Here is a 72089-nt window from a genome sequence, read left to right on the forward strand (position 1 = left end):
ATGTCTCAGTCCATATGATATCTAGAATGGAGGAATATATGATCCTTTATCTAATGGATAAATTATTGACAACGGTCAGATTTCATCTACAAGGTCAAAGTTCGACATAAGCTTTTAAGAGCTATGATTGTTAGTTGGTTCTTCAAGTCATATGCAATGATAGTTTTAGACTTATCCAAGTGGGAGACTGTTGGATTAATGTCTAAGTCCATAACTATAATTGGTAAGACTTGACCTGAACCGACATGGTCCATTTGGGTTGCATAACAGCATGCATTTGGATAGACTATAATGATAGAAATAACACTTAAGGTTTGTTAATATATTATAAGTTCTAATATATTAATAAGATTATTTAATTAGTATTGATCAAGAATTAATTTGGAATTAATTAAGTGATCAAAAGGAGACTAATTAAATATATGGGTTGATTGTGTAAATCATTCATTCTTATATATGTGGGCTTGTGATCCAGTATTCCTTATGTTGGACTAAGTCCATGGGGTGACCCATGGATACTCCATGGAGGTTAAAATCCATGGAGGATAAGGAATGGGTAAAGTCATGACTTACATGGTGTAACCCTAATAGCCACCATATAAAAGAATCCCATGGCTCAAGAAATTGGGCATTATGTGTGAGTGTGAGGGCTAAACGATTTCAAGGAGTGTTCAAGTTTCTCTCAAGTTATTCCATGTGTATTTGGTGTTGTGTGAACCATTTTAGGTGTCACACTTGGGGCACTAGGCACTCAAGCTCCATGAAGATAATCTACATCAAAGAGGTATGTAATTCTAACTTGATATATTCATATGAATCATGTTATTATGGTAGTTAGGATGAATACCTTCTTAAGTTGATATTTGCATGTATAATAGAGAAAACATAGATCCAAGGTATTTAGGGTTGCATGTACACTTAGGAGTGTTAGAATGCTCAAAACCCAACATAAACATGTTTAATCTAGTACATAACAAGTTAGAACAAGAGTGCTTACGATACAGAAGCTTGAAATGGTCGGTTTTAGCCATGAACACTAGTGTGTGTTCTTGGTGACAGCTGATGATCTATGAAAACAGGATTTTCATGGATGAAATCATGTAAGGATACTAGATTAAGAGATGTATCAACTAATCTAGGTAGCATACTTACATTTTTTTGAATATTTTGGAAGAAAGTATTGATGATACATGAGAGGATTTAAAGGAAAATCAGCCAAGGAAGGAAAGGAATGAAACAAATGGCCTACACTTGATCATATAGTGTGATTTTACGGCCCACATGGGGTTTATGGCCGTAAACTCCAGTGTGGTGGCCGTGAACTCATGGTGCTGGTGTTTTAGGCTTGATCTTTGTATTATAGCTTCAATAGATAACCCCAACACTAATCCCTTAAGTGTACAAGGCTTAAAATACTCAAACAGACTCTAAATTGTGCAAAATGATAGCAGAAATGAGTTTGACTTTCAATGAAGTGTTTGACTGCACAAGATAGAAAATTTCGGGTTGTCACATCATCCACCCGTTAGAAGGAAATTCATCCTGAAATTAGAGTTTAGGTAAGGAAGTAGGTATGAATAACTGAGTAAAGAGATGGGGATACTTCCTATTTGATTGGTCCTTACGATCCAAAGTGAATTTAGGTCCTCGCTTGGCATTTCAACGAACCTGCACTAATGGATGCGACTTTGCTTCGTCCGCTTGACCTCTCGATCCATGGTCACTATGGTTCTTTCACGAAGGTGAGGCTCTCGTTAATCTTGATCTCGTCGAGTGGGATTACAAGAGTCCTAACGGAAAGGTACTTTTGGAAGTTTCAAGGAGTGGGAAGGTAGAATGTACGTTACTGAGTTTGCGAGGTAAGTTATATTTGTAATTTACATGGTCGATTCTAGCAGGAATCTCGAAGGCCGGGCTATCTTGGATTTAGCTTTCCACGCTTTCCGAAGCGTATCAATCATTTCCAGGGTGAGACTTCCAAAAGAATATGGTCTCTTACTTGGAATTCCAAAGGTTTCTTTCTCCTGCTTCTCTTCCCAGTCAAGGACCACTCCCTTCAGGGTCAAAGTCGTAGGAGGTTTCGTAATTCTGCAAGTCCCTAATTTGCCTGTGTATCAATCAGATCCGTTTGATGGTTCGGAATCCCAATCAAACGGATGATGCCAAGTCTTTGGGATTGCTTGCGCTCCTTTTGGGCTTGGCGCTTTCATTTCTTATTCTCGGTTTTACGGCTTTGCAAGGCTGTGATTGTTATCATTTGTTGGTTTCCCGGATCAACACAACGATTGGAATTGTCAGCCCCTTTGTCAGTCTTGTTTGGGTTGCCAGAGTTAAGATTTGTCAGGATAGTTTTCAAGGCAGCTGTTACCGCAGCTTGGAATGTAGTGGCGTTGATATGAAGGATAGGGGTTTTGTTGTTTGGCTGACTGTTTCTGGATGACAACATGATTCTGTTATATGAAAGAAAAGGAGTTCGTGAGTGATTCTGGTTGAACCTAGATGTATTCAAATCATTCATGTAAAGAGTAGAAGTATGGTCTCGAGGGTTTGACTTACATCCCTATGATGCAGTCCTAGTAAAGAGTAGAAGTAAGTTCATAGAATGGTCTCAAGATGTTTGTGGTCCAAACTAGGGTACCATTGGTTTGTGGATAACATGATTCAACCTTTGAAAGAGAATTGGAAATGATCCCGGAGCTGAATTATCATAGTCCAATAACTTGACTAGAGTGAGTTTCAGATAGACTCCAACGATAGTATGATGAAATTATTTGAATAAAGAGTGACACGGAATTTAGCCAACTGTCAATATCATTGATATTTATGATGCACTCAGTTTGGGAAAATTGACCTTGTAGTAGGTCTTACATCATATCCGGAGTAGAAAAGTTTGGACAACATAAAGGCCTAACTAAAAGTACTTACATTACAAGATAGTTACATAGAAAAGTGCTACATAGGACATAGATAGGAAAACGATTCCTTAAAACAAGGAAATAAAGTAAAGCATCTCCAACTTGTTGCGACCATCCCTATGGTGAACTCTTAGTTCAGCCAGTTGTTGTTCCATATCAAGCAGGTATCTTTCATACACCCTCTTGCGTACTTGGAGCTTCATGACTTCGGCTCGAGTTTCATCTAGTGCTTGCAACAGGGTATCATCGTCTCTCTCAGATCTCTCACGAGTGTTTTCAAATCGATTGGTGCGGATGGTATGTATTCCTACATTGGCATCAACCTCTGTGATACGATGGAGAGTCGTCCTGCCCTGAATTTCGTTTTGGGCAACTCTACGGAGCAGGATTGAAAAAACTCTGTCTACTGAGCCCCCTTCTCTTAAGTTGTAGAAGCTTCGGTCTCCATGAAAAGCCGGACAAGGGTTAGGATTTGGAATGGGAGCTTCCAGGGGTAGGTTCTCAACCTCGGGCTCGGAGTTAGCACCATCCGAAAAGCCTTCAGCACGGTGATCACTCAAAGGGATTGGATGATCGTCCTCTGGTTCTTCTCCAAACCATCCAACATTGCCTTCGTTCGGAAGGTACAGGTAGCCATTAGTTACTTCAGTATTTGTAAAGTGTATACTGGTTATATGTAATCAAAATAGGATAGGACATCGAATAAGTGATGTTAACTCCAAATTCACAAGGAGCAGGGATAATGCAAAAGTTCACAGATTCTAAGTCTATAACATCCTAGTTACATACAACCTTAGTGTATCCACTTAGAAACTACTTACCTAATAATGAAGATCTTTTTAGTTCTCAACTAAGAAATTATAGTTACACATGATCCTCCTAATGTCTTCATTGTAGTAGTGTTGGTATGTTTTTAGACTGGTTGCCATATGACAACCATTCTTGGGCATATGCTAATCACTCCTCGGACTGGCATAATTGATCGGGCTATGACACTCCCAGGACTGACCATACATCCACGAGATTACTTGTGATATTAAACAATCGTAATACTTTTGTTATTGTCATTGTTAGATTGATTTTTGTATGAATGCAAGTATGTATAGTTAATTAAATATTTTATTATTTAAAAGTATAAACTCTTGGTCAGAGTATTTTTAATCCTATTGTATTTATAGTGTGTGTATCTTTTATGGGTTGATATATATTAAATTCACTATAAACAATGCTCTGATACCAATCTGTCACACCCCAAAACCAAGAACCACAAAAAAGTTATGGGGCAGAGGACGTCATGTAAAGTATCACAAAAATGCAAAGTAGTAAACAAGCAACAACATCATCCATTGCATTAATAATATAATTTTAAATACAAGTGTGTTCTTTCATAGAATAAAACAACATAATACATAATCAAAATAAAAGACGAGCCTTGACTGCTCCGTCTTCTCAAAACCTGATCATGGTACCTGTCTACTGGTGACCTGAGAATACAAGTTATTTTGAAAGAGTTTATCATCATAAAGCTGGTGAATTCATAAGTACTTTAGTATCATTGATTTGTAAAAAATTGCAATGAACGACTTGTAATTGTTTGAGGAAAAGTATGTATAAGTATGAAACACCAAGAAAATCCCATATTTCTTACTAGTATAAAAAGTAGTCTTCTACCAAGACTCGATGGTTTTGAAGGTATGCTTCATTGTAAAAATGATGGTTTTTCCCATGTATAACTATTATTATAAAAATATAGTCTACCTCATCGCTTATGTGAATGTGTCACAAAATAAAGGTAATAAGGAAAATAATATATTTATATCAAAATATATTCTACCTCATCGTTTATGTGAATGTGTCACAAAGTAAAGGCAATAAGGAAAATTGTATAATCCTTAAGAATGTATCCATTTGTATAGGATAAACACGACATGGTAACTCGCTGAATAGTACAACCGAGAACATCCGTAGATGAACACACCTTCTGTAGCGAGCAACCAAGTGTAGGATGGTCAGTCCATGAGTGTGTAGAAGTATCTCTACATATAGTATATAGTAGTGTCTTATCATACAGTATGTACTAGTGTCTCTTCGTATAGTATGTATTAGTGTCTCTTTGTATAGTATGTACTAGTGTCTCTTCGTATAGTATGTATTAGTGTCTGTTGGTATAGTATGTATTAGTGTCTCTTCATATAGTATGTACTAGTGTCTCTTCATATAGTATGTATTAGTGTCTCTTCGTATAGTATATACTAGTGTCTCTTCGTATAGTATGTACTAGTGTCTCTTCATATAGTATGTATTAAGTCATGTTTAAACCGACTCTTAGTGTGATTCCTTGTACTAGGAATAGTAAATAGTATTTCCTAACTATAATTATTATAGTTACTAGTAATGTACATGTATAACCGAAAGTATGCCTTTGCTACCCAAATGTACTGAATTGACTGATAGAGCTTTTATGTATGTATACGTGAACATAATATATAACTAATATTTAGACGACATTCGGACAAATAACCGATACCCTAAGGCCACATCCAAACAAGGAAAAGGAATTAAAATAAGCTAGCAGTCCTAAGTCCTTGAAACATTACTTATATAACTATACATATATAGGCATGCATTTGACAATATAAAATTATAAAAGAAGTTTTGTAAAACCTTTGAAAAGTTAATAAATAAGATTTAATGACTTGATGTCAGTTTATAAAACGATTTAAAAGCATTTTGTTTGATAAGAACAGTTTAGAGTATAAGAAATCCTTTGTTTGAAACACAACTTGAAGTACATGAAAACATTTCTTTGAAACGTAGTTATAATAGAGTTTGAAAGGAAAGATATAGTATGTAAGACAGTTTGATAAAGAGTTTAATATGTAAAAACGTTTTGAGAAATCATTTTGAAGTAGTATACTGAGTAAAACAACTAAAAGTGTACTAAATCCATAGTTTGATAGTTATTAATCACATGTGATTGATATAATAACATTTGGGGTGCTACAACATTTGGGGTGCTACGCTCACAAAGTCTTGAAGGAATCCAATCAACAACAAGGTATGTATTTCTACTAGTTTTATGTTTCATATATTCCCCATGCCATGCTAGTTAGGAAATAACCTTGAAAAAGAAATTTTCATGTATATAGAGAAAACATAGATTCAAGGTTATTAGGGTTGCATGTACACTTAGGAAGTGTTAGAATGCTCAAAACCCATCAGTGGTATCAGAGGCAGGTTTGTTTTATGTATACTTGATGCAAAACTGCTTGAAAATCAAAAATCTGCTCACTCACGACTGGACTCGCCGAGTTCATGGGGAGGACTCGCTGAGTCCATGAACAAATTCATCCTACTCGTTGAGTAGGATCATGCACTCGACGAGTAGGAGCATGTTGGGCAGTTTTTCGAGTTTTGTTGCTGGAAATGGATTAAAATCATTACCCCAATCTATTTTGGACTTGTAAAATCTGTTTTTCAAAAATGATAATGATTTTGTTAACCCATTTTGCATGACTTTTATCAATTTTCAAGTATTTTGTATGTTCATATGATTTCTTGAAATTGCTTGATATGAATTTGTGTTCTTATGAGTTTTAGAAGATCATAGGAATTATGTGTAACCTCCATGTGTGTTTAATTCATGATCTTAATGGCAATGATGGTGTCCATAAATTGTCCTCAAGTTATGGATAACCAAAAGTCACTTCTTTAAAGTGTGATTAAAGAATTAAAGAGGTTTCATAAAATGAAGAGTCTTCATTTTTATGAACCATTAAAACTCATAAGTTACAAATTGAAGAGACTTGGAATAGTTTCAATTCTTGCCCTCAAGTTTTGGAATTTGAAAAGTCTTACACTTTAATACTTTAATTCCAAATTAAACCTTAGATTTTTAAAAAGTTAAAAATCAACACTTATACTATTATTATAATTTTATTATATAGATATGTATAAGAATATCTCATTCTTACCATTAGTAGGCCTCATTCACGAAGCCGATCTATAAGGGGGGTATAAGGGTGTTGCCTATAAAATGGTGACTTAATGGGTGTCCACTCTCACCCACCGCTTCCTTGATCGGTGGAGGGTCGTTAGCCAAACGGGTAGGATACGACTTTAAATACTCATTAAAAGTTTCATGAATTATAAAGTAACTATACATTATAAATTCCCAATCTTAGTTACTTTAGGAAAATGTGAAATTGGTGCTAGCCCATAAAATTACACTTTGTACGTTACCAAGTTGTTAGTGGAGCGTGTGTCGTTAACCAGCACACTAACATGGACTAGTAAGAGTGGTAAAGGGTAACTTGACTTTATTATAGATTGGTGGAGCGTGTGTGGTTAACCGGCACATCGATTAGGTAATATTGTTGAGAGTACCAAGTCAATTTGTATGGTTATTCACACCTTGTTTGTGATCCTCAGCATCCCAATTACAAACCTGAGAGGGCACAATCGAGATTCAAACATGCCATTGAAAAGATCAATGTATCTCAAAAGATCTAGGAGTTTCAAAACCAATAAAACCTAATAATAAAATATTTTGTTCTTATGGTGGAAATTGGTAAATCGTGATTTACCTACCTTCAAATATTTTATAGTGTGGATTACGGCATCCCTCTTCCACCTATAAATAGTTTGTTGGATCCTAGCCTTAATATTTCATTTGGGTGACTTATTAAGGATTCTTAATCTAATGAAACTTGTCTTTCTTTCAGATGTCTTCCAATAACGCTGCTGGCTCAAACCCTACATGCTCCTTTTCCCTAATGGACTTGTGTGGTAAGGTCATCTTTGATGGATCCAACTTCAATGAGTGGATCAGAAACATCATGATGATTACCCGCTATGAGGATAAAGAATATGTCCTTGATAGGGAGCTTAAGGTTGTTAATGAAGCCACTACTACTACTAAAGAGTTTGCAGAGTTCATTGCACATGAGAAGGATTCCACCAAGGTGTCCTGCATCATGATGGCCACAATAACTCCGGAACTCCAAAAGTCTTATGAAGATTTCTACCCCTATGAGATGCACCTGGATCTGATGGAAAGGTACCATCAGATAGCACGTCAAGAGAGGTATGAGATCATTTCCTCCATGATAACCGCAAGGATGAAGGATGGTGAACCCATCACCGGTCACTTACAGAAGATGTAGGGGTTCGCTGACCGGTTGCTAAAGCTCAATGTTGACTTCCTTGAGGAATTGGCGATTGACATCATTCTCCATTCCTTACCTCCAAGTTATGATCAGTTTCGTATGACTTATCACATGAACAAGGAGGAAGTCACACTTATCACTCTTCAAGGACTCTTAAGGACAGCTGAAAATGGCCTTAAGGGTAAAGCGGTTGCTACTTCTACTCGTTTAACAACCCATATTCTTTTAATTGGGCAAGGGAAGGGTAAGAAGAGGAAAAACCCTTCGAAGGGTACCAGGGGTAAGACTCTTGATGGTTCCTCTTCAAGTGGGACAAAGAAAGGTCCCATTACTCCTTCTTCAAACCCAAAGGAAGCAGATTGCTTCTATTGCCAGGATAAGGGACACTTCAAGCGAAGCTGCTCCAAATATCTACAAGATGTAAAGGATGGGAAGGTTAAACCCACCCATACAGGTATTTACACAATATTGTCTAACAACTAATCTAATGCTAATTCTTGGGTGCTTGATACAGGTTTTGGTACTCACATTTGTACTGATTTGTAGGAACTAAGAAGAAGTGAGCAAGTGGAGCACGGGAAGATAAACTTAGTCATGGGCAACAAGAAAGCATCACCTGTTACCAAGATAGGAGTTTATTCTTTATTGCTTAATAATGGGTTAATGTTAGATTTGAATAAGTGTTGTTACTCGTCTGAAATGGCGAGAAATATTATTTCTCTTCATGGCTTGTACAAACAAGGTTTTCATTTTCATTTGATAAGAAAAATGGTGCTATTAATGTTTATTACAATGATGTATTTTACTTTAAAGCAATACCTTGTGATGGTGTATACGATTTAGGAAATAATGTATTGTATATTGATTGTTCAGATAGCTTGAACAAATCATCCTCATGGCATTGTCGTCTTGGACATGCTAGCAAGAAGCGCATAGGCCAACTCCAACAGGCTGGAGTCTTGGAATCATTTGACCTCAAGTCAGATGATAGTTGCGAGTCTTGTTTGCTTGGAAAAATGACAGTCACCTTTCACATGTACTTGTGATAGGGTTGAAGGTTTGTTGGACCTTGAACACACGGATGTGTGTGGGCCCTTCAGAGTGGCTACAAGGGATGCTAATCGCTATTATGTGATTTTTACTGATGATTACAGTAGAGATGGACATATTTACTTAATCAAGCATAAGTTAGAAACCTTTGAAAAGTTCAAAGAGTTTAAGCAGGAAGTTGAGAATCAATTGGGCAGGAACATCAAGATGCTCCGATCCGATCAGGGAGGAGAGTATCTTAGCATTGAGTTCCTTGATCATCTTAAGGAATGTGGGATTGTCTCACAATTGACACCTCCCAGGACACCATAGTTGAATGATGTGGCTGAGAGGTGCAATCGAACCTTGCTGGATATGGTTCATTCCATGATGATTCGAGCTTCGTTACCTATCTCTTTCTGGGGGTATGCCTTAGAGACTGCCGCCCATATCCTTAATCTAGTCCCAACTAAAAAGGTTGCCAAAACACCTCACAAGATGTGGATTGGGAAAGTGCCCAATTTGGACCACATCAAGATTTGGGGTTGTGAAGCTTTTGTGAGGCGTGAGACTCATGACAAGCTTGAACCCCAAAGCGAGAGGTGTATTTTCATCGGCTACCCACAGAGATCCTTTTCTTACCTCTTCTACAGAACCAGTGATAATGTTGTTTTTGTAGCAAGAAGAGGAGTCTTTCGTGAGAGAGAATTCATAAGCCAAGGGGATAGTTGAAGGCAAATTGACCTTGAAGAGCTTCAAGAGTCAAGTGGTGAAGGAACCTTAAATGCTGTCAGCCAACCTGAGGAGGAAACTTTTGTTGAGCCGATAGATGAGTCTGTACCTCCAAGATGTTCCACTAGGGTGAGGAACACACCTGAATTTTATTATGGTTATCACATCACCACTGAAGGTGATACATTTATCAATGATAGTACATTGATAGATTTGGATGAACCTAATAACTATAAGGAAGCCATGGTAGGCCCTGAGTCTGCGAAATGGAAGGAGGATATGGACAACGAGATTCAGTCTATGTATGACAATCAAGTTTGGAACTTGGTTGACAATGTACTAGGTCGTAAGACAGTTGGGTGCAAATGGATCTTCAAGAAGAAGACCGACATGGATGGGAAGGTACACACTTATAAAGCGCAACTGGTTGCAAAGGGCTTTACTCAAACTCCGGGAGTTGACGATGATTAGACCTTCTCACCAGTTGCTAAGATTAAGTCTGTTAGAGTGTTGTTAGCCATAGCAGCATTTCATGATTATGAAATATGGAAAATGGATGTTAAAACCGCTTTCCTTAATAGGAAGTTGGCTAACGATGTTTACATGGCTCAGCTAGAGGGTTTTGTCGATCCAAAATACCCTAATAGAGTGTGTAAGCTTGAGAAATCCGTTTATGGATTGAAACAAGCATCTCGCGGATGGAATCTTTGCTTTGATGAGAAAGTCAAAGAGTTTGGCTTTTCTAGGAGTGAGGATGAGTCTTGTGTGTATGTCAGGGCTAGCGGGAGCATAGTTAGCTTCTTGGTGTTGTATGTGGATGACATACTTCTCATAGGAGATGACGTCCCAACTTTGTAGGAGCTTAAGTCCTGGCTTGGGAAGTGTTTCGCTATGAAGGACCTTGGGGAAGCTGCCTATATCCTAGGGATAAGGGTATTGAGAGATATGAGTAAGAGATTAATTGGACTTAGTTAGAGTACATATGTGGATAAAGTACTGAAGAGGTTCAGTATGCAAGATTCCAAGAAAGGAGAATTACCAATCCAGAGTAATGCCAAGCTAAGTAAGACTCAGAGTCCAAGTACAGAGGCTGAGATAGCTGAGATGAGTCAGATACCATATGCTTCCGCTGTGGGCTCGATCATGTATGCTATGACTTGTACTCTCTCTGATGTGGCCTTTGCTTTGACCATGGTCAGTAAATATCAAGGGAACCCTGGCAAGGCACACTGGACAGCAGTAAAGAACATTCTCAAGTATCTGCGAAGGACTAAGGACTGTTCCTTACCCTCGGGGGTAGTGATGACTTGAGAGCGGAAGGATATAGTGATGCTAGCTTTCAGAATGATAGGGATAATTTCCGCTCTCAGTCAGACTGGGTATTTATCCTAAATGGAGGAGCAATTACTTGGAAAAGTTCCAACCAGGAGACAGTAGCTGATTCGACTTGTGAATCAGAGTACATAGCAACAAGCGAGGCAGCAAAAGAGGCGATATGGCTAAAGAACTTCATCAGAGACCTTGGAGTTGTACCAGCTATAAAGGAGCCAATGGATTTTTTTGTGACAGTGAAAGTGTGGTTGTTTTGGCTAAAGAGCCAAAAGATCACGGGAGATCTACGCACATTGACAGAAAATACCATTTCATCAGACATAGAATAGAAGAAGGAATCCTCGTTGCAAAGAGGGTATCATCAGATGAAAACCTGTCAGATCCCCTCACGAAGGGACTGAGCAGGGTTAAGCATTTACAGCATGCGAGGCGCATTGGGCTGAAGGATGATATTAGTTTTAATAATTAGATTCCTGAAACTTGTAAAATGTAATTGACATTTGATGATAAATAAAAGTTGTTATTTATTTATGAGTAAGGTGTTACTATCTTGTGTTTATTGTTTACTATGTTTCAATTTTGCATGTTTTACTTCCAGAATAATTATGTTATTATTCAAACCATCCACAGTCAGTCAAACTTTGGAAGTAAGTATTGATTTAAGATTGTCATGAATTTGGCTTGTATGATTTGTCTAAAGTGTTTTAGACAGTGCAATGGTTGGTACAACATTCATGAGTACTCATAAGGGCTGAGTATTGGATTCACCCCACGCTCACTTGCATCACTTCATGGAATTTATCTTGAGTGATCGTGAGACGGTAATATCATATAAATCTTCAAACCTAGAGATATTAGTTGTTGACTATGAGTTGGTTATTCATTGATTGTCCGAAAACGCATTGGTAACTCGATGTTATAAAACGTGCCTTTGTGAATAATTCAACCAATAGTTAGTACCAGAATATCAGTCGAAGTTTATATGTTCCTTCTAGAAATAAAAGCGATATCTGGGCCCCTCAATGATTTGGTTTTGACCTATGTACCGAACCCGGTCAGAACCTAATTGATGTGTTCAATTTAGTTCTATGTCGAAACAAATCAGATATCGAGAAACAAATTTTGGACAATAAGTAATACCATGTTCCATGTGTTTGTCCGGCTGATATCATAAGAACAGAGGATTATATGATCACTTATCTTAAATAACGTATCATCATCATCTCATTTCTGAGATACTTTGAAAGAGCTACAATTGCTAGTCAGATTTAGAAGTCATATTTGCAAATATAGTTATTAGACTTATCTAAGTGGGAGCCTGTTGGATATAGTGTCTAAGTCCATAACTTTATTTGGTATGAACTTGACCTGACCCGACATGATCCATTTGGGTTGCATGGCATTGCAATACTTGGATAGACTAGATGAGAGAATAAGGCACTTATGATTATTAATATATTATAAGTTGTAATATATTAATAATAGTATTATTTAATTAGTATTTGATCAAGTATTAATCTAGTATTAATTTGGTGATCAAAGTGAGACTAATTAACTATATATAGGGTTGATTATGACAATCATCAATTCTTTTATGGTGGATTAATGATCCATGGTGTATGGGTTTGGTTATAAGCATATGGAGCTCCATGGATAGTCCATGGGAGTTACAAACCCATGGGTCATGAGAAATGAAGATTCATGGCAATTAGGATTTACATTTGTAACTCCTAATTATGACACACTATAAAAGAAACCCTATAGCATGCAAAATCGGTACCTAGTGTTACTAGAGAGGGCATAACCGATTTTTCAGTGTAAGAAGTATTCTCTCAAGTTATTCAAAGTTTTGTGGTGTTGTTTGAAGCATTTGAGGCACAACATTTGGGATGCTAGGTTCACAAAGTCTTGAAGAAATCCAAACAACAACAAGCTAAGTATTTCTACTAGTTTTATGTTTCATATATTCCCCATGCCATGCTAGTTAGGAAATAACTTTGAAAAATAAATTTGCATGTATATGTAGAAAACATAGATTCAAGGTTATTAGGGTTGCATGTACACATACGAAGTGTTAGAATGCTCAAAACCCATTAGCAACAAAGGAGTGTAAGGCGTTGCATCTGAGTTTATGGCCCAATGACCACTCTCAATGGAGTTTACGGCCTAGGGGAGTTTACTCCTAGCTGTAAGGTCTCTAAAGGGTCATATTTATGGTCTTGAAGGTAGAGAGTCTCAAGTGTTTAAGTGTACCAAGGTTAAACAAGAGTCTATATGAGTTTAAGGTCCAAGAATTAACCTTAACATGAGTTTACGGCCTAGAGACCATTCCTCCATGAGTTTACGGCCATCAACTCATGTTTTATGTACCAACTCAAAGTTTAGGGTCCCTAGTTCATTGGTGGAGGGTTCTAATCCAAGTTCTATGCATAAGGAAGGTAATTAGGGTAACACTGCACCATTATAGGGAGTTTACGGCCTTGGGAGATCCTTGGCCGTAAACTCTCTTCTAACCTTTGATTCTTGGTGTTTCTAAGGCCTAAACATGTTTAATCTAGTACATAACAAGTTAGAACAAGAGTGCTTATGATATAGGAGCTTGAAATGATCGGTTTTGGCCAAGAACACTAGTGTGTGTTCTTGGTGAAACTTGATGATCTATGAAAACATGATTTTCATGGATGAAATTGTGTAAGGTTACTAGATTAAAAGATGTATGAACAAATCTAGGTAGAATACTTACATCTTTTTAAAATTTTGGAAGAAAGTCTTGATGATACTTGAGAGGATTTGAAGGAAAATCAGCCAAGGAAGGAAAGGAATGAAAAATATGGCCTACACTTGATCATATAGTGTGAGTTTACGGCCCACATGGAGTTTACCATCGTAAACTCCAGTGTGGTGGCCGTGAACTCATGGTCTTTATTTTTTAGGCTTGATGTTTGTATTATAGCTTTAGCAGATAAACCCCAACACTTATCCCTTAAGTGTATAAGGCTCAGAACACTCAAAAGACTCTAAATTGTGCTAAATCATAGCAGGAATGACTTTGAATTTCAATGAAGTGTTTGATTGTACAAGATAGAAAATTTTGGATTGTCATAATTTATCTGTTAACTCTTGAGTAAAATTTTTGTTTTAGGTGATTATTGATAAACCTGAAAAATCCAAAATTCCTGAAATATACAAAAAGAAGTATGGGATTGTTAACCTTTTCCATTTATTGTATCTATCTTATTATATATAGGTGTAACGCTCGGTTTTGAGAGTGTTCAATTGTGTCTTCGGAGGCGAAGGGTATCAGCGTATTTTGGAAATTCGGTCTTTTTTGGGTCTTGGGTCTTATTCGGAAGGTTTTAAGTCTTGGGGTGTAGTTTGGAGCGTATGGTTTAATGCCACATGTTCGTAGATATAAAGTTCATCGGAAACAGACTTAGAAGGAAGACGTTCTAGTACTTCGAAGTTGTTGGCATAATTGGTTCGTGAATGGAAAAGTGTGCATTTCAGTCCATGCCTGCATGGTGGTAGCCAGGTGGGTACGCCAGTGTAAGCTAGGGTACACCCATCATAAGGGTGTAAAGTGGATGTGGGTGTTAGAGGCTTATGTCAAGCGTACGGGAAGTACACCCAGCGTACGCTCAAAGTCTCTAAACCGTAATTTTAGGGCTATGCCACAATAAAAGGAATAATATTTTTCATTAGTCAGCCTCCATTTCATCTTTAGACAGCCCCCACGAAACCCTAATCCTCCCATGAGTGTTCTTGGAGCTCTGGATGCCATTAGAAAGCATTATGGCGTTTTGAATCCATTTTCCAATCAAGTGAAGTGCAAAGCAAGGTATTGGTTCAAAGGAGAAGCTATAGATCCGAGATTGTTGCTTCATTTCAGATCATCTTGACGTATAAAGTCTTAAACTTGCCTTTTAGAAGCTTAGATCTATTATGATGGGTTTTTGGACCTTTTTGGTCCCAAGGATGGAGCTTTATGGTTGAAATTCGTTTCTCAGGTTTGGAGTTGCCACTATCATTGTTAAATGAGTCCCTAAGGTAGAAAGTTTCCATATTGGAGGTCTTAATGGGTTCATACATGAGTTAACACCATTTCCATGGAAGTAGTTTATTATTTTTGGAGTTTGAGCTTATGTGGGTCATACAAAGCCATCAAGTAAGCAACTTTATGGTTTAAGACGTTAAAGAGGACATGGATATGTAATTATTGCTTATAGCGTAGAGTATTAAGGAGTTAATGGAAAAGTGGCTTAACAGAGGAGTACGTTGGGGGTACATGTAGGTACGCGCATCGTACACCACCAACAGCTAGTACACTTAGCGTACAAGGGGGTACACCTTACGTTCTCATCAGTTATGGGCTTGGAGTGTTTTGGGCATCGAGTCAGCAGTGGACTTTGGGCCTTCAAACCTTAGTGGACCATTAGAAGTCAGATCTTTTGGGCCAGGATTATGTTTGGGCTTAAGGTAAGGCCCATTAGAGGAGTCTGGCTCAATTTGGGAAATTAGGCCATTAGTGGGCTTGGAAAGCCTACCTGGTGCTGGGATTTTGTTTTAGGATTGGGCCTAAGTTTGGATCATACTGGGCCAGGGGTAGAATGGTCATTTTACCCCATGCATGGATTAAGGATTATGGAATGGGACCTAATCGCTAATTGGGTATATTGTTTGGTTGTGATAGCTCGGGAAGCTAGCGGGGAAGCAGCTAGGCAATTAATGTGGGAAGCTCTACAATTCCATGTGACTCTCCTCACCATACCAATGGGTCTAAGGTACCAAGGTCGGCCAATTTTATGATAGTTGGTATACTTACTATGTACATGTGTGTGGCATTGTTATGCATTGATATGTTGTAGAGATGGCTTTGCAGCTAATGGTAGAGATAGCCTTTGTGGCTAACGATAGAGATAACATTTGGGGCTAACGGTAGAGACGACCTTTGTGGTTAATGGTAGAGATAGCCTTTTGGGCTAAGCGTAAAGGTAGCCTTTGTGGCTAATGGTAGAGATAGGTTTATAGCTAATTGATAAGTGATACGTGGTAGAGGTAGCTTTTATAGCTAATGGATATGTGATATACGGTAGAGGTACCCTTTGTAGCTAATTGTTCTGTATTATGTGGTAGAGGTAGCTTTTATAGCTAATTGATGTGTGGTATGTAGTAGAGATAGATTTTATAGTGAATATGATATGTGTTGTGTTGATTGTGTGTGGGGTATGCTCTGCGGGACTCACTAAGCTTTGTACTTACGGTTTGCAGTTTTGGTTTCAGGTATCAACGTTTTGGAAAAGAAGAGCTCGGATTGATCGCAATGCACACACCTATGATCTCCGTAATGAATGATTCTGTGGATGAACTCTGATAAATGTTTTAATTAAGGATGGGTTGAAATGTTAGAAATAAATGGTATTAATGATTTAGCTATATTAAAAAAATATATCCTTGATTTTTTGGTTGTTACAAGTTGGTATCAGAGCCTTGGTTTGAGGGATTCATACGCACTTTTGGGTGTGCTTGAACTCAAACTGAGGATCTGTAAAGTTTTCAAAAGAAAATTTTTTAAGTAAATAATTTATAATACAAGAAAGGGTGTGGTGCATGCAATCAGCCAAGCTCAAGTAAGTTTCGCAGAATACCCACATATGGTGTCTGTCATGATTTGATTATCCATCTGTGAATTGAATGCTAGTTAGGGCTATGGGATATGCCTGTGTATGTTGTATGAGCTGGTATCTTGCATGCTAGTGTTGAGTAGTCAGCAACAAGTTGGCCTGATATGTGATGCTTGTAGTCGTGAGGATATTGGATGTCAAGCTGCAATGAGAATGATAATTGGTACTAGTAACTGCTACGTGTATGCTTTTAAAATTGTACTCGGTGAGGATCCTGTAGCCTTAGAATATATGATTTGACCTTATTTCCTGTGGTCTTAGGGTAGAGTCTATTATTCGACAGTCTATTAGATCCTATTCTGTGTATAATTTGCATGCATAAGGCAGCCGACTGCAAGGGTGGATGTGGACAGCATGGGTTGTGGTTTATAGGCTGAATGTTTTATGATAGTTAATGGGGCAGAGACTATCCTAGGGTAAGCCTAGGATGAGGTTAGCAATAGGTGTTACCTACTTGCAGGATGTATGTGTGGATACATTGACTTGACTAGTGTATGCGTGTTAGATTTACCGATTACCTTAATGTTGCTTGCTTTGTGCTTTGTAGGAATTTTATTAATGTGAGTTAGCTATTAAGTGAATATGCTAAGTCACATGTAGCAGAAAATGGATAATCTTAGGAAACATTTAGTATGCCGGTGGAGTAAGTGACTTAGAGGATTTGGGAGGATTGCTGAGGAAAGTATGGATAGGTGTGGAAGGTAGTATTGGGTCCGTACTACTAAAAGCACATGAACCATACTCGAATCGGTGAGAGTCTTGGAGAATCTTAGAAGCTTATGGGAAGGATAATTATTGCTTATGCCTTGATCGTAGGAATAACTGCTTTGCAGAATGAGGATGAGCATGCAGGAATGGGACCAGGGTTTGGTCCTGCCTCCGGTGGTGAGCCAGTTCGTGGAAGGAAGGCGCGATGAAGTTTCATTCCAAGAGTTTGGATTGTCATTAGGATCGGAATGAGGTGTTACATCATGTTCTCATGGTGGTCAAGGTATCACAGGAGGACGTGGTTAGGATTCCTTCAGATGTTTACGAATATGCTATCTTCAACCATCTTCGTTTGATGTCAGGTATTTGTATCGCTTGGAAAATTGTGATAAGTTGGATCTAGGGTCGGTTTTCTACTATTGTCTAGGTTAGTAAGGGTTGTCAGATGACATACAACATGTCGAGGAATTTGTGAGAGATCTTTAGACGGATGTATCTCACAAAGCAGATTCCGCGTGTATAGTGGTTGCTCCAAGTCGTTGTCAGATTCTGTTCAGTGATCTGGGTTGCTACAGGCATAGCAGGTTTGGCCACGTCATTACGGATTAGTCATAGGGAGCAAGCCCGTTACATTTTCCTTGTATTTAGGTAGATGACAAGGAGGTTGACTGTCTGACGATCAGGGAAGAGTAGTGAGTGTATCTGCTCCAGCCATTCTTGGGGTTGGTTCAAGGGCTTGAACGAGGGGGTTATGGCTTATTTTAGAAGCCTTAGTATTTATGTTTGGAGGAGCCATTAGGATTTTCGTGAGAAGAGAGAGTAGTTGTTAAGCTTTTGGTTCGACTATCCATTCGTTAGACTCCGAGATCTGAGCGTGATATCACTTTTAAGTGATTGAAGTCATTGATGTAGTTGGAATGCAAGAGGTGTTAGCTGGTTTTCAGGAATTGTGTTGTTCGGACAAGGGTATTTTGGTGTTCTAGCTTTGGTAAGCACCAGTCGTCAGCAAGGTCATCATTGGAATGTAATGAGGATTGGAAATCCTTCAATTTTTGTGTGTCGAGCGGGCTTAGTTGAATCTAAGTGGGGGAGAACCGTCCAAGTATCCAAGGCAGAAACAAGGGTGAAAGTGATGTAAGACTACATGGGGTGCCATACCGTTCACTATCAGTAGAGAGTGATGTAAGACTGATGGGGTTCTGTAGCATTCACAGATTCTTTCAAGTGATTTGGACTAGGGCAGCTAGTTCGCATGGTTGTGGGGGAGTCACAGCTTCGTTAGGGTCAGGACCAAAGGTGAATGACCAATCAGTTATCCGGGGGTGAGCCTGTATGGTTATGGGAATTTAGGATGGAACCGATAGAGACTGTTGAGTTAAGGGTTGGACCTTGTGATACAGGATCTTGTGGTTGAGTATTGTATGTTTCTATATGGTTACGGTCGGGTAGCCTTGATATTGGATCTCATAAGACTTGGTGGCTGGACCAGGTGCGAGACTTTAAGCCTTAGGGAATCAGCTAGGGTATCGGTTAATCAGTCGAGTAAAGAATGACTAGAAGTCATGGTGCATTATCCAAATGTCGATTTGAGGATCTTTGGATAGGAGTGAAGTCACAATTTTGATTTGACTAGGAACCTGAATCGAAATTTGTGCAGGATTTTGTTTCAGTGTGATGGGATGTGGGGCATTTTTATGCCAAGGGCATCGAGGGCAGGATTTCAGGGTGATGCACGGGTTGGTTTGATGGCAGCTTAAGCCATTTTTGTGTGTTTTGGGTGGCTCTATTCGTAATAGAGCCACGACATGTAGGAATCAGGAAGTTGTAGGTTGAAGGAGGTCGAGTATGATCTAAGACTATAGCTATGTAGGTAATATTCAACTTTTTCCGTCAGATTCGGATTCAGCGGCAACAGGTTATCGGCCTATCTCGATCGGATGTATCAAATGGATTGAAGGAGATAGGGCAGTTTGATAAAACAAGGTATTATTCGGAGGTCGCAGGGAACAGCTGAGTGTGTTTTTGTAACGCCCGTAGATCCTGGCTAATTAATTTACAGACAATAGGGGTCGAAAATGACTTTTCAACAAAAGATTATTAAGAATAAATAATCTCAACCAAGTTTTGTTATATGTTACAAGGCTTCCGTACATATAAAGAGCATCGAAATCCGAGTTATAACGAAGAAGTTATGGTCCGTCGAAGTTTTACGGCAAAAGTGGCACGACACCGGGAGACGTAAATAGTGAATTTATGATAGAGCTTCTTTTAGCCTTAGTAATCTAAATGAAAATCGTAGAATATGTTAACATGAGAGCGTCCATAAAAAGAACACCCAAATCCGACTTCTTATGAAGAAGTTATGATTTTTCGAAGTTTCGGCTTAGTGGTGTACAGCCCGAAGTTCGAGTATTAGATCGAGCGGTTTTTAGCTGACACAACCTAAACGCGAATCGAAGATCTCGTTATTAGTAGCGTAACAATAAAAAGAAAGACGAAAATGGACATCGGATAAAGAAGTTATGAGATTTTAACGGACCAATCATGTCCCGGCCTGTTAAAAATATAACTTTAAAAACAAAGTAAAAATTAGCTGACGGAGTCTAAACGAAGGTTGTAGAGTACGTCTCCACCTACGCGTGGAATTAAATAACGTCAAAAACGGAGTTCGTATGAACGAGTAACAAATTATAATAGCATATTTACGTATTAAAATAAAGTATAAATCATATATACGTACACATATATATACATATGTATATATCATTAGAAAGGTATCTACGAAGCAGTCATTATAAGAGTAATGTTGAGTTCTTTCGACATTAATTTAGTGCAAATATCGTTAAATCTATTTAAAATAGTATTATGAAGGGGTGTTTAGTTGTTTATATAACTATAAGGTCATTAAGTAATTATGCAGGGTAGTTTTTGTAAATTCAATTACTATAAATAAGAGGCTTGAGCTCTCATATTTCTTGCACCATTCTCTTGATTCAAGAGTCTTTCTCTCCTTATCCCCTGAGCATTTCGGTCCCTCGTGATTCAACTTCTCTTTCTGTAGTTTTAGTATAGTAAGGTGAGTGCTGAAGCGCTGTACGAATCTTTCTTAGAAAGATTCAGCGATGAAGTTCTGCCATTGCAGAGCCCGACTCCTAGCTAAAATCCCCTTATAAGTAAGTTATGCTTACCCTATTTTAATATAGTTTATATTTAAAATTTGTATTGTTACTAGAAATTTATAATAAATATTTGAGCAATTATTATGACGTATATAAGTGTCGTTATAATATCTTTTTAATTACTTGCGGTACGGGGAATCTGGTTTAAAGGGCCACGTAGGGTTGTTGGATTTCAGAAGTGCTATACGCCAAAATGGTCCTGCCCTCCGGTGTTTTATGTCTGGTCCCTGTATGTACATAGTGGTTGGAAAGTATTGTTTAAACGCTTATATAATAATAATAATAATAATAATCATAATAATAATAATAATAATAATAATAATAATAATAATAATAATAATAATAATAATAATAATAATAATAATTAGTCACCGTAATATTAGACTAAAATCTAGTGGTGATAATACTAGGTTTCGTCGAAGGAAATTATTTTAAAGTAAACGAAGCGTTGTCCGAGTACCGAGTCACCAACTTCTTAGGTGAGTGCATAGTTACTTTCAGCTTACACATAGATATGAAGTATTTTATATAAATTACCTGCTATGAGTGAATATTATCTGAATACTTGCTATCTATGTTGGATGAACGTTTTATACATGTTTTCAACGATTTAAACTGTATATATGTATTTTATATCTACAAAATGTGTTGGATAAAACATGGGTAGATGTAATGGTTGTTGTGTGATAAAATAAAATAATGAGAGGCCTCGTTATAGATGTTAATGATGATCCAGTCATCAAGTATAGATGACGACCACGGACTATTCTAGACAGTCCAGTGAAACACTAGAAGGCTCGCAACTTGTAGGTGTTTATTCAAACTGTGTGTTTATTTGAACTGTGTGCTCACCAGATGTACTCCATCCCCCACATGATTGCCTTGAGGACATTTATGACTGAGGAATCCCCTTAGCAGTAGTGTCCATCCCGATGATAGTCCTTAGACTAGGTCCCTTGTGTTAGATGTCTTAGGGATGTAAAGTGAGGATAACGGGAATGGGTAATCGGGTTTATTTGGTTTCATAAAGTTAATAAACTTATTTATTTTGGGTTGAAAACCCTATGTGCTCACCAGGCTCCCAAGCCTAACCCACTCAGTTTCTTGTATTACTGTTAGTGGCGCATGAGCATAGATGTGATGTCTTGGGATGAGAGATTAATGGATTTTAGGCCTGTAAATATGGAATAATGTAGTAAGGCCTATGTTGTATTGTGTATACTTATGTACTGTATCGAACATGAACTCTCGAGTCTTTTTAATGAAATACATTTCTACGGAAATGCTTTTGATAAATCTTTATCATAATATTTTTTTTGGGACGAATTCCGGAACTCTTTTATTAAAAGATTACTCTGATTTTGAAATAAAGAATAAACAAAACCGGTCTTTTCTGGTCGTGATTTTAGGGATGTCACAGTTGGTATCAGAGCATTAGTTTAAGCGAACTAGGAATTTGTAGGATTTCTAGACTTAAACTTAGAATGCTAAGCGATGATTGTGAGGTGTGAGCACTAGCTTATTTTAGGAATTATGCCTAAAATGCTTTTATGTGCTAAATGCTTTTTGCCTAACATGCTATTATTTGTTCGGATCTATGGTCTGTTGCCGACCGGATCTGAAAACCTTATGTGTTTAGAATTCTAAGCGTTTAACTACGATGTTAGAACTAGCATATAAACGTTTCGGAGTGATAAGGATGATTTAAACGTCAATCCTAAATAAAGATCTAGTTTCACCTTATTCGGTGTATAGATCAAGATGGAAAGGACCCGTAGCGGAAACATGAATGAAAATGGGAACCGAGATCAGCCCCGAGTGATACAGCAAATACCAGTCGTAGTAGAAGTTGCACCCGAGCCAATCTCGATGGCTGGAGTGCAACCATTGATCCAGATGATGTTGGATCGTCAAATGGAGGAAACAAGGCGTTTACTTCAACAAGATCAAGAGGAAATTATGATGCCTATTGAACAGCACGAGCTGAATGACGGGCAGTCTGAGGAAGGGAACGACAACAGGATCGTTGGTCAAGCTGATCCCCCGATGATTAGGAGGAACAATCATGATGAAGGATTCGATAGGAATGGATGCAAGTACAAAGATTTTCTAACTTGCAAGCCATCGATTTTCACTGGGAAGGAAGATCCGATCGGGGTCATGGATTGGATCTCAGAGATGGAATTGACCTTCATGACATGTGGTTGCAAAGGAAAGCTACAAATCACGTTTGAAGTACGTCAATTCAGAGGAGGTGTTGTTCGCTGGTGGAATACCCTAGGGAAGAATTTGAGCCCCAATGAGCCCCTGCAACTAGCATGGGCAGAGTTTTTGGTGCAATTTAAATGAAAGTACTGGTCAGCTCAAAACTTACTCGAGCTAGAGAACCAGTTTCTGACCTTGAAGAAAGGAAGCATGTCAATTGATGAATACACCAACAACTTCACAGGGAAGATGGAGTTCCCTTGCACCTTGTTTCGGATGAGCTGACGAAAATCGACAAGTACGGAAAGGGACTTCCGTGGGAGTACGCGGTGCCGGTGCGTCAGGCACCTACTCTGGAGGTAGCTATCTGGGCTGCCAAATCTGTGGAAGATATGGTTAAGGGAAGAGTTGCGAACAAGATTGAGGTTGGTGAAAAGAGGAAGTTTGAGGGGTCTACGAGGCCCAATAAGATGATTAAGTCTGGTTCAAAGGAGTTTAGCGGAGGAGGAAACAAAGTGACATGGTGCGAGAAGTGCAAGAAGAATCACTTTGGGAAATGTAGCGAAGAAGTGACTTGCTACAAGTGTGGGAAGACCAGACATTATGCCAATGAGTGCACTGCCAGCAAAAGGGTGTGTTATGAATGTCGTGAAGAAGGGCATGTTGCTAAGGATTGCCCGAAAAAGAAAGAGGCGGCAAGACCAAACATTCCGCCAAAACCAAAGGCAAGAGCATTCCATATGATCCTTGACGATGCAAGGAATCATGAGTGAGGACAGATACATGGAGATCAAGTTATGAAGAAGTCATGTAGATAGTGTCATATGGTGTAGCCTATTAGAGGCATAATCTAGGGTGAACTTGAACACCCATGTAATCGTTTCAAGGAATAATATAAAACATTCGTTTTGATATTTTATGTGTTAAGTTTCTATGTGATTTTCTTGTATGGCGAATTGGAAAACTATGGGACAATACTTGGGACGAGTATGAGTAGGTGTGAAAGGTAGTAGAGGCCTATACTACCGGAAGCACAGGACTCACACTTGGATTAGGGAAAGTCACAAGGTTACCAAGAAACTAGTAATTGATTTTGTTTTATTTAAGTATGTCATTACCATTGTTTCGATAATGACTAAGATGATTGTTGTTATCCCGACCCTAGTGGTCATATCACTTTGAGTCCGACTACGATGAGTAGGTTACATGGTTCAGAGAACCAAGTTTGATGTAGCGTCCGACTTAAACCAAACGATTGAAATCAAAGCGATCAATAGAAGTATCACGCTCGTTGTTAAAGAAGTTGGTAGCTAGAAATGCTACATGTTAAAATGTGATTATATCACATTAGACGATGAAGGAAGGCATATTCCATTCCGAAATTTGACTCTAAGATACCTGAGTGTGTGCATTGCTGCATACGATGATAGGTCATTAGAATATGACACATCGGTTAATTGTAGTAATCAAATTAACTTATCCTAAGTTTGTTAAGAAGAAGAAGGAGTCTCTGATAAAGAATGAGGTTGTGACACGAAGGTCATGACTGAAAGTCCAACGAGCAGGTGCAAGACCGAGCACCGCCTGCAGTCAAGGAGTCCAAGAGTTAGATACTCGTTCGAAGCAACATAGAAGTTACAGTTATTACCTAGGATGAAGAGATAATGTATGGAGTCATTATACAATCCTGTTTCGTTGATGATTCCGGGACGTAATCATCCTAAGGGGGAGATAATTGTAACGCCCGTAGATCCGGGCTAGTCAATTTAGAGGCAATAGGGGTCGAAAATGACTTTTCGACAAAAGATTATTAAGAATGAATAATCTCAACCAAGTTTTAGTATATGTTACAAGGTTTCCGTACATATAAAGAGCATCGAAATCCAATTTATAACGAGGAAGTTATGGCTCGTCGAAGTTTTACGGCAAAACCGGCACGCCACCAGGAGACGTAAATAGTGAATTTATGATAGAGCTTCTTTTAGCCTTAGTAATCTAAATGAAAGTTGTAGAATATGATAACCTGAGAGCGTCCATAAGAAGAACGCCCAAATCTGACTTCTTATGAGGAAGTTATGATTTTTTGAAGTTTCGGCTTAGCGGTGTACAGCCCGAAGTTCGAGTATTAGATCAAGCGGTTTTTAGCCGACACAACCTAAACGAGAATCGAAGATCTCGTTATTAGTAGCGTAACGATAAAAAGACAGACGAAAATGGACATCGGATAAAGAAATTATGAGATTTTAACGGACCAATCCTGTCCCGGCCTGTTAAAAATATATCTTTAAAAATAGAGTCAAAATTAGCCGACAGAGTCTAAACGAAAGTTGTAGAGTACGTCTCCACCTACGCATGGATATAAATAACGTCGAAAACAGAGTTCGTATGAACGAGTTACAAATTATAATAGCATACTTACGTATTAAAATAAAGTATAAATCATATATACGTACACACATATATATACATATGTATATATCATTAGAAAGGTATCAACGATGCGGTCATTATAAGAGTAATGTAGAGTTCGTTCGACATTAGTTTAGTACAAATATCGTTAAATCTATTTAAAATAGTATTATGAAGGGGTGTTTAGTTGTTTATATAACTATAAGGTTATTAAGTAATTATGGAGGGTAGTTTTTGTAAATTCAATTACTATAAACAAGAGGCTTGAGCTCTCATATTTCTTGCACCATTCTCTTGATTCAAGAGTCTTTCTCTCCTTATCCCCCGAGCATTTCGGTCCCTCGTGATTCGACTTCTCTTTCTGTAGTTTTAGTATAGTAAGGTGAGCGCTGAAGTGCTCCACGAATCTTTCTTAGAAAGATTCAGCGACGAAGTTCTGCCCCCGCAGAGCCTAACTCGTAGCTAAAATCCCCTTGTGAGTAAGTTATGCTTACCCTATTTTAAATATAGTTTATATTTAAAATTAGAATTGTTATTATAAATTTATAATAAATATTTGAGCAATTATTATGACTTATATAAGTGTCGTTATAATATCTTTTTAACTAGTCGCGGTACGGGGAATCTGGTTTAAAGGGCCGCATATGGTTGTTGGGTTTCAGAAGTGCTATACACCAAAATGGTCCTGCCCTCCGGTGTTTTATGTCTGGCCCCTGTCTGTACATAGTGGTTGGAAAGTATTGTTTAAACGCTTATATAATAATAATAATAATAATAATAATAATAATAATAATAATAATAATAATAATAATAATAATAATAAGACTAATAATTAGTCACCGTAATATTAGACTAAAATCTAGTGGTGATAATACTAGGTTTCGTCGAAGGAAATTATTTTAAAGTAACGAAGCGTTGTCCGAGTACCGATGTCACCAACTTCTTAGGTGAGTGCATAGTTACTTTCAGCTTACACATAGATATGAAGTATTTTATATAAATTACCTGCTATGAGTGAATATTATCTGAATACTTGCTATCTATGTTGGATGAACGTTTTATACATGTTTTCAACGATTTAAACTGTATATATGTATTTTATATCTACAAAATGTATTGGGTAAAACATGGGTAGATGTAATGGTTGCTGTGTGATAAAATAAAATAATGAGAGGCCTCGTTATAGATGTTAATGATGATCCAATCATCAAGCGGAGTATAGATGACGACCACGAACTATTCTAGACAGTCCAGTGAAACACTAGAAGGCTCGCAACTTGTAGGTGTTTATTCAAATTGTGTGTTTATTTCAATTGTGTGCTCACCAGATGTACTCCATCCCCCACATGGTTTCCTTAAGGACATTTACGGCTGAGGAATCCCCTTAGCAGTAGTGTCCATCCCGATGATAGTCCTTAGACTAGGTCCCTTGTGTTAGATGTCTTAGGGACGTAAAGTGAGGATAACGGGAATGGGTAATCGGGTTTATTTGGTTTGATAAAGTCAATAAACTTATTTATTGTGGGTTGAAAACCCTATGTGCTCACCATGCTCCCAAGCCTGACCCACTCAGTTTCTTGTATTACAGGTAGTGGCGCATGAGCATAGACGTGATGTCTTGGGATGAGAGATTAATGGATTTTAGGCCTGTAAATTTGGACTAATTTAGTAAGGCCTATGTTGTATTGTTTATACTTATGTACTGTATCGAACATGACATCCCGAGTCTTTTTAATGAAATACATTTCTACGGAAATGCTTTTGATAAATCTTTATCATAATATTTTTTTGGGGAAAAATTTCACAACTCTTTTTATTAAAAGATTACTCTATTTTTGAAATAAAGTAAAAACAAAACCGGTCTTTTCTGGCCGTGATTTTGGGATGTCACAGTTTTTGGCACAGCAATCGGGTAGATGTGTGGGGTTCCGGACAGTTGACAGACATGTTGGAACCAAGGAGGTCACCAAGTGTTCTCTAGGAAAACATCCATGTGGCAGCAAGAGGAAAAGGAGCAACTTCAACGATTTAGGGTCTGTGTGTGGAATTGCATGTTATTCCGTAGTCGCAGTTGATCAGTGATTTTGTTCATTAGGAAGCCTCAAGGTATTGCGATTGAGAAGTAATCTATCTAGGCTGGTTTCTTGTGAAATCATTTCCATGATGATTCGATGTGGGCAATCTGTTAGGGAGGCAGACCATCTCGAACTTCAGATTTTGAATGAAGCATATGTGATCACGTTGAAAGGAATTCGTTCATCTTCGGGTTCTAGAACTGTATGAGTGTTGGTTTCTGTTGCCTTGGGTAGGCTGTGGTATTCACAAGTTTGTGGCGATATTACTCAGGTTGTCTGGTATGTTAGGGATTGTGGTGCATGATTTCGAGGATGAAAGCTACTTTAAGTTGGGGAGATTTAAAACACCCAGTTCTGAAAGTGTTCGATTATGTCTTCGGAGGCCAAGGGTATAAGCGTAATATGGCAATTCGGTTTTTTATGGGACTCAGTCTTATTCGGAAGGTTTTAAGGCTTGGGGTATAGCTTTGAGCATAGGGCTTAATGCCACATTTTCATCGATATAAAGTTCGTCAGAAATGGACTTGGAACGAAGACATTGTAGTACTTCAAAGTTATTGGCAGAATTGGTCCCTAAATGGAAAAGTTTGCATTTCAGCCCATGCATGCATGGTGGCAGCCAGGTGGGTACGCCCAACGTAAGTTGGGGTACCCCCATCATAAGAGTGTAAAGTGGATGCGGGTGTTGTAGGCGTACGCACAGCGTACACTTAGAGTTTCTAAACCCGGATTTTAGTGCTATGCCACTAAAAAGGAATAATATGCCTTATTGGTCAGCCTCCATTACATCTTTATACAACCACCAGAAACCTTAATCCTTCCATGAGTGTTCTTGGAGCTTTGGAGGCCATTAAAGAGCATTATGGTGATGTGAATCCATTTTCCAAGCAAGTGAAGAATAAAGCAAGGTAGTGGTTAAAAGGTAAAGTTGTACATCTGAGATTGTTGATTCATTTCAGATCATCTTGAGGTATAAAGTCGTAAACATGCCTTTTAAATTCTTAGATCTATTATGATGCATTTTTGGACCTTCTTGGTCCCAAGGATGGAGCTTTATAGTTGAAATCCGATTCTCAGGCTTAGAGTTGTCACTCTCTGTGTTAAATGAGTCCCTAAGGCAGAAAATAGCCATCTTGGAGGTCTTAGTTGGTTCATGCATTAGTCAAGACCATTTCCATGGAAGTAGTTTATCATATTTGGAGATTGAGCTTATGTGGGTCATGCAAAGCCATTAAGTAAGAAACTTTATGGTTTAAGACATTGAAGAGGACTTGGATATGTATTTATAGCTTCTGGAGTAGAGAATTAATCACTTAATGGAAAATTGGCATAATAGAGGAGTACGTTGGGTGTACATACAGGTACGCACAACGTACACCACCTTTAGCAAGTACGCTTAGCGTACAAGGGGGTACGCCACGCATACTCATCAGTTATGGGCTTGGAGTATTTTGGGCCTCAGGTTGGGCCAGGCAGTGGACTTTGGCCTTTAGTGGACCATCAGAAGCTAGATATTTTGGGCTAGGATTATGTTTGGGCTTAAGGTAAGGCCCATCAGAGGAGTTGGGACCAATTTGCAAACTGGTACATTAGTGGGCCAATAGTGGGCTTGGAAATCCTACCTAGTGTTGGGCTTCTGTTTTGTGTTTGGGCCTAAGTTTGGATCATACTAGGCTAGGTGTAGAATGGTCATTTTACCCCATGCATGGATTAAGGATTATGGTATAGGACCCAATTGCTAAATGGGTATATTGTTTGGTAGTGACATCTTGGGAAGCTGGCGGGGCAACAACTAGGGAATTCATGTGGGAACCTCTACAATGTGAGGTTAGTCTCCTCATGATACCAATGGGTCTAAGGCACCAAGGCCGACCCATTTTATCATAGTTGGTATACTTATTGTGTAGAGGTGTGTGGCATTGTTATGCATTGATATGTGGTAGATATAGCTTTAGAGCTAATCGTAGAGATAAACTTTGTGGATAACGGTGGAGATACCCTTTGTGGCTAACCGTAGAGATACTCTTTGGAGCTAACGTTAGAGATAGCCTTTGGGGTTAACGGTAGAGATAGCTATTGTGGCAAACGGTAGAGATAGCCTTAGGGGCGAAGGGTAGAGGTAGCCTTTGTAGCTAATAGTAGCGATAGCTTGATAGCTAATTGATATGTGATACGTGGTAGAGGTAGCTTTTATAGCTAATAGATATGTGATATGCAGTAGAGGTAGCATTTGTAGCTAATGGTTCTGTATTATGTGGTAGAGGTAGCTTTTATAGCTAATTGATGTGTGGTATCTAGTAGAGATAGCTTTTATAGCGAATATGATATTTGTTATATGGATTGTGTGTGGGGTATGCTCTGGGGGACTCACTAAGCTTTGTGCTTACGGTTTGCAGTTTTGTTTTCAGGTATCAACATTTTGGAAAAGAAGTGCTCAGATTGATCCCAATGTACACACTTATGATCTCCGCAATGAATGATTCTGGGGATGAACTCTGATAAATTTTTTACTTAACGATGATTTGAAATGTTAGAAATAAATAGTATTAATGTTTTACCTATATTAAAAATGAAAATTTTTTTATCCATGATTTTTGGGTCGTTACAAAAGAATTATATGAAAGAAATAACAAAATACTTTCATCGATTTGATTAGATCAATACAGTTTTTACATATTCTTCTTATGGTGTCATTTATATAAAAAGTTATGAATGTGATGAGACCCGTGAAATGGTAATGCGTTAATGGTTTTATTCCAAATATCTAGTGCCAACTGATTTGACGATTAGTCAATCTGTGTATGTTGTTCCAGCTAATTTGACCAATGGTGGATGGAATATAACAACATGAAACAAGAATAAAAATGAATATTCTTCCGTGAATGCTATTGTATTCTTATAGAATGAAGATTTTTTCAAGAATGACTCACTATGAAGGTTGTATTCTAATAGAAAGTGGCAAAAATTCAAAAAATAACTTTATATTTTTATAGGATGTGATAGTAAAAAAAAAAAAAATTTGTTTATTTTTGGACCTTAGATTCTTCGATAATGTTAATAATAGATGATTATTCTTTAAAAATGTTATTGTTCTACAACTTATGGTTCAAAATTTTTTTATTTTTTTAAATGTTCATTCAATTAGAATATATATTTTAAACTCTTGGTACATATTTATCCCTACATCCACATAATACTTACCATCCATATTATAATCTAGTCCTATCATTTTATGATTGGCAATCACCATTTTGACTTATTTCACGTATTTTCTTATAAACTTCACTATATATATATATATATATATATATATATATATATATATATATATATATATATATATATATATATATATATATATATATATATATATATATATATATTTTGAAGTTCATAAGAAAATGCGTGAAATAAGTTAAAATGGTGATTATATGTAATTTACTTTATTTAGGGTAAATTACATGTACAATATCCATGGTTTGTAGTAGCTTGCGTACAAGATCCCTAAATCTTATTTTTAACACGGAGAGTGCTTTCAACTTTATGTAGTTACATATTTTGTCCCTACCAAACATAAAATGACATCTTTACCATTTTCAATTTTATTTGAATGTCACATTTTTATAATTTTTATAATTTTATAGAAAAACAGGTCCAAAGTTACCCCACCCGTTCCATAAATTTGTTACTAGCCTACACTTTCTATGATCATCATTTATCTCATCCAGTGGTCCGCATCTTGAAACTAATTTTTATAAACACAGTTTAAAAATTCTACTAATAGAAATATTGATTAGGAAGATATTGTTCGTTTATCTTCCCACTGAATTCTAACATATAGAAAATTGTAAACCCATTAAAATTTTAGACTAAAATATTTTATATCCTTAAATTCATTTTCCTATATGAATCTTTTCAGGAATCAACATATAAATACCTTTTCTCTAGCATGTTCATCATCATCTTGCTGCCAACCACCATCACCATCACAATAATAATCAATGTTCATATACCCTCAGTGGCACAATCACCACTTATCGTTTCCTATGTCGGTCATCTCGCAGGAGAAAACCACCACCGCCTTAGCCGCCTGAATAGTTTACCACCATTTTCTCACTATTTTCGCAGAAAAACACTCATCAATGTTCAAATCCTGAAGAAAAAAAAAAAAACAACTACAAAATCCACTCCATTCAGAAATCAAAATTCCTTAAACCCAAAAATAAAATACAAAAGTTTTTTGAATTTTTTTAACTCTGATCAAGAAATCATTCCAACCCATTGATGTAAGGATTATTTGTATCTATATATTCAAGTAGAAATCAAAATATTTTTTATAAATACAATATGCGAGTGTGAAATGGGTAAACAAAAAGAAAAGTAAGTGTATATTGCTTGTGTTTCTCAATCAGAAATCAGATCTGTTTACAAAGAAGATGAGATGCAAATGAGTGAGAGATGAAGACCTAAAAAGGTAGTGCTAAAAAGAGGAAAGATATGTCGCCGGAAAAAGTCAAGGCAATGGCAATTTCCTTCGAAGGTAACATCCGGTCACAGGAAAAAGAAAATGCAAGATGAGTTAGCGACAATGATTTCTCTTTCTCTGAGGAGAAAATGGTTGTCATCAATCCGGTGAAGTTATTTTTTCAAAAAGGATAACAAATGGTTAATTTTTCCAAATAGTTTATTTATAAAGGATAATTCAATGATTTATATATATATATATATATATATATATATATATATATATATATATATATATATATATATATATATGTGTGTGTGTATATATATATATATATATATATATATAATCATTTCAGTGTCGTTTGTCATCTACTAGCATCTTATTATTGAAAGTTAAAGTATCTTTATACCCATCACTCTTCATTCAATTTTAAAATACCTTATTCTTGCCAAATATCTAAGGTCTTGATAATAATACAATCCAAAACTATTGTTGTTACATCATGTTTCCTGTCATTTCTTATTTCAGGGCCATGGACCGAAACTTGATTGTGTAAAGGATTTGGTCCTTAAAGAGGTAATTTTTAGGCCTTTGGGAAGGAGGCATTGATGGTTGCGAGATCTTAACCCTGGAAATGTGTTCTCCATTGAAGGATAGAAAAGAAAAAGTCATAGGGTGAGTCTTTCATGAAATATGGGTTTTTGTTGAAGAAATTTTTAGTCCGCGATAGATATACAATATTGTGGGGCACTTGACACCTTTCTGTGGATATAAAGAATGTCGAAATCAGAGTTAGAACAAAGAAGTTATGACCATTCAAAATTAGGAGGGTTTTGGTTTGAGCCTACTACGTTAGGCATACGGGTAGTACGTTGGGCATACTAGGAAAGTTTGATCGTGGAACTCCGACCTAGTATGTTGGGCATACTAGGATTCCATTAGACATACATAATGTGGTGCCAAAGCCTAATTTGAGGGTTCTCAACCCTGTTTAAGCTCCTTACCCCCCCCCCCCCCCCCCCAAACCCTTTCTATTCTCAGCCTCCACACCTTCAACATTCTTCATTGAAACCCTAACTGTAGTTTGATCCTTGTATTACAAAAATGGTGTTTTGAAGTGCTTTGGAGTGCTCTTGGTGCATCTTGGAGAATGAGTTCATTGGAGAAGAGTTGGTTGTATTGGAGCTTGTAAATCCAGACCGTGTTCACCTTGGTCTTTCTTCTAGATGTATAAAGCTTGAATCTTGATGATGCATTTGTTAGATCTACCTATTTTTGGGTATAATGAGATTTTTCTCATTTTAATTGAATAAAGTTTAGATCTTGGAAGTTTATGACCTTGTTATGGAGGAAGTTGGAAACTTTATCCATTATTGAGTTATTAGGAGGCATAAAAATATAATATGGGTCCCATATTCCCTTCCGTACAAATGTTAGAGAGCTTAAGAGCTTAAGACAAGGTAGGGTTTTGGTTTTGGGCATTTCCTATGCATGCAAACTCATAAATATGGAAAATTTATGATTTGGAATGATATTAAGGGGCTAGATCTACAATTAGACAAAAGGTCTTTGTAAAATAAGAAATTAATGGGGAAGTGACTTTTGGCCCAGTACGGTTGGTGTACTTTTGAATACGTTACGGATAATCCCTAGGAAGCATGTATCTGTATTGTAAGTATGCCATGCGTACATGTTGTGTACGCAAGGGGTACTCAATTTGAGTTGACTTGGTTGACTATTTGACCTTTGACATTGACTAGGATTTGACCAAGTTTGACCTACAGGTATTTTGGGTATTTTAGACTGAGAGGTGAGTTTCCTTATTGTACTTGAGGGGTTAAGGCAACAAGGTTGGCCTATTCGATTTAATATCCTGATATATATTGACTGATGCTATGTTGGGTATGTGGTAGATTTTTATGATTATATGATGGCTGTTGATATCCATTAGACTGGTAGATTTGTTGGACTACCTATGATTACTGGCTATATGATTATTTGTCTACTGAATATGTTTGTTATATGTTATATGTCAACATGTTATGTTGGGGTTAACACTTTACTACTTCGTGTTGTCTGTCAACAGACCGGAGCAATCCTACAGGGAGGTTGTGGGCCAAGGTATTCCAACCGAGAAGTTGTGGAACCAAAAGCATAAACAGTACAATATAGACCTTACAATAGTTATTTGTAACTACTGATCCATAATGAAAAATCTCTCATCAAGTCCACCAAATTATACTATTGTGCCATTACCTATAATGCAAAGAAAACTGAGTGGGTCAGGCTTAGGAGCCTGGTGAGCATATAGAGTTTTCAACCCACAGTAATATAAATATTATATTTACTCATCGAACAATCAACCCAATTACCCATCCTTATTGTCTTCGTTTAATCTTCCCTAAAGATATTATCCTAAGGGTCATCTCCTATATCATATTTACCTCTCATCTCCTTACATCTTATTTCTTTATATGTTTGTTCCTAATGACTTTTCCTAAGGATCATCGCCTACATCGCACACATAATAGTAATTATGGGATTACTCCCTAAATATGTTTCTAGTAAGGGTTAGGGTATCATCGCATGATTACGCATCCACAACATCGCCTGGACTTGTAAATCATAATAAGGGTTAGACTATCATCGCATGAGTTCGTAGCCACAACATCGCCTGGACTTGTAAATCATAATAATGGTTAGATTATCATCGCATTAATACCCAGTCACAACATTGCCTGGACTCGTAGTTCATTACCTATCTATCATCACCTAATTATGATCACCGTTATATCCTCACCTATCTCTTATCACATTATTTCATCACACACCAACTATTTCATTTACCCATGTTCTACCCAACATATTTGTACATATAAATTACATATATAGTTTAAAACTATTTAAAAACTTGTATAAAACATTCATTCAACATCCATATCACGTAGACAACAATATATAAACACGTAACACATATTTTATAGCAAATACTTCATATCTATGTGTTAGAAGAAAGTAACCACACGCTCACTTGATCAGAAGATGATCGGACAGCGCTACGACTTGTAGAATTAGTATTCTTTGGTTAAACCGAGAGATCTTCACAAAAACTAGACTTTTCACGGCCAGAGCTTTGGCTCAGGAATTTCACTTCTCGGGATCTTCGAGGCTTTAGGGCTTGCTTCGGGTCTCGGGAATGATATCGGGGCTTTGGGGTATTTCTTGACCGCAAAACGAGGTAAAAACACGAGAGAAAGGGAAGAATGGAGCACGAAAACTCGGCTGCACTCGACATCTATTTATAGGAGCTGAAACCCCAAATTACACTGGGCGTAATCCTTAGTTACGTTGGACGTAACCTGGCTAAGGTCGTTGACTCCCCCTCCCCCCTTTGGATAATATCGAAATTTATAATTAAATTTAATATTTTAATTATTTAATAAACTTCAAAAATTCATATCTTCCTCATATGAACTCCGTTTTTTACGTTCTTTATATCCACGTGTAGGTGAGACTACGCTCTACAACTTTCGTTTAGATACTGTTGGCTAATTTTTAATTTATTTTTAGTAGCATGGGACAAGAAAACTTCGTTATAAATTCATAACTTCTTCATCCGACGTTGATTTTCGTCTGTCTTTTTCCCATTGAACTACTATCAACAAGATCTTCGATTCTCGTTTAGATTGTTTCGGCTAAAAACCGCTCAATTTCAAATAGAGTATTCGGGCTGCATACCGCTAAGTCGAAACTTAGAAAAATCATAACTGCCTCATACGAAGTCAGATTTGGACGTTTTTTATGCACGCTCACGGTTTAACGAACCCTACGACTTTCATTTAGATTGCTAATGCTCAATATTGCTCTAACGTAAATCCACTTTTTACATCATTCAGCGTCGTGTCGGTTTTGTCGCGAAATTTCGACATATCATAACTTCTTTGTTATAACTCAGATTTTGGCGTTCTTTATATGTACGAAATTCTTGTAACATATACTACAACTTAGTTAAGATTACTCCTTCTAAATAATGTACCATCAAAAAGTCATTTTTTAATGCTTATCGTCTCTATATTGACTAGCCCTAATCTACGAGCGTTACAATTATCTCCCCCTTAGGATGATTACGTCCCAGAATCATCAATGAAATAGCTTGTAACGTATTCAGTGGCACTCAATTTTCACTTCTTCAGATTCTGTGTCACACCCCGAAACTGATGGCGGAAACGTTCTGGGGCGGAGGACGTCATGTAAAGTATCACAGCCAACGTACATAGTAAGCATAGTAAACACAAAACATTACATTACATAGAATTATTTACATTTGTTTGAAACTAAAGTTACAAGTTGATATATATATATATATATATATATATATATATATATATATATCCAAAATGAACAAAAGTAAAGACAAGACTGCTAAAATACTCCGTCTTCTCCAAAAGGTTGCAGGATACTTGTCTAATGAGGACTTGCGAATACAAGCAGTTTTAGAAATATCAGCATAAAGCTAGTGAGTTCATAAGCAGTTTGTTTCTGTAAAAGAACAAGCTTACTTTGGTTTCTGAAAAGGTTGTTATCTAAGAAAATCCCATATTTTCTTATTATAAAAATTTAGTTATCCATTTGTTACACAATTTGGTTAAGAACAGTTCAGTTATCCCAGGAAAAACCCTTATTTTCCTTAAAAGTTTGTGATTGGTTATCGATTCAGAATGCAGTGTACAAATATCTACCATACTTGTAGTGTTAAAGATAAGTATTCTGAAAGCCTGGTTATCCTTGAAAAGTACATTATTTTTAACACGTATATAAAACTAATAAGTAAGTAGAAAAGTTTTCATAATCTAAGTTGCGAGTTCCATAACCATACAATAGACTAGATAAGGCTCGTAACGGGGCCAACATCGTTTTATGACTTTTGTCACCTATGGACCTTTCGGTCCGATTGTAGCTAGCAACCAAGTGCGGGGTAGTCAATCCCTTATAGAGTTGTACGCTCAAGTCACGTTCTCCCTCCAGGAGATTCTGGTTACAGGGGTAGTCCTACACTCTCGTAACTAGCAGGAGTGTTAGCAAGGACGTGTCTACAATCTTAAGATTAATGAATTAAAAAGATAATAAAACGGAAAATTCTGTTTTATTGGTCCTTAACTCTCATATCTAGGGGGAGTGTTATCAAGGACGTGTCTAAAGTTCTAAATTTAATGTTATTAGTCATTCACTCTCGTATCTAGGGGGGGTGTTATCAAGGACGTGTCTAAAGTTCTAAATTTAATGTTATTAGTCCTTCACTCTCGCATCTAGGGGGAGTGTTATCAAGGACGTTTTTAAAGTTCTAAGGTTCATGCTTTTAACCGTAATGATACACAAAATCATTTGTGAAATATAAAATATAGCATTTTATAATGAGTTTCACTAATAGTTTGACAATTTACTTTGCAAGTTAAACGGTTAGTTAACACGGTTTCTAGTGTTAAAAGCAGACAAAATATGAAACATTTCAAATGAAATAATAAGTTTGAGTACAAGATTTCCTTGTACTTTTGCTTCTATTCCACCCTAAAAACATTGAAAAATAAGAAAAAAGGTGTAGGGGTATGAACTCACCAGACAAGAAATGTGTCGATTAGGATGCTAAGTGTCAGTTCGGGGCTTGAATACACGCGAGGTTCCAAATTGGAGCTTGAAAGGGTGATTTTTGGATCAAAGTTTGGGTTTGTAGAGAGAGAGTAGTAAAAGAGGGTGAAAAAGCTTCAAATGAGGTCCTCTCAACTTTATATATGGTTTGAGTTAGAGGCCCGGTGGAAATCTACCCAATACTGACGTTAAACGAGGCTTATGGTCGTACCCGATTTAGTTGCCGTAACCCGACGTGATCGAAACTAAAAATTTTCCAAATAAAAATTTGGGGCGTTTTCACGTTTTTCAAATGGCTTTGGACACTCACAAGGTAATAATAAAAGTCTCAATTTAACTAACTTGATTCGAAATTTAACGAGATAAGTTGAAATACAAACGGTTTTATTAACGGGGACGAGTTACAGTGACGGAAAATTTTCAGATTGTCACAACATCCAGGTTCATTTTATTCGAGATTGTTATGAGCACTTGCTCATTCATTTGGGACAAATCCACATTGATCAGCTTTCTAAAAATGATTCGTTTTGAAGACTAATATTTTAGGATACACTTTATTAGTTTATATTTGCGCATTTTATTTCTTTTCTTTCATATTCAGAAATTTAGGGGGAGAAATAAAAACTCAAAAAATATATAAAACAAAAATCCAAAAATATTGTCTCATGATGGTTCGTTTGCAGGTGCTTATTTGGGAAGTGATATCAAGCAAGTGATAACATTCAATTTTAACTTTTGTAAAGGACTGAATCTGAATTGTCTAGGCTTTGTGTTTAATGTGTTGGTAGGCACAAAAGATTCAAAAGGACTTGACATAGATTGAATATTGAAAGGACTTCACTTCGTGGACCTAGTTAGTTTCGTTTGGTTTGACAATATGACGCTTAGGTAGATTGAGCAGTGAGATATACATGGGAACTTGTGGGATACACTAAAGTAATATCTATCTAGAATTGTGGATTAAGTTTTCCTTGATGTATTGTCTCATTTCCTTAATTTCGGTACTGATACGGAGACTCGGGAATTCCGATAAAGTAGGTATGTAGGAAATTATTTTCTTGCTATGTTGCCTCCTCTCCGTGATTGGCAAAGATCCGACCTGGACTACAACATATGCAACTCTATTTCTCAATCCCTCATATGTTATCTCCTTTGCGTGATAAGAGTTTATCCGACTTGGAACACAGCATATGCAACGTTCTATTTCTCAATCCCTCTAATTCAGTTATTCATATGTTACTCTCTCTGCGTGATTGGAAGAAATCTGACCTGTGAATACGACATATGCATTTATAAATCTATCTTCCCCCTTAATAGTTATCTGCTCATCTAAAGTAAGGAGTACTTTTGAAGTTCTTGATTATCGGGGTATATCAAGAAGTGGGAAACACATTCTAGTACATCTAAAATTGAACATTTAATAGGTTTTCTATAGATCTCACTGCTAAATTTAGGTGGACAACAATATCCTTGGTTATCGTCAGCCAAATGGTCCCTTTAGGAATATTATTTAGGTATATAGGGTCAAAAGCCTTTTCACCTTAGAATTTGTCAAATATTGCAACAATCTTTCGTGTTTAAGTGGAACATAATACCGACGATTAACCAAATCTATTCTTGAAGGTGAAGGTACTGAAAAACAGGTTAAGGTTGTCTCAAAACTTTGATCCCAAAAATATAAAGTCTGAATTGGTGAAAAGCTAAGAGAGTTATTTTATTTTTATTTTTATTTTTATTTTTCTAAAAATCTAAAAAAAAATGTATATTAGTTTGAATTTAATTTTTTACATTTTATTTTATTTTTATTTTTACCTCTTCAGAATGTTTTTCATTTTAATTAAAATTGCATGTATTGGGTTTGGATTGAAGGATTTTGGTTTGTAGCCCATGGATTTTTGGCGGATCTGGTCTAAGGTATAAAAGGGAGGATTTACGACTGTAAACTCTCCTTTCCCAATTCTATCGTTTACAGCTGCAAACTCTTCTTCCCATTTTCTCTCAAGCTTTGATTTCGATTCATCGACTGTTTGTATTTTTTTCTCTAAAATTGAACCTTAATTCCTCAAGGAATATCGATTGCGAAGCCCACAATGCTAAATATAACTTGATGCAATCATATTTTACAAGTTATAGAAGCCAAAATGTGTTCGTTGTCGATCTGGAAGCATTTACCATTGTTAAACTGTTTACAGCTGTAGACCCGTTTACAGTCGTAAACCTGTTTATAGCTGAAAACTCATTTCCAATGATATTCTTATTTTTAATTTGACTCAAAAAATTAATTTAAGGCCAAATCAACTTGTAATTGAAAAAAAAAATTAATTTCTTAAATTCTTGATTTTCTCACTTGGCTCGTTTTGATGTAGATCAAATGGCTAACTTGAATTTTTTGGAAAGTCACAACATTGCTGCTTATTTGTCCAATCCTCCAGCATGACATCAAGAGTTTAGGTCCATCATTCATGGGCTTTGAAATTGCAGACTTGCTCATGCTTATCAAACGAATCGAATCATTTATCAGGAGTTATTAAGGCAGTTTTGGGACAAGGCTTCAACTAATGAAGGATAAAATGGAGAAAGCATAGTGGAATTTGTTATCCAAGGAAGAAACATTGTAGTGTCTGAATATATTATTCACAAAGTGCTTCAATTCAAGGACCATCCATGATTTCCAACTGAAATTCATGTGGATAAGACTAAAGAGATTTTTGATAGAATGGGCTATCAAGGAGTGTTTCCTCCTACATTAAAGAAGCTTTTGCCTCTGTTTTGGCGTTTTCTTTCTCACTCCTTTGTGATTTGCATCTCAGGCAAGAAAACAAGTGTCACACCCCCAAACCAGAATGGCGGAAACATTCGGGGGTGGATGACTTCACGTAGTACCATAACAATTGAATATTGTAAAGAAAGTAACACAACCATCATATATATAATAAAAACGTATATTGTTGCGTTATACATATTTCCAAAAGAATATTACAATATGATGATGTAAAATGTTTAATAACAATAAACGTCCTTAGCATTCCTTCTTCAAAAGTTGGTAGTTACCTGTATTACTGATTCCCTAAGAAATACAAGTGGTTTCGAAAAAGTGTCAACAATAAAGTTGGTGAGTTCATAAGTGTTTTGTATTGAAAAGTATGTATTTTTGGTAGAAAAGCGATGAACGTGGTTTTCAGAAAATCCAATATTTTCTATATATAGTTTGAAAAGTTCCCAAAGTTGGAGTGCGTTAGTATTTTTCGTACTTGAATGATAAAGATAAAATTTGTGCTCAAAATAATGTAAATACTGAATGCATATATGAATCTCGTAAATCAAACTTGTTTTTATACTTTCATGTGAGTCTTATAACCATACTATTGACACAGATTGCTCGTAACAACATTCTTCAGGTGTTGTAGTGTTATGACATTTGTCACCCCAGACCTACCGGTCTAACTGTAGCTAACAATTTAGGTGCGGGGTTGTCAATCCCGTATACATCTATACACAAGTATCACGCTCTCCCTCCAATAGATTATGGTATATAATACAGGACTTGAAATGCATACATAAGAGTAAGTTGAAGTTTGAATATATCACATCACTTAGTATAAATAGATTTACGATAAGAAAGACTTTACTTCACGTTTGTTGAAAGTATTTCGTTTTTAAAGATGTATCCATAAGAATGTATGAATAACTTGCTAACTATACCCATTATAGCTTTTCAGAAAGTATGTTCGATTTGGTGAAAATAACTTGATGATATACTAAACCTTATACGTAAAGTAAGATGTTGGTATCAATAATTAATAAGATAGATGTTGCATTTATGTTTACAAAATGATACGTTTACTTGTAATGTACTTGTATTTCCCCCCTAAAACATGAAAAGACTTGAAAAGTAGGGGTATGAACTCACCTGTTTGGTTTAAACAGAGTGGGGCTAGAGTCGAGCAGAACTTCAACCGCGGAAAACTGCGTCTTCGAGCTTCTTGGGGATCTCGGTAGCGTAGAACCTTCGTCGGGGGCTCGGGTGCGTAAATCGAGGGTGTCGGGACAGCCTTTGGTTCTTGAAAGTGTGTAAGAGTAAGTGAGATTTAGTGAAAGGTGTGCTAAAATCCGGAGCTTATGCGTTCTATTTATAGGGCTGGAAGGGTGAGTATGTTGGGCGTACCACCGGAGTACGTTGGGCGTACGCGTTACGCTGGGCGTACTTCGGTTACGCTAGGCGTAACTTTTCATCGTGGCTTACGACTCGAGTCTAGCTAGGTGTAGAGCTGTAGCCAATGGGACTCGACCCTGCACCAGAGTACGCTGGGCGTACTCCTACATTACGCTGGACGTAATCCTGGCTTCCGTCTTCTAAATTCCGTAACTTTCGTGTACGGGCTCCGTTTTTCACGTTCTTTATATCCACGAGTAGGTGAGATTATGCTCTACAACTTTCATTTAGACTCCGTCAGCTAGTTTTGACTTTATTTTTAATGATATGATTTTAATAGGCCGGGACTGCTAAAATCCGTTAAAAATTCATAGTTTCTTTATTCGACGTTCGTTTTCGTTTGTCTTTTTATCATTTTACTCCTATTGTGGAGACCTTGAACTTTCGTTTAGGTTGTGTTAGCTAAATAATGCTCGATCTTCAATTTGAGTTTTTAGCCCTCTACTACTATTACGAAACTTAGAAAATTCGTAACTTCTTCATACGAGGTCCAATTTGAGCGATCTTTTTACGTACGTTTACATTCTAACGAACTTTACAACTTTTTTTTAGATACTTAAGGCTACAATGCATTTTATTGTAATTTCGCTTTTTACGTTAAATAATGTTTTACCGGGTGTGTCGTAAATATTTGAATGGTTATAGTTTCTTCGATATAACCTGGTTTCGAATGTTCCTTATGTCTTTGGAAACCTTGGCACGATATCTAACATTTGATGCATCCCAATTTAGATATTTGAACACTTTATTTTTGAGGTTAATTTCGTTGATTTCCAAATAGTTTTCATTGTATTTGACTTTTGAGGGTTACATTGCTTTTTGGAAAAATATAGAGTTGTCACATCATCCCCTCGTTATGGGAATTTCATCCTGAAATTTAATCTAAGATAGAGTTTACAGGTTAGGAAAAGATGCGAGTACTTTTGTTTCATCTGATCCTCGCGTTCCCAGGTGTATTCAGGTCCTCGCTTGGTGTTTCACCGGACCTTTACAATAGGTATGCGGCTTTGTTTAGTCCTTTTTATTTCCCGATCCATCATCTCTACTGGTTCTTCTACGAATTAGAGATTCTCATTTATTGCAATTTCGTCTAGAGGGATGACAAGGGTCTCATTGGACAAGCACTTCTTTAGGTTTGATACGTGAAAGGTCTGGTATACGTTGTGGAGTTCCTGAGGTAATCGAAGTTTGCAAGCCATTGGACCGATCTTGGCAAGGATCTTGAATGTTCAGATGTATCTTGGGTTTAGTTTCCCATGCTTTCCAAAGCGTATGAATCCCTTCCAGGGCGAGACTTTTAGTAGGACTCAGTCTCCAACCTGGAATTCTAAGGGTTTCCGTCTTCTATCCGCGTAACTCTTTTGTCTGTCTCTTGATGCTTTCAGTCGCTCCCTAATCTGAACAATCTTTTCCGTGGTTTCCCTTATGATTTCTGGCCCAGTGAGCATGATGTTTGTCCTTTGTCCTTTTGCTAGTTGTGTGTCCCGCACTTCAGCCCAGCACAAAGGTGATATGCATTTACGGCCGTAGAGGGCTTCGAACGGGGCAGCCTTGATACTAGTGTGGTAGCTATTGTTGTATGAGAACTCGACCAAGGGTAGATGGGTGTCCCATGCTTTGCCAAAATCGATTACGCAATATCTCAACATATCTTCTAGGGTTTGTATGGTTCTCTCACTCTGGTTGTCGGTTTGTGGGTGATAAGTAGTACTCATGTCTAGTCTTGTTCCTAGAGACCTTTGTAGCGACTGCCAGAACCTTGAGGTGAATCTACTATCTCGGTCCGAGATAATGGATATGGGCATACCATGCAGTCGGACAATCTCTCTGAGGTATGTTCTAGTTAGTTTCTCCAATTTATCCGTCTCTCTTATTGGTAGAAAGTGCACTAATTTAGTTAACCTATTGAAGATCACCCAGATGTTGTCGAGTTCGCTTGCCGTCTTGGGTAGGTTGGTTATGAAATCCATGGTTATCCGTTCCCACTTCCATTCGGGTATTTCTGGTTATTGCAACAATCCTGAGGGCTTTTGGTATTCTATCTTGACGCTGACGCACGTCAGACACTTACTCACGTAAGTAGCAATTTCGGCTTTCATGTTCGGCCACCAGTATAGTTTCTTGAGGTCGATATACATCTTATCAGAGCCGGGATGTATGGAGTATCGGGTCTTATGGGCTTCATTCATGATGACTTCTCTGAATCTGCCAAACTTTAGCGTCCAGATCCGATCCATGAAGTAATGAATTCCATCATTCTTGACTTCAAGCTTCTTATCCATTCCCCTTAAGGCTTCCCCTGCCACATTTTTAGATGTTAAGGCCTTTATTTGGGCTTCCTTGATTTGCGTGGACAGGTGTGAATGGATTGTCATAGTTAAAGACTTCACTCTGCAGCCCGAGTATTCCTTCCAGTTGAGTGCATCAGCCACTACATTAGCCTTCCCGGGATGATACCGAATTTCGCATTCGTAATCACTCAGGAGTTCTACCCATCGTCTTTGTCTCATGTTGAGTTCTTTCTGGTTGAGGATATGCTGGAGGCTTTTATGATCGGTGAGGATTGTACATTTCGTTCCGTAGAGATAGTGCCTCCATATCTTTAGAGCGAAGACGACTGCTCCTAGCTCAAGATCGTGTATCGTGTAGTTTACTTCGTGCGTCTTTAGTTACCTTGAGGCACAGGCGATAACCTTCCCTCGTTGCATCAGGACACAACCAAGTGCTTGGTTTGATGCATCGCAATAGACTGCGAAGTCCTCTGTTCCTTCTAGCAAGGTTAGAATGGGCTCACTACATAAGGCTTGCTTTAGTGTCTGAAACACGGTGTCTTGTTTTTCTCCCCAGCCGAAGGTCACACTCTTCTGAGTTAGGGTGGTGAGTGGCTTGGCAATCTTTGAAAAGTTCTATATGAACCTTCGGTAATACCCGGCGAGTCCAAAAAATTGCCGGATTTCTGTAGGGGTTCTGGGAGTCGTCCAACTCTCTATTTCCTTGATCTTAGAAGGATCCACATGTATTCCTTCTTTGCTTACAACGTGTCCCAGGAAATTTACTTCCCAAATCCAAAATTCGGATTTTGATAACTTTTCATATAGCTTCTCTGCCCTCAATGTTTCCAAAACTTGGCGGAGGTGTTGGTTGTGTTCTTCTGGGCTTCCTGAATAGATGAGTATATCATCTATGATCACGAATTTATCCAGGAAGGGATGACATATTTGGTTCATCAAGTCCATGAACACCGCTGGTGCATTTGTCAATCCAAAGGGCATCACTATAAACTCGTAGTGACCATAGCGCATTCGGAAAGCCGTTTTGGGGATGTCTCCTTCCAGTACTCGCAGTTGGTGATAACCAGATCTTAGGTCGATCTTTGAGAAGTAGCTCGCTCCCTGTAGTCGGTCGAACAGATCGTCTATGCGCGGTAGAGGATATCGGTTCTTGATCGAGAGTTTATTCAGGTCCCGGTAATCGATGGACATGCGAACAGATCTGTCCTTCTTCTTCACGAATAGGACCGATGCTCCCCCTGGTGAGAAGCTCAGTCTGATAAAGCCCTTGCTCAGCAGTTCATTTAATTGACTGGACAGTTCCTGCATCTCGGCTGGGGCTAAATGGTAAGGCGACTTTGCTACTGGAGTAGCTCCAGGGATTAAGTCGATTTTGAACTCGACTTGGCGTTCTGGTGGAATTCCTGGAAGATCTTGTGGGAAAATGTTTGGGAAGTTGCAGACTTCCGGAATGTCTTTAATGTTCTTTGATTCTGGTTTCTGGTCAACTACGTGGGCTAGAAAGGCATGATATTCCTTGCGAATATATTTTTGTGGTTTAATACAGGAGATGATTTGTAAATTTGAACTAGGTTTATCTCCATATATGGCAAGAGTTTTGCTGTTTAGCAGATTGAGGCGAACGGCCCTTTCGTGGCAAAGTATATCGGCATGGTAAAGACTTAACCAGTCCATACCGATGATTACATCAAAAATTCTTATTGAAATGGGCATAAGGTCGATTTGAAATGAGTGCTCATTTAAATTTAATGTGCATCCTACGTACATATCGCTTGTGCTTTCCATTTTACCATTAGCCATTTCTACAGTGAATACTTTATTGAGTGGTTGGGGTTTTTGATTAAGTAGCTGTTTGAATTTATGACTCACAAAACTTCTCTCCGCACCGCAGTCAAAGAGTATGCATGCATAAATGTTGTCGAGGAGAAATGTACCCGTAACCACTGTGGGGTCAGCTATTGCTTCATTTTGACCTATCGCCAGCACTCTCCCCACACCGCCAACATTCTTTGCCTTGGGGCAGTCCCTCTTAAAGTGCCCAGTTTCTCCACACCCATAACATGCCTGGCTTATCCCAGTACCAGGAACTTGAGTGATTGGTCGCGCTGGTGCCTTACAGAAACGGGCAGTGTGCCCTTTTCTATCGCAGTTTTTACAGTGCATCTCACGGCAATTACCGTGGTGATGGTAGTTGCATCTGCTGCACTTCGACAGGTTCCCATCATATTGTTTTGTTGGCGCAGGGGTAGTAGGGGTTGCAGTGGGGGTAGTAGCGACATGGACCGCCACCATTTGTTTCTTTGAAGGTTCTTGTGAAGTTTGACCTTTCCTCTTATTCCAAAACTTCTTCTTGTTGTTGCTGTTGGCACTTTTGTCATGGTTTTTGCTTCCTTTGGTTGGTTCGACGATGATGGTTGCGACACTCTGACAGACACCATGATCGACGAGAGATTGTGCCAGCTCCTTGGCGCTTTCGAACGTCGTGGGCTTGGAGGCTAACACACTTCCTCGAAGTTGGGGTGATAGTCCCCAGATATACCTTTCCACCTTCTGAATTTCTAGGATCAACATCCCTGGGCAAAGGTTTATCAAGTCACTGAATCTGTTGGTATAGCCTGTGATGTACGAGCCTACCATCGTAAGGCCCCACAGTTCCTGTTCGAGCTTCTGAATCTCGTCTCTTGGGCAGTACTCTCATAGGAGCATTCATTTTAGGTTTTCACAACCCATGGAGTTTGCCACCACTAGGGTTAGTGCCTTGACGTGGCCGTTCCACCATGTCAGTGCTCGTTCAGAGAAAGTAAAAGCAGCAAATTTTACTTCGCTTTCTTCAGGGCATGCGCAAATTTCGAATACAGCTTCCGTTTTCTCTATCCATTAGGATAGATCCAACACTCCCCCAGTCCCATAAAAGGGAATAGGTTTTCCGTTGGTGAAGTCCTTGTAAGTACATACCCCGGAACGGCCTTAGCTTTGGCCATTTGTAAAGCTGTTTATTCCTCCTCCTGACCCGTTGTTGCTCATTTGAGCCATCGCTGCGGTTACAGCGGCTGTTACAGTAGTTTGGAACATAGTTGCATCCATAGTTGGAAGGGGCGGTGGAGGTGGTGTTGGAGTTGAGTTGCTGCGTGCTGATCTATGGGGAGGCATGTTCTGGTAGAGAAAAATGAACACTATAAGTTTCTAATGTTTTGACAATCATGTACTAGAGAGTTAAGTGTATCTTGTAATTTGTTTTGAATTTAGTTTATGGTTTCAAAGTAGGTATAACGATTTAGTTAATCCCATAAGTTTCGAGAGGTATGTAAAGAAGTGCTTCATATTTATATATACGTCACACATAAGGTGTGTTACATTATGCTTCATGATTAGGAAAATCTGACCTATCTAGAGGTCTCTGATTACAAATACAAATGAAACAAGAGGAAAACATTATCCGAGGTCCTATTCAATATCAAAATTGTTGGAGTTTAGCAAGTTCTACTTGCGGCGTGTTGTACGATTGGAGCTAGAATCAACATCCGACTGCTTGACTCCCATTAGGCGCCTTTCAAGAACCGTTTGTTGTTCCTTCATCTCTCTTATTTCTGCTAGTGCTATCACCATTTGATTCTGAAGCGCCCTGTGTAGATTTGGGTATTTTTGTGTAGTCCTTCCAGACGACGGATGTCTGCGACGTTACCCTGAGTAGCAGCATTGATCTCGCGAACTCTGGCTGCTTGTTGGTCCGCATGGTAATTTTGGGTAGCTATAGTGCCCACAATAACGGGAAGCGCTCGATCAGCTGAGCCTCCCCCACTGACATTGTAAAAATCTCGACACATGCCGAAAGAAGGGCGTACACCTAGTTGGCGGCTCCAGTGGTAGAGATGGCTTCCCCAGATGGGGATGGGTCCTGGTTGATATGGTCTGAATTCGAGAGGATGAGGAGCGGGAGGGTTGATTACATCTAGCTTGGAGTCTATCCCACTAGTAACTTCTTCTTCCTCCTCGACCTCCTCGTTGACTTCGAATTCCTCTCCGACTTCGACTTCGAATTCTTCTTCGACTTCCTCTTCGATTTCCTCCTGGTCTTCTTCTATCCATCCGTCGTTGCCTTGGTTTGAGTAGTAGGGATCTCCTGGTAAATGGAATTCGGCCATTTGTCTGTACTAGGATAAAGCTATGAGAATTTTATGATAAAAGTAATTTCTATTTAACGGCATCCTATGTTTAACTACATCTTATGGCCTATAGTATTTCAAATTGGCGTATCTAAAAGAATTTTATTTGGTAAGTTTTTGGCATGTTGTCCACTACGACCATTCCTCGTCGTACGTTGGTTAAATCCAGGGTAAATATAGTTGATCAGGCTATATTTATTCTCGATTTGATTACATACCCCGAGGCCCAATCGTAGTGTTGCAACTTGCCTTAATACTTTTTAGAAAACTTTGTCATGATACAAGACTGATACATGCGAGTAAAATGTGTGCTTTTAAAAGAAAATATATTGTTTATGAAAACGTTTTATCAGAGGGTAGGTTTTTGGTCCCCTTTGTATTCATAGTTTGTATATCTTATGTGCTTTGATATACTTAATTCACTATAAACAATGCTCTGATACCAATCTGTCACACCCCCAAACCAGAATGGCGGAAACATTCGAAAGTGGATGACTTCACGTAGTACCATAACAATTGAATATTATAAAGAAAGTAACACAACCATCATATATATAATAAAAACGTATATTTTTGCGTTATACATATTTCCAAACGAATATTACAATATGATGATGTAAAATGTTTAATAACAATAAACGTCCTTAGCGTTCCTTCTTCAAAAGCTAGTAGTTACCTGTATTACTGATTCCCTGAGAAATACAACTGGTTTCGAAAAAGTGTCGACAATAAAGTTGGTTAGTTCATAAGTGTTTTGTATTGAAAAGTATGTCTTTTTGGAAGAAAATCGATGAACGTGGTTTTCAGAAAATCCAATATTTTCTATATATAGTTTGCAAAGTTCCGAAAGTTGGAGTGCGTTAGTGTTTTTCATACTTGAATGATAAAGATAAACTTTGTGCTCAAAATAATGTAAATACTGTATGCATATATGAATCTCGTAACTCAAACTTGTTTTCATACTTTCATGTGAGTCTTATAACCATACTATTGACACAGACTGCCTGTAACAACATTCTTCAGGTGTTGTAGTGTTATGACATTTGTCACCCCAGACCTGCCGGTCTAACTGTAGCTAACAGTTTAGGTGCGGGGTTGTCAATCCCGTATAGATCTATACACAAGTATCACACTCTCCCTCCAAGAGATTATGGTATATAATACAGGACTTGAAATGCATACATAAGAGTAAGTTGAAGTTTGAATATCTCACATCACTTAGTATAAATAGATTTACGATAAGAAAGATTTTACTTCATTTTTGTTGAAAGTATTTCGTTTTTCAAGATGTATCCATAAGAATGTATGAATAACTTGCTAACTATACCCAGTATAGCTTTTCAGAAAGTATGTTCGATTTGGTGAAAATAACTTGATGATATACTAAACCTTGTAAGTAAAGTAAGATGTTGGTATCGATAATTAATAAGATTGATGTTGCATTTATGTTTACAAAACGATACGTTTACTTGTATTGTACTTGTATTTCCCCGCTAAAACATGAAAAAGACTTGAAAAGTAGGGGTATGAACTCACCTGTTTTGTTTGAAGAGAGTGGGGCTAGAGTCGAGCACAACTTCAACCGCGGAAAGCTGCGTCTTCGAGCTCCTCGGGGATCTCGGTAGCGTAGAACCTTCGTCGGGGGCTCGGGTGCGGAAATCGAGGTTGTCGGGATAGCCTTTGGTGCTTGAAAGTGTGTAAGAGTAAGTGAGATTTAGTGAAAGGTGTGCTAAAATCCGGAGCTTATGCCTTCTATTTATAGGGCTGGAAGGGCGAGTACGTTGGGCGTACCACCGAAGTACGTTGGGCATACGCGTTACGCTGGGCGTACTTCGGTTATGCTAGGCGTAACTTTTCATCGTGGCTTACGACTCGAGTCTAGCTAGGCATAGAGCTGCAGCCAATGGGACTCGACCCTGCACCTGAGTACGTTCGGCATACTCCTACATTACGCTGGACGTAATCCTGGCTTTCGTCTTCTAAATTTCATAACTTTCGTGTACGGGCTCCGTTTTTCACGTTTTTTATATCCACGAGTAGGTGAGATTATGCTCTACAACTTTCATTTAGACTCCGTCAACTATTTTTGACTTTATTTTTAATGATATGATTTTAATAGGCTGGGACTGCTAAAGTCCGTTAAAAATTCATAGTTTCTTTATTCGACATCGGTTTTCGTTTGTATTTTTATCATTTTACTTCTATTGTGGAGACCGTCAACTTTCGTTAAGGTTGCGTTAGCTAAATAACGCTCGATCTTCAATTTGAGTATTTAGCCCTCTACTACTGTTACGAAACTTAGAAAATTCGTAACTTCTTCATATGAGGTCCAATTTGGGCGATCTTTATATGTACGTTTACATTTTAACGAACTTTAGAACTTTTGTATATATACTTAAGGCTAAAATGCATTTTATTGTAATTTCTCTTTTAACTTTCAATAATGTTTTACCGGGTGTGTCGTAAATATTTGAATGGTTATAGTTTCTTCGATATAATCCGGTTTCGAATGTTCCTTATGTATTTGGAAACCTTGGCACGATATCTAACATTTGATGCATCCCAATTTAGATATTTGAACACTTTATTTTTGAGGTTAATTTCGTTGATTTCCAAATAGTTTTCGTTGTATTTGACTTTTGAGCGTTATATTGCTTTTTGGAAAAATATAGGGCTGTCACAACAACTGCTTATGAAATTTCCCTACTAAACACTGACGCCATCGTTGCTTTAATCATGGACCTTGAATTCAATATTTCAAGATATGTGTTGAATGAGATGAAGAACAATTTACAATGGAAGTGGAAGGAAAACTTTTTGATGTATCCAAGATTCCTTCAAAGGGAAGGTGAATCCTTGGATTTGAAATCTCTATGTGCAAACACATTTGTTCTAATGGAGCAAAACCGCAAATGTAAAAAAAATTTGTTTTCAGGAAAGCAACCGTTGGAGAAGTTTGATCAATTTTTTGAGATTAGTGAAGCTTCTGAATCAGAAAGTTCCACCAATGATTAAGACGATGATGATGCCATTGTTTCTGATCTTGAAAAAGATGTTCTTCCTTTCGCAATTATTACAGAAGAACGTGTGCCAGTGAGCAATGTAGATGAAAATGATGATGATGATGATGATGATGATGATGATGATGATGATGATGATGATGATAATGGTGATGATGAGATTGGTCAAGAGGATGATGTCTTAGTTTTTGAAGATCATGAGGATGATGATGATGGAAGTGAAATGGTTCGAGGTGATGATTTATTAGGTTTTGACAATGATGATTTGAACTTTGATTTCGATCGGAGTGTTGATTTCGAGCCAAACAATGATGACCTCAATTCGTTTTTTGATGACATCAATGATGTTGTAAATCCTTCAACGGAGACACGGGGATGTTGATGTTCTTCAGGTGCCACCTACAAGAACTGATCAGATGGCCGGTGTTATTGCTAATTTAGATTTTTTTGTGACGATTCCTCCCTGAGCAGATGCTACTCCAGCCATTACACCATCTGAGAGTGATCTTCATGAGAACCATCCTCCGAGCCTCCACATAAATGGAGAAGAGCCGATCCAAGGCCGGGACTGCTTATCAGGGAACATGCTCAAGATATTCAACAGTCTATTGCAACCGACACTCCAACCCAACCAACCCATTTTGACAACCAATCATTGCATGAGGAGCCCAACACTGCTCCCTCACCTTTTGAAACTGGGAGTTCTTCAGCTCCTGGTGGCTCATCAACTCCCCAACTTGTGCATGATGTTGCCTCGGAGAGGCTTGCCAGGTTTTTAGCTCAACAAGATTCTGACCCTGCACCTCGAGGCAAAGGAGTAACTATTGGTGCAGGGAGTTCTGGGGAAGTTGAATATCTAAGCTTCGTGTAGAGATTGGAATCTTAAAATAGAAGATTATCAAGAAAGATATTTTGATTAGAACTCAATCTTGGTGCTCTATCTGTTAGATACTTCGATCTAAAGAACATGTTGATTAATGAACTTGGAAACAAGTTCAAAACATCCAATGGAGAGACTAATGTAGTCGAGACTCCTCTCAGTTCCCCTGCCCAAGCATCTCAACAAGATCCACTCAATGATCCTCCACCTGTCAGAACCACTCGTATTGTTGATTGCTTTGAAGTCGAACCTACTCAAGCTAATCCTAGAGTTACTCTGAAGCTAGCCCAGAAGCGTGTCACTACTCAAAGGAAATGTAAATAGCTTTTTGGTAAAGAATTCTAACAAGAATGTTCGTGGAGACCAACCTCAATTGACCGTGACCGAGCTGGAAAAGAAGCGGTTCGGAACTAAATATGGCGACTGATCAGGAATACTGATGCGGGGATTTAATGAAATATTAAATATTTGGGTGGTAAAAAGAAAGAGCGGAAATGTGGAATACTATAAGCACAAGAATGATTTTGGTTCTTGAACAAAATTAGATCTTACTAAACTTGCTAATGCTCCCTTCCATAACCAATCAAATGATCCTCGAGGGAGTGACTTCAAACTCCTTTTAGAAAATCAATTGAAGAGGAAATTTGATGGAATGAAGATAGCAGAATCTTTTGTGAAGAAAGATAAATATGTTCTTGAAACAAAAACCAACAGAGCCATGAAAACTGTGATGTGGCCTCCTACAAAACAAATGAAAGAAATTCCCATTATTCAGCATTTTCGTGATGGACCTCTTCATGATATGGAATATTCAGTTTTCGACGAGGCCACAACCACTACTGTATTCAAATTCCTAACTGGTGTGAAGGATCTACTACATTTTTGTTGAATGTGAAATTCATACTTTGGCTCAACATCAAATCGCGGTTAAGAATGAGATTTTCAAGTCTGCTGCTAAAGAGTTCACGGGTATGATCGCTGAGATTATTAGTGTAACACCGTGAAATTTCAAAACAATTTTTCATTTTTAAAACATAGTTTTTATCAATAAGTAATACAAGACATGAGGTGTCCACTGTTATTACATCAAAACATTTCCGAAGATCACATAACATAAACTTTATAAGTGTGTACGAATCATGTCGACACCTTCCCACGATCATCACGGGTACCTGAAACACATTCACAAACACTGTAAGCATAAATGCTTAGTGAGTTCTCCAAAATACCACATACACACATACGCCTTTCCAGGCCATAACTCTATAGGATCTTCCGATCCAAGTGTCTCAGGGGATTTCCATCCCATAACTCTGTTGACCTTCCGGTCCTTACTCTGTTGACCTTCCGGTCCATATCATCCTAACCTTCTGGTCCACATCATCATAATCATATCATAACATATCACATATAAAACATGCATCACATATTCATCATGCACATAAGACCTTCCGGTCACACATAATTACCCCATTGGGTAAGGCATAGTGAGAAGATTCACCTCGAAGATATCGGATATTCACTCATGCTCAATCTTCCGACCTCGCTTCCTCAAATAACATAAATACATCTCTAATTATTACTTCCCTGACTTAGATTGACTAATAACCTTAAATCAACATAAGTCACCTCTGGTTAACGTTGGTCAACGGTCAACTCTTGACCCAACTCGTTGAGTCATGCACCGGCTCCGCGAGTTCAGACGTGAACTCTAATTCCTTAAATTCGATCTAACTCACCGAGTCACTCACCCAACTCGGCTAGTCAACAACTGTCATGAGTCACGGATCAACCCGGTCCGACTCGTTGAGTCTACTTACGGACTCGGTGAGTCCATTCCATACTCAAACAAAAATGACTTTCTGAGGTCAGATTTGTTCCTCTAATCCATAGATCTGTCCTTCCCAAGCTCAATAACCACATAAAGTGCGAACCTTGACACTCATGCAACGTCCATATGACTCTATTTGATGAAATAGTTTATAAAATGGCATTCTAGGTTCATTTCCTCCATGGAATAACATAAAGCATGATTGATAATGCTCTCTGGACCTCTAACGGTCCAAATCCAGAGTCTAACACCCAAAGGGACAACTTATATATCATTACAAGCAAATAAAAGGGGTTGGGAAAACCCTAGATTCAAGGTAATTAACAATTACACGAGATTAAGCACATATTGGTACCTTTATCAGCTCCATCTGACCAAAATACAGTAGATCTAAGCTCCTCAATCCTCCTAGCATGCCCTCCTTCCTTCTCTATTTCTAAAACACTCAAGAAATGATGAATTAGCCTTCCTCTTGCTCCACAAAAGATCTCTCTGCCCTCTAGGGTTTCACAAGGGTGAAGTGGCCACAAATGATGGCCATAAGGGCCCTTAATAAGGCTCAGGCCCTAAGATTTAGGGTTTCACACAACAACGCGGACTCGTCGAATCCACCCATTGACTCGTCGAGTCCCCTCATTAATCCAGTCAACCAATCGCGATCCTACTCGATGAGTATAGGTATCGACTCGTCGAGTCCCTCCTCGTGACTTCAAAAGAAATAATCAAATTAATATGCCTAGAAATTTGGATGTTACAATTCTCCCCCACTTGAAATAGATTTCGTCCTCGAGATCGCTCCTCAACCACATAGACAGAAATCAAACACTCATAAAGATCCACTAAGAGGCTTTCCCATCAAACATTATCTTCCTCCCTGTATACCTAAATCCGCCAAGGTACTCCAAATTTGGAACAGAACCGGCTCATCTGCCGCTAAAATAACCCTTTCAAACCATCCCGAACAAAAAATCCTTGTGGCCTGGCCCGCCGCCAGGCTACCCACTCAAGCTATCACCATGATATTTGCCCTTCGAACATCAAACCCTGATAACTCACTGCTCCCCTGATTCTCTCAAGACAAAATCCGGAAATTGGCTACCGATCACTCATACCAACGTACCAAAACAGTCCGAATCATGCCCTAAAGAATGAAAGGTTCTACATCCAGCCAGGGCTTATCCACTGAACCACTATCAGAATCCATCTGAATGAATAACTTTCAACATCATGTCCTCTGACACAAGAGGACCATGCCCGCTCAAAATTCCTCTATCTAAAATCATAAACCTCAACTGCAACCCTCATATCCCTATTTAGCACTGAGCACCAGATCTAATCTTGACCCGACAGTTGACCTCCAGGGTCACCCCTTGTAGTATCCCAAACAACTCTATGGTTTACTTCTGTGTCATGCTCTGATCAAAGAGTACCTTATCATGACAACTTCTTGCCGACTAGTGAGTACTACAACTTCCCGTAGCAACACAACAACCCTGACCAGTGAGTACTACGGCTTCCCGTAGCAACACAACAACCTCTGACCAGTGAGTACTTCGACTTCCCGTAGCATCACAACAACCTCTGACCCGTGAGAACTACGGCTTCCCGTAGCATCACAACAACCTCTGACCAGTGAGTACTACGACTTCCCGTAGCATCACAACAACCTCTGACTAGTGAGTACTATGGCTTCCCGTAGCATCACAACAACCTCTGACCAGTGAGTACTATGGCTTCCCGTAGCATCACAACAACCTCTGACCAGTGAGTACTACGGCTTCCCGTAGCATCACAACAACCTTTGATGAATGTGTACTACGGCTTCCCGTAGCATCACAACAACCACTTAACAATCTCCTCCTTGCATTGCTGTCATACCGTGATCAATACCTCGTACCCTGCGCACTGACCATGCATAAATATAAACATCTACTCAAGTTACGCATTTCCATTGCTGATGACATCCACTATAATGAAACACCTATCCTTACTGCAATCCTCGTTCTCGAATAATCTTGCTTTATGTCCATTGGTAGAAAGGTCCCCACTTTCCATCTCCTTTTCACAACTCGAAATAATCCAAACGTAATGACTCATACTCAGACATCTCAGGACACCATCACCAAATCTCACAATACCTTGCCCCCATTTACTGACCTCACGCTCACGACATCGTACCCAGATACTACCTTCCTTCACTAGACTCTAGCAACCGAGCTTCCTCTCGCAACACATGCATCCTCGAAATATATCCTTTCCAAAATAAACATAGGGCATCAACTTTGACTCATAAATCGATTATTAAAACTCGAAGTTTCACCCTTTGTTGATCGCTACTTACACAAAGTTACTCATACCGCCTCTGAAACTAACTGACAGACCAAATGTTTGCTTTTCTTGGAGTGTAGATCACACTTTTTACATATACTTGCAACCTATGCTTTTGATCTCTGCACTCAAATACTTAATCGACTACCTCACCCTACGAGCCAACCATATCGATTCCACCATTGTAACCTTGAAGGACTTCTATCCACCCCAAGGTCTCCGATCAACGGCCACTTGTCATGGAGGGACTCATCCTCTTCAAACATCATCTCACTCTGCACCTCGTCTCCACCACCAACAACTTTGAGCTCAATGATTACGCCCCGCTAGACTCTATATCCATAACTTTATCTATTCCCAATCAAATATCTGATCCTCCCATCAAAATACCGAGTTCTCCCCCACTTAGGTTTCGAACCATTCCCAATTTGGGCATCAGTAATTATCACACTGAATGTCCTCCACCAGTAATCATTACACCCCCTTTGGAAGGTGCTACTCAACGCTCGATGATCTTTCGACAGAGATCGAGCAACTCCAAGTGCCTTGAAACTCAGATGAAATCCTCAGAACTTCCCACCATGACTGCCTCTAGTCAATCAGACTCTCACACCATTTCATCACTGGACCTCTCACTATCCATTTTTAACCCTGACTCTTAGTCAGGATGTAATGGTCTACCGTACTCCTTGTCATCGACTCCTCAATCGCCGTTCCATCACGTCACTTATCATAAGAGAAGGAACCATATTTCCACTCTTGACACCCATCTAAACAATAAGGGCCACCACCCTGATATACCCCTCTTGATCGCTCGACGCTGAAACTAACACATGCTCTGCTATACCCACTTAGGGTGCATCCTGGTCCTTCACCATCTCAATCCCCACTGACAACCTGCTCAAGCTATATCTTTACCTCGCGGCAGACCTACTGCCATATACTTTGATTGGAGATCACCATCTGTGCAATCCTACAGATCTTACCCCCAAACCCAAAAACCAAAATATCATCATCTCATACCTTTCCCACATGGAACGGGAATAACACTACTCGAGTCGCAGAAAGTGACCTTTCTACTATCAGCTGGTCGTCCAGCCTAGACCGCATTCTCCCATAATGCACCATCCCTACTCCAACTGGCACATCACCCATAATTCCTTGGCGCTCACTCTATTTCCCTTTCCAATGGATGCACCACTAAAACTTGCTCTTCATGGCATTCCGACCCCATACTCATTCACCACTGATCTCAATCAAAACAATCCCCACGGAAATAACTGGTAAACCAGAAATACTAACCGCCACAAGCCATGGTACTCAAACCACGTGGCCACCTCTCGACCTGCTATGAATCATGATTCTTGCACCATGATATCTCCTCTTAACCTTCTACGAATCAGGGTACTCGAATCATGTTCCATCTTCACATTCCATCTCACATCATGGCATTCGAACCATGACATCACCTCTTAACCCGCTACTCATCATGGTGCTCAAACCATATTCCATCTTCTCAATCCTGCTACTTAAATCCTCCGGATTAGCCTTCCGGATCCCCTAGGTCATCTCGTCACAAATCATACGGTGAATCTCATCATCGCTAACACCGCTGCTCTCCGGTGTGTGGTGTACCAACCACGACGCCTCTGAAACACAACACAAATATACCAGAGACTCGATCGAGTATACACGTACTCGACCACCCAACCCTACTTGTTCCTTGGTACCCAAAGGATTCTTACTTGGACTGCCCATTGATTCGGTGTGTCCAGTAGTACAGGCCCTATACTACCTTTCACACTGCATCAATATTCATCCCAAGTCCTCCTCTTAGGATCCCAGCTTACAAGTGCTCTACACCTTAATAAACATAGGCTACCCTTTGGTAGACCTCTCATAAGATCCTCACAGCTACTTACTCACTCTCGAAGCATCGCATAGCAGTAGTAATCTCCTAGGCTAAGGCATCACAAATCAGGTCACTCTAGTCCTGATATGAATACCTAGCCTACTATCATGCATAGCATATCATATCACATCTCATAATACATAATGTAAGGGTATTTTGGGAAATCACCGTTCGGGCGCTGGCTGATCGTACACAATGCTCCTTTCTACTTTTCTCAAAGTCTTTACTCTTTTAGAAAAATTGTTCCTTTTTATGAAAAACTTTCTCAAATCGTAAGTTTGAGTTCAGATACGTCAGAAGATACATCCGAATCCTTCAAACCAAGGCTCTGATACCAACTTGTAACACTGTGAAATTTCAAAACAATTTTTCATTTCTAAAACATACTTTTAATCAATAAGTAATACAAAACATGAGGTGTCCACTGTTATTACATCAAAACATTTCCCAAGATCTCATAACATAAACTTCGTAAGTTTGTACGAATCATGTCGGCACCTTCCTGCGATCATCACTGGTACCTGAAACACATACACAAACACTGCAAGCATAAATGCTTAGTGAGTTCCCCAAAATACCACATACAGCACATACGCCTTTCCAGGCCATAACTCTATAGGATCTTCCGATCCAAGTGTCTCAGGGGATTTCCATCCCATAACTCTGTTGACCTTCCAGTCCTTACTCTGTTGACCTTCCGGTCCATATCATCCTAACCTTCTGGTCCACATCATCATAATCATATCATAACATATCACATATAAAACATGCATCACATATTCATCATGCACATAAGACCTTCCGGTCACACATAATTACCCCATTGGGTAAGGCATAGTGAGAAGATTCACCTCGAAGATATCGGATATTCACTCAGAGGATTTCCATCCCATAACTTTCTTACCCTTCCGGTCCATATCATCCTGACCTTCTGGTCCACATCATCATAATCATATCATAACATATCACATATACAACATGCATCACATATTCATCATGCACATAAGACCTTCCGGTCACACATAATTACCCCATCGGGTAAGGCATAGTGAGAAGACTCACATCGAAGATGTCGGATAAACACTTGTGCTCAATTTTCCGACCTCGCTTCCTCCTATAACATAAATACATTTCTAATTATTACTTCCCTGACTTAGTTTGACTAATACCCTTAAATCAACATAACTCAACTCTGGTCAACGCTGGTCAACGGTCAACTCTTGACCCAACTTGTCGAGTCATACACCGACTTGGCGAGTTCAGACGTGAACTCCAATTCCTTAAATTCGATCTAACTCACCGAGTCACTCACCTAACTCGGCTGGTCACCAACTTTCATGAGTCACGGATCAACCCAATTCGAATCGACTAGTCTACTTATGGACTCGGCGAGTCCATTCCATACTCAAACAAAAATGACCATCTGAGGTCAGATTTGTTCCTCTAATCCATAGATTTGTCCTTCCCAAGCTCAATAACCACATAAATTTTGAACCTTGACACTCATGCAACGTCCATATGACTCTATTTGATGAAATAGTATATTAAATGGCATTATAGGTTCATTTCCTCCATGGAATAACATAAAGCATGATTGATAATGCTCTCTGGACCTCTACAGGTCCAGATCCATAATCTAACACCCAAAGGGACAACTTACATATCATTACAAGCAAATAAAGGGGGTTGGGAAAACCCTAGATTCAAGGTAATTAACAATTACACGAGATTAAGCACATATTGGTACCTCTATCAGCTCCATCTGAGCAAAAGATAGTAGATCTAAGCTCCTCAATCCTCCTAGCATGCCCTTATTCCTTCTTTATAGCTAAAACACTCTAGAAATGATGAATTATCTTCCTCTTGCTCCACAAACAATCTCTCTTCCCTATAGGTTTTCTCAGGGGTGAAGTAGCTGCAAATGACGGCCATAAGGGCCCTTAAATAAGGCTTAGTGTGACAACCCGTAAATTGTTCCGTCGCTGTAACCCATTCCCGTCGATAAAACCTGTTTGTTTTTCAATCTTCCCGTTAACATTTTGGATTAGGTCATTTAATTTAAGACTTTCATTTTGAGCTCGTAAGTGTCCAAACATGTTATATACATAAGAAAACACCCCATGCTAGTAATTAGAAAAATTTTTGTTTCAACCATGTCAGGTTACTAACACTTAATTGGGTACAACCAAAAGCCTCGATTAACATCAGTATCGGGTAGAATTCCACTGTGTCTCAAACGGAACCTATATATAAAGTTCAAAGAACTTCATTTGAAGCCTTTCCACACTCTCTCTCTCTCTCTACTCTCTCTCTCTCTCTTCAAATCCAAGTTCTAGCTCCGAAAATCACTCAACTCAAGCCTCAAATCGATAAGGTAAATATCCTAACTTGTAGATTAGCATCCTTAGCCTTCAATTTTGTGTTCAAATCATGGAATAGGACCAACATCATGTGTTTACGGCCCTAGAACAGTCTTGGCCGCAAACACATATAAAAGGGGTTTTTGAGCCCCAAAACCCTCCTAAATCACTTTTGGAGCTTGGAAATGACTTAAGGACTTATTGGAATGGACTTGGAACACCAAAAATTCATCATTTATGGGGTAAACATGAGTTCATGGCCCAAGCACATGCTTTGACCATAAACACCATTTCATGGGCAGTAAACACATTTTAAGGTGTTAAGATGCCCCTTAAACACCTCATAAACCTTGGAATAAAGTCTAGAAACAACCACAATCAAGTTAGGGGCCTTAAACTTGATAAAAACCACTCTCTTACAAGTTCACGGCCGTAAACCCCCCCAAGGATAGGTTCCTGAGCCGTAAACTCCAATATCTTAGTCAAATGATGCCCTAAAATTCATCTCAAGGCTTGTATAATGACTTAGAATTTCATGTGTTTGACCTAGGACCACCAAAATACCAAAGGAATGGGTATGAGGGAGCTTACAACCGTAAAATCTTAGTTTACTACCGTAAACTCCTTAAAGTGGTCCATGTGTTGGTTTAATCCCTTTCCATTGCCCTAGAACCAAACCTATCATCATCCCTCAAATGTTGTAAGGCCAATTAGCACCTAAGAGCACCACCCATGAGTTTACGGCCATAAACTCATGGGGATGTGGTCTTTAGGGCCAAAAGCTCCATTAGGAGTTTACTCTTGAAGAGTAAACTCTATATCCAAGCCATACACACCCTTAGATGCTACCCGGGTCATTCCAAACACTTGAATTGAAGTATTTTGACGTTTAGAAATGTTTATTCTTATTTAATTAATAGATCAAGCTCTAATTAGATACAATTTATGTATCTCTTCATATTACATAGGAACCTTGCATGTTTTCAATCCTCGAACTACAATTAGCTTCCAACCGGCACACTTCTCGACTGGTGAGTTCATACCCCTACGCCTTTTTTTGTGTTTTTCAATGTTTTCAGGGGGGGGGGATACAAGAAAACTATAAATGTTTTCGAAACCTAAAACTAATGTAATTCTATAAATATCTGGCAAACTGTTAGATATCGTTACCCTTTTTGTATCATGCGGATCATAAGGGATGTTTTACTGAATATAACTAAGTAGATTTCAATTACAGTGTAAGAAACAATCAAAACAATCAAATTATTATGGTAATAATTTGGGATCTTCATGTTTTACGAGCACATATTTTATGCAAAGTTAATAGATAAAATATGCCTGATTCAGTTTATCACTATTTAATTTAAAGTATCATGCCAGATAATTTCGTTGTATTCAATTGTTATTACTATATTATGTTTTAAAATAATTATTATGTTTGATAATGACCGAGTACACCGTGAATAATTTAATACTAGCTTGTGACATTTATCTTCATTAAACCCTTCGGGTCATCAGTAAATCCTCCAAGGAAGTGTAACCAGAGTCTCCTGGAGGGAGAGCGTGGAATTTGTGAATATACCTATTCGGGACTGACAATCCCAAACCTCAACTGCTAGCTACAGTTAGGCGGGCATGCCTGGGGTGACAAATTCTGGATATCGTCTGATGCCTGAAGAACATCAAGGAGGTCTCGTTGTCATATCAGCATGGTTATCCGACTCACAATACGTATTAATATTAAAATATAGTTTATTCACGGATTTTATATCTATCTTTGATCTATAGTTTTTATATCTACTGTGGTACGGGATGGTATTCCCATGGTTTTCAATCTATAGTTTTGTGTATTAAAACTACCTACTGTGATACGGGATGGTATTCCATGGTTTTCAATCTATATTTTTATGTATTAATAATATCTATTGTTGTACTGGATAGTATTCCCAATGGTTTTTAAATCTATAGTTTTACTGGATGGTATTCCTAGTGGTTTTAAAATGTATAGTTATATATATTAAAACTACCTATTGTTGTCCTGGATGGTATTCCCAGGGATTTTTAATATATAGTCTTACATATTAAACTATCTACTGTTGTATCGAATGGAAATTGAGAACTTTAACTAAACTGTCTTTATAAGAAAATATGGGTTTTTCTTGGGTAACAACTTTTTAGAAAACCAAAGGAAACATGATCTTTTTACAAAAACAAACAACTTATGAACTCACCAGCTTTATGCTGATTTTTAAATTGCTTGTATTCTCAGGTTCTCCTTAGACAGGTATCTCGCGTCCTTTTGCAGAAGACGGAGCAGATGGAATTCTCGTCTTTACTTTTGTTTAATCTTATGTATCTATAACACGTATTACTTTGCTTTTCCACTTTCAAACAAATGTAATGAATCTATGTAATGTAATGTTTCGTGTTTACTATGCTTACTATGTACATTGGTTGTGATACTTTACATGACGTCCTCCGCCCCGGAACGTTTCTGCCATCGGTTTCGGGGTGTGACACTCAGGCCCTGAGATTTTGGGTTTCACATAATAGCGCGGACTCGTCGAGTCCACCCATCGACTCGTCGAATCCCTTCATTAATCTAGTCAACCAATCGTGATCCTACTTGACGAATCCCTCCTCATGACTTCAAAAGAAATAATCATATTAATATGCCAAGAAATCCGGATGTTACAATTAGTAAGAAGATTTGGTTGGGGCAATGGGAAGATCCGACGTGTTGATCATTGAGAAATATTGAGTTCATGCTAGCCTCAAACCAAGGGGCAGACTATTAGGCCATATTTTGTTGGTTTGAGCTAGGCATTCACTTGTAAAGGATGTGTTAGTATTTGTTCATGTATATGTAAGGGTTGCGGTTGGGTGGTGTTTACGGTTGGGTGATGTTTACGGGTGTAAACTCCTTTACGGTTGTAAATGTGTCTGCAACCACTATTCCCTATATATAGTGTCAGTAGTTGTCAGATTACTGTAGTAGTTTACATTCGTATGTGTCTGTTTTGAGTCCATTGCACCTGACATTTGCAGCTGATATAAACGTGTGCAATTTGGATCTTTATTGCTTCTACTCCTTCTTGTTCTTATCATTCCTGCTTGTTATTTGTGTTGATCACTAGATGGTTCTTATTTTTTGGGGACTTACATGCAGGCCAAGTTGGGGCCTGAACTCCCTCATTTAGGGAGTTCAAGGTGTGCAAGGTGCCGAAGTTCTTTGGGGTTAGGGATCCCATACTTAGACAATGTTGGGTGGGGACATAGAGAACGTCCAACGCACGAGTTCTTTCCCTGATGCGGAAAAGGTGGGCTTTGCTTCATGTATGCGGATGGATCGAACCCGAGATTGGTGTGGGGAGGTGACTAGCTAGGTAGGAGCAGCAGGTGTGGCTGAGATGATGAGTGTAATGTTTTTAGGCGATTCAATTTAGAGTTTGCACCACCTATCAAGGTGCAATGGCTAGTGAAGGAGCTTCATGAGCTCCAAGAGTCGGGAACGAGAACTATTGATCCTACAGTATGCTACAGATAAGGATATGTGGATGATAAGGTATCATTCCATGTTTAGGGATGATATTAGAGATTTTGTGAGCTTTATAGACTGCAAAAACCTAAATGAGATGGTGGGGAAGGCCCGTGACTAGGAGATGGAGTTGGACTTCCGCACAAAGCGGAAGTTGGAGCAGGCATAGGCATCAGTAGATTAGGATGAAAGGCCTAAGACGTCAGATTCTTCCAGCAAGGGCCAGCAGAGCCGTGGCCGGTGTGCCAAGTACAGTAAACCGCATAGTAGGACTTTTCGGATGGCAGGATCCGGATGCTACGCATGTGGCCAGTCGAGCCACATGATCAGGGATTGGCCTAAGAAGGGCTTGATTTTTTTTAACTACAACCAGACCGGTCACAAACATGCTGATTATCCAAGGTTGCAGGGAGGGGGAGGAGGAGTGGTGGTGCTAGCACCCACCACACTGAGGGTTACAGATGGCCGCCCTGCTAAGGAGGATGCTCTAGCAGTTAAGAGCCGCGCATTTCAGTTGACTACCAATGTAACAACCCGTTATTTCAGGTCAATGTAATGTCTAAAAGTCGAGTCTTGTAATCTCTTTGTGAAGTAATAAGAATATCATCGAAAATGAAATGTTCAAAAATCTCCATTTGAGTACACTATGTGGTAGATATCGTGATAAGGTTTCCAAAAATATAAAGAACACTAAAATCCGAGTTATAACGAAGGAGTTATGACCAATCAAAGATTCGTAACACTAGCGATAAAGCGTTGTTAAGCATAAAACGAGAAATTACAATAAAATACTTTTTCCTTAGGTATCTAAATGGAAGTCGTAGATATCATTAAACCGCGAACATACATAAAAAGAACGCCCAAATCTGACTTCGTATTAGGAAGTTATGATTTTACAAAGTTTCTAACCTAGTAGTAGACAGCTAAAAACTCGAATTGGAGATCGAGCGATCTTTATCTAACATAACCTAAACGAAAGTTGAAGACCCTCATCATAGGAATACAACGGTAAAAAGACAGATAAATTCAGACGCCGGATGAAGAAGTTATGGATTTATAAACAAACTTTTCAAGTCCCGGCCTGCTAAAAAGGTATTATTAAATATAAAGTCAAAACTAGCTGACATAGTCTAAATGAGAGTTGTAGAGTACAGTCTCACCTACGCATGGACATAAAGAACGCAAAGATTGGAGCTCATACGCAAAAGTTACGGAACTTAGAAGTTTGGAAATCCAATATACGCCCAGCATAAATTGGGTTACGCCCAGTGTACTAGGCGATAAGGGCGTAGTCCCTTCAGCAGAAAAAATCCCATCATCCGTCAGGCAGCTGACGTAAGCGCTTACATATGCTACGCCCCGCGTAATAGTGTACACCCAGCGTACGGACACGGTTCAGCATCCTATAAAAGGGACGCTAGGGTTCCAAATTTCTTGTTCGGTTCTTCTCTTTTCCCTCCAATCAAAGCCATCCTGACACCCCGGTTTTCATACTCAAAATCTGAAGGAAGTTCTACACTCCCGAGATTCTCGAGAATTTAACTCTCGCTAGTTGAAATTGTGCTCGATTCTTCTCTCGACTATTTCAAAACAACCACTTCAATCATGTGAGTTCATACCCCTTTTATACACCTTCAAATACTTTATAATGTACTTTTAATACATTTCGGGGGAGAATACAAGTAAACACACGATTGATCTCGAGTGAAAATGTGAAAACTCTTGTTATACTTTGCATGCATTAGATTTATACAAAATGCATAGTATCCAGGGTAGCCATCCTTGTTAAACCATTTTATGCATTCAAAGAACTTATCATTTATGCTTTCTCAAACATTGTGAAAGAGGATGAACATTGCATACAAAACTATTATTTTAATACAGACTTAGTTGAGAATCCGTGAGACGATTACATCTTCTCTTTTCCCTCCACTCGAAGCCATCCAGACACCAAGGATTTCATACTCAAAATCTGAAGCAAGTTCTACACTCCCGAGATTCCTGAGAATTTAACTCTTGTTAGTCGAAGTTCTGCTCAATTCTTCTCTCGACTACTTCAAAACAACCACTTCAATCATGTGAGTTCATACCCCTTTTATACACCTTCAAATACTTTATAATGTACTTTTAATACATTTCGGGGGAGAATACAAGTAAACACACTATTGATCTCGAGTGAAAACGTGAAAACTCTTGTTATACTTTCCATGCATTAGATTTATACAAAATGCATAGTATCCAGGGTAGCCATCCTTGTTAAACCATTTTATGCATTCAAAGAACTTATGATTTATGCTTTCTTAAACATTGTGAAAGAGGATAAACATTACTCATTCAAAGAACTTATGATTTATGCTTTCTTAAACATTGTGAAAGAGGATAAACATTGCATACAAAACTATTATTTTAATACAGACTTAGTTGAGAATCCGTGAGACGATTACATCTTCAATGCTAGCTTTTTGTTAGAAGGTACTACCTAAAGTCCTGTCTATTATAACCAGAGTCTCCCGTTTGGAGAGCGTGTCAAATGTGTATAAATCTATATGGGATGTAATGATCCCGCGCCCTGACTGTTAGCTAAAGTCCCTTGGGTGACAGTTTGTCATAACATTTCGACGCCTGAAGACCATCGCCACAGGCATATTATGTTTAGTATGGTTATAAAACTCACCGGATGGACAATTATTATGGTATTCTACTTATATGAATGAGTAGCTATTAAAACTATTCTTCATCTAACAAGTGCGGTCTTCTTATAACTTTAATATATAAAACTATGTCTCAACCTTTTAAACATGTCAGTTGCTTGCGATTTCCGGTCTTGGACATTAGAGACTGCCTGTTACTTTAGGAAAATAAGGGATTTTCCTGTGTCCAAAACAATCAACTAATAGGAAAATAAGGAATTTTCCTGGTACAACTATATACATTTCATAACACGAACATTCATATGCATTTAATACTTTTATAAGGAAATAAGGGATATTCTTGGAAACCGCACGAACCTTGGAATGGTATACATTTTCTCAAAACCGCTTATGAACTCACCATCTTAATTGTTAACACTTTTTCTTTGAAATAACTTGTATTCTCAAGAAACCACTAAGCAGGTTTGGAAATCAACTTTTGGGGATTAACACTCTGGCGTTAATTACTTCTTTTGAAAGATGTTTATGTATATATATTTTGAACATGTAACAAAACAATTATGTAAACATTTTGAAACCTTTATATATATGGTGGTGTATACTTTCCTTACTATGAACTGTTATCATACTGAATATGACGACCTCCACCGCTGAACGTTTACATCATTCTGGTTTGGGGGTGTGACAGATTGGTATCAGAGCATTGTTTATAGTGAATTAAATATATCAAAACCAATTTTGGTATACAACTATAAACACAACATGGCAAAAACACTTCGAGTAAGAGTCATACTTTTAATTTTTAATTTATTTAATTTTTGTAAAGTAGGTGTGCATTCATTTCATATTAATAACAGTGTCATATACAGATCAATATATAAGTATTACAAATAAATTGTGCAGTGCAGGTGTGCCTTGGGAAATTTAATGGGAACTGGGATGAATATAGCCTGATCAACTATATTTGTCCGAGAGCCGACTAATGTATGCCAGGGAGTGTCTGCAGTGGACAACAAATTTAAAACATACCAAGAGCATATCATTAAGAATACTATGGGAGTATTCAGGTACCTTCAACCATCAAACTTAAGGGTAAATTTTACATGCTTCAACTTATAGTCAATTCTTAACCCTATTCTCGTATAGACTCAATGGCTAGATTCCATCACCCTGATGACCCCTACTACACCAACCAAGGTAATGGGGGATGTGTTGAAGATGACCCCGATGAGGAATGCATGGAACACGAGGAGGGGAAGGTTCAGATAGCTCAGCCTCAGAGCCTGAGGTAATCAATCCGCCAGCCATCCGACCTCCATCCGTCCGACCTCCTTTCAGGATGGGATTTCAAGGACCAAATCAATTCTGGGGAAGCCACATCCACCATTGGAGCCAGTAACAAGGCCTACATCCTCCTTACGGTATGTGTCGGGACTTCTATAATGTCAGCAGAGGAAGTTTAGTTGATCGAGCACTCCCAGTTGTGGTAGGCAAACTTATCAATCAGGCTTATCAATCCAGAGTCCAAGTAAACCGGATTCGTAAGGTTGACATAAGGATGGAAGATAACGCAGCTGATATTCGTCGCCTAGACATGCACCAACTCCCTCCAGGAGCAAATGACTGCCGCTCTCTCCGAAATGTGGGATTTGAGGGAGCAACAAGCTGCCTTTGATAGGTGTCTCATGGGATCCAAGCAATCGGATGCGGAGTCAAGCTCCAAGCGCAATCCACACCACGATTAGACTCTCCTAACTCCCAAATTTTTTATATATAATTGGACCATCGGTTAAAAGTGTTACTTTCTTTAACTTTCTGTAAGCGAAGACCTTTAGAAAGGTCAATTTTTTTCTAACTTCGGATGTAACGCAACCATATGTTTAATATATATAGGGAATATCTTTTTCATGTGTTAATTCTGTGCATTTCATTTGAGTTCATGAGTTTATCTATTGCTATTCAAACTCCATTTGTGAATCAAACTCAAAGCTCTGTGTAGGTCAAACCAAATTCTTGAACTATTAAAGATAGTTAACTCATTATTATTCAACCCTCAACCACTAAAACTAATAATCTTTCATTTTTATTTCTTGGCAGCGCGATACCTCCTCGTCCAAACCTAAGACCCAAACTGGGCACGGTACCAACACCACCTCCACCACCAAATTATGATTGGGCCATGGTCTAGGCTTCTATCACAGCAGCAGTAACCACCGCCCTCTCACAAATAAACTCTAACGGAAATGGAGGGGCTAGAAGCAGTACAAATCATTCCAACCATGGCACTGGTCATGGTCACGTAAGGGAATGTACTTACTAGGAGTTCTCCAACGCAAAGCCAAAAAAATTTAATGGCACTGGGGGAGTCATTACACTGATGCAATGGTTCGAAAAGACCGAAACGGTCTTTCAGATCTGCTCTTGCCAAGAATCAAGCAAAGTCAAGTTTGTCGCTTGCACCCTCACTTATCGATCCCTCACCTGGTGGAAAAGCCATGTGAAGTCCGTGACTCTCACCCTTGCCAATGCCCTAAGTTGGGAGGACTTGAAGGTCCTACTACTGGAGGAATACTGCCCAAGTGGCGAGATACAAAAGCTAGAGCAGGAGCTCTGGAATCTGAAGATGACTGGGTCTGGCCTAGTCGCCTAGACGGCCAGGTTCAACGACCTTGTTGCCTTGTGCCCTGCCATGGTCAACCCATAACCGAAAAGGTTGAGAGGTACATTTGGGGGTTGTCACCCCAGATTCAAGGTTATGTCTTGGCCTCCAACTCTATCACTTTCAACAACGCTAAGCGCCTGGCTCAGCGACTCATCGACCACGGGCTCAAACAAGGTACTGTTGCAGCTACTACCAATCCATCAAAGCAGGTACAGGGCCAGGGAAGGCCTTGGAACAAGAGAAGGGGACAAACTCTATAGTGAACCCCAAGAAACAACAAGTGGCAGCGGCTCACGCTGTTACTGTTCCTACCACCACTGCACCCACATGTTCATACAATGGGAGATTTCCGAAGTGCAACCAATGCAACTTCCACCACCACTGTTGTTACAGGTACGTTTCTTCTTGATAACTCGTATGCATGTATTTTTTTTATAGTGGAGCGGAGAGGAGTTTTCCGAGTCATAATTTTAAAGGCCTACTGAAACAAACACCCCAATCATTAAGTGAATTGTTTATAGTAGAAATGGCCAACGGTAAAATAGAAGGCACTAAGGAGATATATTTAAACTATACCCTAACTCTAAAAGATAATCCCTTTCCAATAAACCTCATGCCAGTCTCGATTAAGAGTTTCGATGTCATCATAGGCATGGATTGGCTGAGTTCTCATCATGTGGACATTTTATGTTACATTAAGGCCGTTCGCCTTAATCTGCCAACCGGCGAAACCCTCATTATCTATGGCGACAAACCCAGTACCACTCTTCGTTTTATCTCATGTATCCAAGCTTAGAAGTACCTACGCAAGGAATGCCACGCGTTCTTAGCACATGTTGTTGATGTGAAACGCGAAGTCCAGGACATCAAGAGCGTGCCTGATGTATGCAAGTTTCCCAAGGTTTTCCCGAAGATCTTCTAGGAATACCACCCGCAGGACAAATCAAATTCAGAATCCATCTGATTCCTAGAACTACCCCGGTAGCCAAAGCACCCTATCAATTAGCCCTAGCAGAGAAGCATGAGCTATCCAGCCAACTGAATGAGCTACTCAGCAAAGGATTCATCAGGCCGAGCTTCTCTCCTTGGGGAGCACCAGTTTTGTTTGTGAAAAATAAGGATGGATCATTTAGAATGTGAATTGACTACCGAGACCTCAACAAACTTACCATCAAGAACCGATATCCCCTACCATGAATCAACGACTTATTAGACCAACTCCAAGGAGCCAACTACTTCTCCAAGATCGATCTGAGATCTGGATATCACCAGCTACAAGTCCTGGAGAGTGATATTCCTAACACGGCTTTCCGAAGAAGATACGGGCATTGCGAGTTTGTAGTGATGCCGTTCGGACTAACCAATGCCCCTTCCGTGTTCATGGACTTAATGAATCGGGTATGTCGTCCATTCTTGGATAAATTTGTGATAGTATTCATAGATGACATACTCATTTATTCAAAGAGTAAAGAAGAGCATGGTCAACATCAGAGACAAGTCTTAGAGACATTACGAGCTGAGAGACTTTATGAGAAGTTCTCAAAATGCAAGTTTTGGATTAGGAAGGTAGACATCCTAGGTCACGTGGTCAACAAAGAAGGAATCCATGTGGATCCATTTAAAGTCAAGGATATCGAAAATTGGTCTGCACCAACTACACCAATGGAGATTCACCAATTTCTAGGGCTTGCTGGTTATTATCGAAGGTTCATTCAGAACTTCTCCAGCATCGCAAATCCTTTTACCTCCCTAACTCAGAAAGGTGTGACCTACAACAGGGGAGAAAAGCAAGATGCTGCATTTCAAACTCTGAAACAGGCCCTATGCAGTGCACCCATTCTTTCACTTCCAGAAGGAATCAAAGATTTTGTGGTGTATTGCGATGCTTCAAATCAAGGGTTAGGCTATGTGCTAATGCAGTGAGGAAAGGTTATTGCGTATGCCTCACGAAAACTAAAAACACATGAAGTCAACTACACCACTCATGACTTAGAATTTGGAGTTGTGGTCTTCGCTCTAAAAATCCGGAGGCACTACCTATACGGTACCAAGTGCACCATCTTCACAGACCACAAGAGCCTTCAACACATATTCGACCAGAAGGAGTTAAACATGAGACAACGACGTTGGGTTGAATTGCTCAACGATTAAGAATGTGAGATTCGTTACCATCCGAGAAAGGCGAATGTACTAGCTGATGCCCTTAGTCGTAAGGAGTACTCTGGTCCAAGAGTGAAGTCATTAACCATATCGATCTATTCGCATATGACAGGTAAAACCCTTAGAGGGATGGACAAGAATCTAGAGATCAAGAGTGACGGAGTACGCTACCTCATGAACCGAATCTGGACACCAAAGTTTGGTGGGTTCAGAGAGATAGTTATGAACGAAGCACACAAGACTCCATACTCCATACACCCATGTTCAGATAAGATGTATCTGGATCTCAAACAACTCTACTAGTTCAGATAAGATGTATCAGGTCTACTCCATCAACCCGACATACCTGAGTGGAAATGGGAACAGATTTCCATGGACTTCATAACAAAACTACCCAAGACTCATGGTAGTCACGATGCCATTTGGGTGATCGTCGACAAACTAACCAAGACTGCTCATTTCTTACCGATCAAGGAAACTGATAAGATGGAAAAGCTAATGAGAACCTACATCCGAGAGATCGTACGACTTCATGG

The sequence above is a fragment of the Lactuca saligna genome, chromosome 9 (genome assembly GCF_052625555.1).
Source record: "Lactuca saligna cultivar CGN05327 chromosome 9, ASM5262555v1, whole genome shotgun sequence".
In the NCBI taxonomy this organism is placed as follows: Eukaryota; Viridiplantae; Streptophyta; class Magnoliopsida; order Asterales; family Asteraceae; genus Lactuca; species Lactuca saligna.